Source organism: Pleuronectes platessa, chromosome 4 (genome assembly GCF_947347685.1).
Source record: "Pleuronectes platessa chromosome 4, fPlePla1.1, whole genome shotgun sequence".
Lineage (NCBI taxonomy): Eukaryota > Metazoa > Chordata > Actinopteri > Pleuronectiformes > Pleuronectidae > Pleuronectes > Pleuronectes platessa.
The window spans coordinates 3,605,279-3,677,367 of record NC_070629.1 but is presented as its reverse complement, the minus strand read 5'-3'; the positions used below and the strand labels follow the sequence as shown (position 1 = coordinate 3,677,367).

The 72,089-nt window shown below is 40.0% G+C and overlaps 3 protein-coding genes across 4 annotated transcripts in view; 2 read left to right on the top strand and 1 right to left on the bottom strand.

Annotated features, from left to right (window-relative positions):
- Nucleotides 1–3,717, bottom strand: part of LOC128438992 (ectonucleoside triphosphate diphosphohydrolase 2) — a 7,945-nt gene extending 4,228 nt beyond the window's left edge. Inside the window, exons 1-4 of the mRNA XM_053421790.1 lie at nt 3,369–3,717; nt 2,097–2,214; nt 780–930; nt 497–656 (exon numbers count right to left, since the gene is read on the bottom strand). Coding sequence (XP_053277765.1) covers nt 497–656; nt 780–930; nt 2,097–2,214; nt 3,369–3,485 — 546 coding nt within the window. The 5' untranslated portion in view covers nt 3,486–3,717. The remainder of the gene's footprint in view (nt 1–496; nt 657–779; nt 931–2,096; nt 2,215–3,368) is intronic.
- Nucleotides 3,718–33,822: 30,105 nt separating this feature from the next.
- fgf17 (fibroblast growth factor 17) lies at nt 33,823–38,220 on the top strand. The gene is made up of 5 exons (XM_053421230.1): nt 33,823–33,854; nt 33,949–33,985; nt 34,238–34,415; nt 36,154–36,260; nt 37,778–38,220. The coding sequence occupies exons 1-5, from the start codon at nt 33,823–33,825 to the stop codon at nt 38,066–38,068; spliced, it is 645 nt and encodes a 214-aa protein (XP_053277205.1). The 3' UTR covers nt 38,069–38,220.
- Nucleotides 38,221–40,282: 2,062 nt separating this feature from the next.
- On the top strand, nt 40,283–59,954 carry fkbp15b (FKBP prolyl isomerase family member 15b). Of its 2 annotated transcripts, XM_053420492.1 has the most exons (29): nt 40,283–40,452; nt 43,389–43,492; nt 43,577–43,655; nt 43,864–43,933; nt 44,024–44,098; nt 44,832–44,930; nt 45,118–45,267; nt 45,379–45,447; nt 45,731–45,874; nt 46,026–46,168; nt 46,264–46,312; nt 46,421–46,537; nt 47,845–47,926; nt 48,052–48,143; nt 48,242–48,326; nt 48,659–48,768; nt 48,860–48,958; nt 49,107–49,201; nt 49,898–50,000; nt 52,160–52,331; nt 53,089–53,225; nt 54,395–54,550; nt 55,131–55,283; nt 55,599–55,691; nt 55,863–55,976; nt 56,995–57,102; nt 57,380–58,032; nt 59,166–59,274; nt 59,481–59,954. In XM_053420492.1, the coding sequence occupies exons 1-29, from the start codon at nt 40,403–40,405 to the stop codon at nt 59,559–59,561; spliced, it is 3,591 nt and encodes a 1,196-aa protein (XP_053276467.1). In that variant the 5' UTR covers nt 40,283–40,402; the 3' UTR covers nt 59,562–59,954. The 2 variants fall into 2 exon arrangements, with proteins under 2 accessions (XP_053276467.1, XP_053276468.1); XM_053420493.1 differs by lacking the exon at nt 59,166–59,274.
- Nucleotides 59,955–72,089: the final 12,135 nt, after the last annotated feature.

The window sequence follows — 72,089 nt, the reverse complement described above, 5'->3', positions numbered from 1 at the left end:
ACAATAATTAGTACTTTTTACTACTAGGCTTGTGTGGTGAAAAACTCTTATTAAAGCCTTTTCACTGTATCCAGGTGGCCCCTCAGCGTTACTGCATCCAGGCACATTACACATCACCAGTCAACAAGAGAATCTGCTCATCTGCTCTTTTCTAATCACCCACACGTTGAACACCCTGGCTATTGTATCTTTAACTTTTCTTTTTACGTGACTAAAGCATCTTTCTGTTTTGATACTTCTGTACCACTGAGTGTAATAGAGTACTATGAGCACTACCACAGAATGTTTATTATAGACTTTATCTATCTATTTATATATATTTCTTATACTCTTTTATACATATATAAAAGGTTTTGTTTGAAAACCACCTTTAAGTGGGTTAATGCATTTTCAAACGAAAAACATAGTAATGAGGTTATAGTCTAAACTTCAAGTTGCCATTTCTGTGACTTCCTGCGTTGAACAGGGGAGATGGTGAAATGTCAGAAAAGCTCACCTTTGCAAAGTTTTCTTGTAAGTAATTGACTGTGACCCAGCCATATGCCCCCTCGTGCTGTCCGCTCAGGATGGTTGCCTCTATGAAGTTGAAGGGGTAAGAACGCAGCTTGTTTTCCACTTCCTTCAGAATCCGCTCTGTCTCTGTGGTATTGTCTATTCTGTTCAAGATCGTGTGAGTAAATGGGGTAATGAAACAATATTGGGTAAATTTCAATGAATTAATGCATAATTACTGAGGTGTGTGATTGTAATATCCTGTGTTAATGGGCAAGTGTACTGACTTCAAGAGCCTCATGCCTGCAGTAGCTCCCAGATACAGTGGCGTTTGGTTGTGTCTGGATTTGGGGATATCCTTCACAGCTTTATCCAGGCAAGACTTCAAACTTTTTGCTGCACCACCAAGGACACCTGCATAGCTGGATATCCCTCCCCCTTGACAGACAGATAAAGTAGTTCTGCTTACAAAGAACTCAAACTAGAATTCCTTTTCCTAAATGATGAAGAACTCAAAGGGCATGGATGATGTTTCAAAGGACATTTTTTAAATAAACTGAAGCCATAAGCAGAACTGACACTAAGATACCAAAAAAGGGTCTGGTGAGGAAGTGGACCATTTAGGAACCAGGCTTTTGCACAAGACATGGCACGGAACATTCTGATAAAGTTACTGGATACAATTTTACAGGAAAACATCATGGAAGTGAAAGAAAGAGTGCCCTTTTCACCCTGCCAGTCTGTAGTTAGAGGGTTTAGTTCAGGCGAAAACAAGCTCAAGTGGTTCTCAAACACAGATGCAATAAAAGGAAGTGATACCTTTCGGAAAGACCTGCACTTATCATTAAATTTGCCATAAAATGTGGTCAGATCTTCATCCAACCAGCTCAACCCATCAGAGAAGCTGTGGAATGACCTGTTCACAACAGAGATGTCTGACCTGAAGCAGCTCTGGAGGAACAGAGGTGCAGTTTTCCTCCGAATTGTTTGAGGATGTTGCTGCTTAGGAAGGTTTTTTAGATAATTCACCTTTTCCACAATTTGGTTTATTCAATAATGATGTTGTGTATGTCTGTATTTGTGCCTTAGGCTAAATCCATATTACTGAATTTGTATGTGAAAACACATTAACTCTGCTAATGATATGTCTGGCTTACACACTACTCTGGAGTTTTGAAATGCTGCTGGCCCTGCAACCAAACGTTGCTAATCCTGTTGTCTCTGCTAACAGCTGTTGTGCAATTAAATTCTTAATTTTATAATGATACAACATGATTACATTAGTAGGAAACCAGCTATTATTCGGGCAACCTGTCACAATTCCTGGGTCCAGCAGGATGCATATGTCTTCCTGTTTTCACATTGACATGCGCATGCCCAGTGTACGTGAGTGGTCATGTGATATGTAGACAGAGATCGGTTTAGTTTAAAAAACGCCATTTACAAATGAAAATGTAGCTGTGTGGATATGCAGATTTAGATAAACCATGTCATGGCAAAAAGGTCAAACACTTTTTTTGACACTGTCCATCAGCTGACTAACATTTGATAAACATATGTCTGAAACTTGTAATAAGGTTTACCGCTCACAGTGAGGTGCTCACCTTCTGCATGACACTGGCTGTGCTCGGTTACAATTCCGGTGTCATTTTCCTTGCCAGCTGGCCATTTGTAGATGAACATGGAGGTGTGGGATGAGCCTGCATCCAGAACGATTCCGTACTAAAAAACACAGCATCACACGTTACAAACAGAACACGAGACATGCCTCTAGAAACTCATTGTAGCTATTAATAATGCTGATCAGAACACCACCTTTATAATACCCCAGTGCACTGTTTAACTGATGTATCATTCAGACAGATAATAAAATGAAATAAATGTATTGGCTGCTTTCTGAAAACACAGTTTACCTCCTTATCTAAGTGTTATTTTCAGTGAAGTGTTTCTCCTCTACATTCAGGCTGTTTAATTTGCTCTTCACCTGCATTAACAGGATGTAGCTGCAGCATGCTTTAGATGGTAGCCCCAGGCATTCGTCATGACCTAGCACAGTTTCTGCGGTGTATGCACATTAGCAGTTTCCTTTGAGGGTTTAACGGTTTTCTTTTATAGCAAACAAATTTTCCATCATGAGACTCTCTGATGTTACAAGATTGGTAATGTCTTTTGTTCGTGCAATGTCAATTCAATTTCCCTTTGTGTTGTTTTGCATCCACAACTTTAAAGTTGTTCTGTTCAGGACCCATTCAAGCATATTCTGTATGTAAAGGGCAAAGACAGTATGCTGAAGAATAAGATGTACTTGTGTGCCTCTTTAGAAAGTGTGTGTGAGTTGAAGAACAAAAGATGAACAAAACACACAAACCCAGTCAGAGCAGTGTGTTTCATGTGGAGCACCTAACTGACACTCAGCCCAGGCGTATGACTGAGCTACTCAAGCATACTGAATCCATTTAAAGTACAGAGCTTATGCTGCTCTCTCATCAAAGTGAGACTGTCCTTCAGCAGAATGTGCAACAGCATCTTAATTGTTTTGGCCCCTGGCCACCAACCTACTGTATAATAGTATTAAATACAGTAGGACTAACTCAAAGGCAAATCAGCTAAGAAACCATGAAGGGTTGTTTAATAACAATAGTTACAAATAATAACAATAATTTAAATAATAATTGAATTATTATATTTTAAATGAACGATTTTGTTTACGAGAAAAGAGATGTAAATATGCTTATCGTAGAACCACAATTATACTAATAATAACAATACTTATACTACCACTACTACTACTACTACTACTAATAATAATAATAATAATAATAATAATAAAATACTTTTTATATGCGTCGACTCTTAGATATTTTTTTCTTAATTACCATGTGTTCAGGAGGCACCTCCACCTCTTTGGCCGGGAGCTCCAGCAGCAGGATCCCGACCACAGCCAGTATGAGCAGCACAGCCGCAGGGATGACTCGGGAGTACCGCAGGGTCATGCTGGATTCTTGAGTTCTTTGCGCTCGGATAGTCTCTGGAAGCTCTGGGTAAATCAATGCGAGGTGCACATCCACAGAAATAAAGGGTGCGCGTTAAATAGCAGACGGCTGTGGTTTTGGTCTCAGCTTTCGACGTATCTTCATGGTAGGTTTACACTTCCTTTCCCCTCATGCACCCACGCACGCTACGACAAGTAGAGTCATACAACGAAGTTTCGTCGGAAACAGGAAGAATCAGGAGGTTGACAGCGCATCATTATGAGACTGATATCTGACATTTATAAAGGTATTCAGACCCTTGTCGCGTCACTTCAGCTGCATTGTTTCTGCTTTCATTATGTTTGAAGCTAATCCATACACAAACATGCACGCACGCACGCACGCACACACACACATACCGAGCTGGTTGTTACAAATGAAAATAGACAGTATTACTCAGCATTAACACATCTTCAGCTTTTATTTTTTATAATTATGAACAGCCTTTAAACAGAATTTTGGGAGTTTGGCCTATATAATTGAATGAAACACTGCATATATTACCTAAACTATTGTTTTGTTGAGATGGAGCATTCGTCTTTTAGAGAAGGTGAAATCATTTCTGTTAATTCTATGTCTTGACACTTTACGCACAGTGTGTTGGAGAGGATAGAAAAGCACAGTGCCAGCCCATGTTGGCCTTTATTTATACTAATGGAAACATTAGAACGAACAAATACATATCAGAAACTATACAGTATAGCCTAGATTAGTATTAAGTTTTTCATCGAAGCACGTGTACAGGCCAATAAACAAACTAGGGATCGGTGGTCCCATTTCACGACTCATATCTGAAATGGACAGTGTGCTGGCATTGATGGCACTTGGTTAACTGGGCATTATAACCATTTACAATGCGGCCAAACCATCTTGGGAACTCTTTGAAATGTAGGTTATACTAAAGATGCATTCACACTGACATTCTCTGAGGGGAGCGTATGTAAAATGTCCAAGTTAGAGCTGCCGACTGCAGATTTTAATTAAAAAATATCTGGAGAATGTCTGAATGAGCTTATAGAGCAGGAGATCCTGGTGTCACACTCAATCACAGAGTGGGCCAAAATAAAAAACTGGGACTAGGTCGAAGGCCAAACAGGGTCGACGTTTATATTTGCATTATTTTCTGTACCAGAGCCAGATGTTTTGCATCTTTTCTTGGCTGCCAGTTCATTAATGTTTGGGGTAAGGTGATGTGCTGTGGAAACCGTCAAGATGGAGTTAAGGCGTGCATCAGTGAGACGTCTCCTGTGTGTGTTTTTGTTTATCTTCATCTTCATCACAGAGAAAAGCTGCTCACACAGGTATGCAGTGTTGTGCCAGTTCACACCTAAAATAGAGTAGTTCATAGTTCATTAAAACATTTTTTTAACCAAGTTCCAGGTTCCCAAAAGCCCCTGAGCCTGTGTGTGTGTTTGTGGCCTGTCGAAGGGCCTTCAGGACCTGATGACCTGACTAGTTCAAGCCACAGACTCTCTGTGAAGTTTTCCCAGTGACCCAACAGGTATCGGTGGCTTTTCGAATCCCTGAAGAATATTGTCTTTGTTAATGCAGACTTGAACCTGACCACATGATCCTTGTCCATCACAGAAAGGATCAATTCAAAAGTAAGCTGTTATATCTTGGTGTGGTCTTCCAGTGAGCCACATGGAAGTTGGAATGATGATGCAGACACGTTTATACAGGGCTCCAGAGGTAATGTTAGGTCTCCCCTTGTCAGAAGTTGCTGACATATGGGAAGTAAGCTGTGTCGTGGCATTTATGTACTTTGGCTTGAGCCTTTTCCCTGGCAACTGCTCATATCCTTGGATTAAAACTCAGGTGCACTTGCGAGGCCAGCCAAATTATGACAAGATAACTGCTGGAAAAGGCAGCTGAGTGTATTTTATCTTGGATCTGGATGTGGAGTGGAGAATAAGCACACCAGATGAGTAGAGTTAACTGGTGTCTGCCCAATAGATTCCAGTAGTGTTCTTTTTTCACCTGGCCAGGAATTTGGAGGATACAGCGAGGAGATGTCCAGCACGATGTTGAAATATATGCATCTGGCTGCTGATCAAGAAAATCGGTTTGAGCCCTAAAACACAGCTTTATATCAAAACCTCACCTAGTGTATGGATTAGAAACAAATTCCTGTGTAGAGTAGTTCATGAATGTTGCTCCCATGTTTTATCCAAACAATTCCCACACTGACACTGTGATTATTCAAACAGTACTCTCACAGCTAATTTGTACAAAACCCCATCCAACGTCAAAACGGCTTTCATTGGTATAGATATAGATCCATGCTTATGGTGGAGACCTAAATTACCGCTCTGCTGAAGATGTAAAAAGTTATACATTAAGACTCTAAAAAAGTTCCAAGCCAAGGGAGCTGTGTTAAATTTCTGATGAAGATTCAGTTCCGGCTGGCCTAGTGAGGCCAGTAGGCTGAATATCCGGGAGGCCTGCCCCATGAGCAGGTCAACATTCATCAGGGAAGGAAATTGATTAAATTCTATCTCTGGACAAGATAGGACAACCCCTATCTGGTTAGTTTTTCTCATGACTCCATATCCTAGCGGAAAGCCCAGTCTCAGTCTCAACAGCTCAATGCTCTGATACAGTTTTACTTTATTCATCATTTAGTTTTCTATGGACATAGAAAACACCTGGTGTTGTTTTTGGGGTGGAGTGTAACATCTTTATTAAGCCTTGTTGTCATACCTTCCTATTCCTATTTTCCTATGGACTAGCTCCTGCTGCAAATAATTATGATGATAACAGAATAAAGTGAAATAAGAGGGATTCATGTCACTAGTTTATTCTATGTATTAATATCTATAGATACAGAGATATCTATATCCATTACTTGACAAATATTCAGTAATTCTCCTATTTGGCCCAAACACTGTTGAAGTTGATTAACGTTGGTAAAGTGTCTATGGTTCAAGCCCGTTCAAACTGGATACAGTTTTTCTAAAATATGAAATGATCACAACACAGCACAAATCACACAGCTACATGAATATTACCTTATAATAACTTATTGGTACCCAATTTTGTATTAATAATTAGAGGATCCAATGCTCTTATTACTCCCCAAATGTCAAGATTATTGCTTAGTCACTTAAATACCCAATAATAATATTATAGGTACATGTAGATAATTCAATTCATCTCAATTTTATTTGTATTGTATCAAATCAAAACTTACATTATAGTAACAAATTCACATGTACTCCGTTAAGTGAATATTGAAGATTGTGGACAGTTAGAATTTCTGAGGACTGAGTTATTACTATTTCACGGTGCATATGCTTATATTCAAGTATGTGGAAAAACTGAAAATTGTCATTTGAAAGACATTTAAAAGATTTGTATATAATATGTTATATTGCCTTTTCCAAATAAAAATGTAATTTAATTGCCCCAAAAAAGGACAGAGGATCTCGCACCATGTTAAGCCCTATGAGACAAATTGTGATTTGTTGATGATATGAAAAATTCTAACTTGAGTGATTAATTCATACCAACAATGTGCGTGTGTGGGATTGGCTCCATCTCCCCCTGTGACCCTGAACTCTGATTTCCAAGACTATATGGCCTTAACTCTTTTTATCCACTAGAGGGTAGTATACTCTAAATTCTGAATGGCACTTTTCCATAGGACACATAATTGACTGTGTCTAGGTCACTTGACAGATTTAAGGATGATTTCAGAGGGTTCAGAGGTCGGTACACTGATCTGGGCTTGAAGCCGTTCCCGATGCACTTTGACGAGAAGTCCATGTTTGCCGGACACAAAATTGAAGCAAAGACACTGAAGGAAGAATTCCGCCTCCTTATTAAAAACATCTCCAGGATCATGGACTGTGTCGGCTGCAGCAAATGTTGTGTGGGGGAAACTTCAGACTGAGGGTCTGAGCACAGTCCTGAAGATCCTCTTCTCAGAGCAAGAGATCCAGAAGCTTCCTGAATCTCTTCTCAGAGCAAGAGATCCAGAAGCTTCCTGAACACAGTCCGTCTAAAGGCTTACAGCTGACTCGCCAGGAGATCGTGGCTTTGATCAACGGCTTCTGCAGAATGTCCACCATTATACAACAGCTCCGCAGCTTCCGCCTGCTGACGGAGAACAGGTAAAAGAAGGTCCACTGTGACAGTAGTTGGCGCCAACCCCCAGAGAACTGCAACATTCTAACCTTCCGATTTTTATACGGACATCAGGATCAAATCTCAGTTTCCCTCGGAAACCTCCTCCTCCTCAGACATGTATTTTTGACACTAGGTGTCCCTGCTCTTTCCCCCCTGAGCTGTGGGTGGAGGTGACGTCAGCGTTCATCAGTGCAGACCTCAGCCAGGTGTGCTCTGCCTTTTAAAAGGCCTCGCCACATTCATGTCTCTCTTGCTGGTTCTCTGTGGGACGAGGTTGGCTCTCCTGACTCCTGACTGCAGCATTCTTTCCATTTTTGTTCATGGACACAGGTTGTGTTGTTGATTATAATTTATTTTTCAATAAAAATCCTTAAGAGCAACAGTCCACTTGTGTCATCTTTCTCCTTGTCACATTCTTTGAGCCGGGTTGTTACAATTTCTGTCAATGAATCCCATTCAACTAAATTGACAAACTGGACCTTTACAGCCTCAGAGAGTAGCTACCTCTGAACTCCTCTCTTGTGCAAAACTAGACTAAAACATACTATTGTTAAAAATAAGAAGGTCTTCAATTTGTTTTTAAAAACGATGGTTTCTGACTGACTATCCATAAACTTGTATTTAATTTCTTTTAATGATTTGTAATTATAGAATATGTTTGAATATTTATATTATTGTTGATATTGTCTAACTGTGATAGCATCTGTATTGTTTGGCAAAAGATTTCTTATTTTTTAATAACTTCTGCAATCAAATTCTAATTCGCCAACAGCTGAAGTGAGGCTGAATCACCCAATGTGATTCTTTACAGTTGATGACTGTGATAATGCTTCCTTTGCTTAAGGATGAGTATGTCCCCATTTAATCATCTCTGTCAGGATAACAATGGAATTCATGTCCCTTTTAATTAAGTTGTTACATTTTGTATTCCATCACTTAACATCCATTTGTAAACCAGACCTTCATCATAGCACCCATCAGGTAGATCAAACACTTGACTTCATGGATGTTAATTTTTGTATATCCAAATGTGAATTAGACTGTCTCTGTCTTCTTTGTCTCAGCTGGGCGGACACATCCTCTCTGCATCATTTACTGTGTTGTCAGAGGTAGTATATTCAGACTGAAAGGACCAGTTAACATCTCGTCAGAATCAATGTTTTTGCAGTGTACCACAGGCCCTGAGAACTTCCACAGACTGCTCCAGCATACTGGAGAGCCAGGGCACACAGAGGGCATTCACACCTTGTTAAGTTTTACAACTTGTGCATTTGTCGGTCCCAGACTTCTATTGCCCATGTGACTCAGTCCCTGCTTTGAAGTGACCATCTCCGTTGACTGAGGTGATAGAGAAATTTAGGGTTTTCTCTGATGAATGTGAATGCAGCACATACTGGGATGCATATGGCCTGAGTGTTAACCTGAGGTTATTTTAAGAGACTAAGAGAGATATAGAGAAACAATTTTTTGGAAATTTAAACAATTATTTATTACAGTAATAATGTGTTACTCACCCCAGTAATTCCCAATATGGAATATGGTGACAACTTACAACAGTGATGACTGTACCTACACCAGTGGATCCAGCACACAAATTCTTCTATTTGGCCCAAACAGTATTGAAGTTGAATAACGTTGGTAAAGTGTCTATGGTTCAAGCTCATTAAATCTGGATACAGTTTTTCTAAAATATGAAATGATCACAACACAGCACAACATCACACAGATACATGAACATTACCCTATAATAACTTATTGATACCCAATTTTGTATTAATGATTAGAGGATCCAATGCTCTTAGTTCTCCCCAAATGTCCAGATTATTGCTCAGTCACTTACATACCCAGTTTAGGTTTAAGGACAGAGGAGGTCGAGATTTGAATCCTGGATAGGAAAGGGGCTAACAACCTATATCTCATTTACACACAAGGGGGCGCTAAAAAGCTTTCAATCACTATGAGATGAACATGGCCTATAGCAGAGTGATTTTTATAGATACCGCCAAGTACGACATTTTTCAATCAGAAGTGAGTACCTACAGACTTATCAATGGCAGAATCTGAGTGTTATAAAATCCTAAAATCAGTCTTTAGTTCAATACCGAATAAATTCTGATTGTACAATGCTTTCCTTAATGCTAAAAGTGAAAACACCCTGTACGTCAAATAAAAGTGGGGAAAAGAAGCTGGAAGGAGCCTTTCTGAAGAGGCTTGGGGGGAAATATGCAGTTTTCAGTGGTCCTCCAGTAATTCCATTGGTGGGAGAGAACACTGCTAGAAAAATATGATATGGTATTTTAAGACCCCCTCCCAGGAAAAATACAAAAATATGAATTTGGCATGTCGGAGAAAATGTGGCTAATTGAAGGCCAATCATCTCCATATAATCTGGGACTGTCCCAAATTTAAGTCATACTAGTTCGGCATTCACAAAACATTAAGCAGGTTATTCAAGACTCAAATAACCCTGAACTTTGAGACTCTTTACTTGGGACACATTTTGGTTTTGAAACAGAGGAGGGACATAAAGCTGCTGCAGGCCGTTTAGCTGCAATTTGAAAATCAATCACAAGAAGCCGACTTGGCAGAAAGGTACAGCATAATCTTTGAGATATATCAAATGGAAAAACAAATCTGCTCTTTCAGGGTCCAAAAAACACACATTTTACAAAATTTGGGATAAATGGATTGAATTTATAACCCCAATGTGAGCAGACTTTGTATGAGTCCTCTGTTTTCTCATCAATACATGTTTCTGACTTGACCCCTTTCCCAGAGTCCATTTGCCTTATCGCCCGCAGATCCAGGGCCGCAGCTGTGGCCATATCCTGAATTACTATCTGTGGATCGCGTATCAGAGATCGTAATGGTGGATCCAGTTTGGCGGATTCTGTATCCTCCTGGCTGATCATAACAATAATTGCGGATCCTTTATCGTTGGCATCTGATAATGGTGGGGGACCACGACCGAGCTGGCAGCTGATGATGGATCCTAATTGGCAGCAGTGGACAATGACTGTGGACCATGGTGGCATCCGATCTTGATGGTGGATCATGATCTTGCTGGCTGCTGACCATAGACTATGATTTCAGCAGGACTGCTTGATATATAGTACACTTGACATGTATTGCACTTGTGTCCGTCCTGGGAGAGGGATCCCTCACATGTGTCTCTCCCTGAGGTTTCTACATTCTTTTTACCTTGTTGAAAGGGTTTTACTCTTGTTGAGGTTTAAGGACAGAGGATGTCTCACCATGTTAAAGCCCTATGAGACAAATTGTAATTTGTGAATATGGGCTATACAAATCCAATTTGATTGATTGATTGATTTTCATTTTTCTTTGCCGTTCCTGAAGCGAATAGTAGAAATGTAAGCTCCCTTGGCTCACTTGCTTATAATTGAGTTTTGAACAATGGGTCTGACGGGCATAAGTAATGAAGTGAAATGTAAAAGCTGTATACTGATTGAAGTAGCGATATATACAAGTAATTAATATGATACATACGTTTCTATGGGGTATCATATAGATTGGTGAAAATATCAAACCTATAAGTAACAAATTAACATGTACTCCGTTAAGTGAAGATTGAAGATTGTGGACTGAAAGAATTTCTGAGAACTGAGTTATAACTACTTCACGGTGCATATGCTTATATACATGTATGTGGAAAAACAGAACTTTTGAATTTGAAAGACATTGAAAAGATTTGTATATAATATGTTATATTGCCTTTTTCATAAATTTTTTTTATTAAATTCCCCCAAAAAAGGACAGACGATCTCCCACCTTGTTAAGCCCTATGAGACAAATTGTGATTCGTGGATATGGGCAATAAAAAAAATCTAATTTGAGTGATTGTTTTATTACCAAGAATGTGCGTATGTGGGATTGGCTCCATCTACCCCTGTGACCCTGAACAAAATGATCCAATTTCCAAGAATATGTGGCCTTAACTCTGTTTATCCACTAGAGTGTAGCATACTCTAAATTCTGAATGTTACTTTTCTATAGGACACAGAATTGACTGTTTCTAGGTCACTCGACTGATTTAAGAATGATTTCAATGACAAGCATATTATTTTATACGCTTTTTTTAGCATCACTCACTTGATAAATGTGTAGATGAATAATATTAATATTACTATAAATCCTGACCTCCATTCAGTTTTAATACATAATATGACACTCAAGGATACAATAAAAATGTTTGCCTGGTTGAGCCTTCCTCAGCAGGCTCTGATCTAAATAGAGCTCATCAAAGCTTGACTGTCTGTGTGAGCTCTACTTATTTTTTTAACCAAATGTGTATGTGTATGTACTGAACTGCAGATGACACTGCAGCTTTAAGTGGGGGGTATTCTCTGCAGTTGGTAGGGATTGGGGGGGGGGGGGGGGGGGGGGGGGGGTTGAGGTGATTGCCTGAACAGAACCTTGGGGGTGACACAAATGGTCGTGGGGTGAAGAGGTCGGCAACATAATTCTGAAATGCACAGATAAATCAGAAGTGTCCATGCCCACTGGTCCAACCAGCCACCTGATGTTTCCTCTCTAAACACTCCCTCCTACCCCCAAGAGCTGCTACACTGTAAAATAAAAAGTCCACCTCAACATGTTCACGTTGAGCTTATTTGTTAAAGTCAGACTACTGCATGCAAAATTTGTAATTGAAAATAACACATTCCTTCTTTTACAAATCTTGAAATCATAAACAATAAAACAATCGTTGCTGTGAGTCTTTGGTTTTACTGCCACATCCTTAGTTGTCCAGGAATGACCAATAGTAATTTTAGCAAACCTTTGATTATTGTCTCTCTACTACTGAAAATGAGTTAATTGTCTTATCAGACAACTTACATTATGCTTTATCATTTAATATAAATCTGTTTTGTCTGTTTTTATTTAAAGCATCAGAGAGAAGCTACCTCCAAACTCATCTCTTGTGTAAACTAAACTGAAACATACTATTGTTAAAAATAAGAAGGTCTTCAATTTGTTTTTTTAAACTATGGTTTCTGACTGATTATCCATAAACTTGTATTTCATTTCTTTTATTGATTTGTAATTGTAGAATATGTTTTAATATTTATATTATTGTTGAAAATATCTAACTGTGATAGCATCTGTATTGTTTGGCAAAATATAACTTCAGCAATCAAATCCTCATTCACCGACAACTTAAGTGAGGCTGAATCACAGGGAAATGTGATTCTTTACAGTTGATGACTGTGATAATGCTTCCTTTGCTTAAGGATGAGTATGTCCCCATTTAATCATCTCTGTCAGGATAACAATGGAATTCATGTCCCTTTTAATTAAGTTGTTACATTTTGTATTCCATCACTTAACATCCATTTGTAAACCAGACCTTCATCATAGCACCCATCAGGTAGATCAAACACTTGGCTTCATGGATGTTAATTTTTGTATATCCAAATGTGAATTAGACTGTCTCTCTCTTCTTTGTCTCAGCTGGGTGGACACATCCTCTCTGCATCATTTACTGTGTTGTCAGAGGTAGTATATTCAGACTGAAAGGACCAGTTAACATCTCGTCAGAATCAATGTTTTTTGCAGTGTACCACAGGCCCTGAGAACTTCCACAGACTGCTCCAGCATACTGGAGAGCCAGGGCACACAGAGGGCATTCACACCTTGTTAAGTTTTACAACTTGTGCATTTGTCGGTCCCAGACTTCTATTGCCCCTGTGACTCAGTCCCTGCTTTGAAGTGACCATCTCCGTTGACTGAGGTGATAGAGAAATTTAGGGTTTTCTCTGATGAATGTGAATGCAGCACATACTGGGATGCATATGGCCTGAGTGTAAATGTGAGATTATTTTAAGAGACAGTTAAGGGTCAAGGTGATAGTAATGTAATTATAGGCAACTAACAGGGCCAGTAATTAATAAGGAGTTTGTCTGGGGGCTGCAAATTAAAGGGCTCTATTTTATTACAACCTGGGTAAAATAGCCTAAATTTGGGAATTTAGGCCATTATTTATTCCAGTAATAATAATGTTTTACTCATCAGAGTTATTCTCAATGTCTGGGAATATGGTGACAACTGACAACAGTGATTACTTTACCTACATCAGTGGATCCACAACACAAATTCACAGGGACCAAAGGATATTTTTTCATGGCAGGATTTTTTGTTTTTGATTCACCTTTTCATGCCACACATATATGCAGTTCAATATTAATATATATACATATATATATATATATATATATATATATATATATACTCTTAAATTTAAAATATATTAAACTTAACATTCAATGAGGGAATATTAGAAAGTATAATTTAATTAATTTATCTAATTTTCTCAAAAAAATAAAATCAACTTAGTTTTTACGGGTAAAGAAAGTTGACTGTCTGACGCATGAGATCAAGAGAGTATATTCTAGGGATTTGACCTTATTATCTGATTACTGATCTCTTTTTTCACGTGTTTCAAAGCTCGGACAATGATGGATTGATTTTCTCTTCCCTGTTTTTGAACCGACAACCTAACAGAGGTGGAATCAACCCCTCCACCCTCATGACGTGTAGGTCCGTGTCCCTGAGAACTTGGAGGTGTGTACGTCTGCCCCTTTGCGACCCTCGGTGCTCAGTACCTTACTCTCTGTCAGCTTGCTACCTAGTTACCCTGGATGTAAAGATATACATTTTTAAATGAAATAAAATAAAACTGAATAAACAACACAGAGACTCCATCACACCATGAGAGTGAAAACGGTCGTCACAGTGTACACATTTTTTGGGTTGTCCTGCATCTCTTTGTAGCCATTTTTTAGTTTGTCACTGAGCTCTATGACTTTCAAGCAGACAACATTAGCACTCACTTCGAACCGAGGGTCTTGCTCACTCTCCTGGTCTCTTGGGCCTGTGCAACTGCACCAGGTACACACATTCAGCAATCAAACCATCGTTTATCACTGCTTTATGTGCTGGTAGAACTGATCACTTTTAGCCTTTGTGTAATTTAGAGATTAGTTAAGAGTCTGCCCGAGTCATGTTTCTTTTTACAGCTGACCAAAGCTGCGGCTTGCCCAGATCTTGGTGAACAACTGGATGTATGAAAAATGCTTTAAAAATGGTGGGTGCTTGAATTAAAGGTGATTTAGGTCAAACCTGCAGATCAGTGAGTCTGTTGGGTTTCCATGGTTTATGACTTGAGTCTCCAAATACAATGTCATGCATGTTTTCAATGTGAACAGATCTATACTTGTGTTCCTAGGACACAGGTACAGTTGGTGCTAATATAGATGGCTTCACCCTTCTTTGAAAAGTTTTTTTGCACCACATAGCACTGTAAACTGTACTAAGGCATGAGGCAATTCAAGGAGCAAAAAGCGGGTGACCTTTAAAAGCAGGGGGTGGGGGGCAATGTTTGTGAGAATGGACTTCTTGCTTCTTGAAGCAGAAGGGGGTGGGGGTTAGGGGGTTAGGGGGTGGGGGGTTGAAAATCCCATTTGTTTTAGGAGGTGAAGGTATGAGGCTCAGGCCGCTGCAGATGAGGCTCCTGTAATCCTGTACCACTGTGCCACCCTTTTACATGCATGGCCTACTGTTATTTGTGTCAGCCACTCATCACTCACACAGTGAGGAATGGTATCCTGGTCGATTAGGCCCCTGTGAAAAAGCAAGCCCATTTAGAGGAGCGCCAGTGAAGGATTCAGAGGCGCTCCTGATAAGGATCAGGTTCCCTCTCTTCCTTGTTCAACTTTAGAAGAAAAAACTATAATAGATTTTTTCTTTCTTATTTAGGAGTTAGACAGGAGGCACCTGAAACAGTGTTATACCCACCTTTTCAATATGAATGACTTTTCTTGTAAGGTCTGAATGTGGGATTAAATCTTTTGAGCACACCCACTTTGTAGAAGCTGAATGTGAAATAAAGGCTGCTATTGTGTGACAGCGGCTTTCCCTGAGGGCCCTCACAGCTCCCCGGCCCTCACAGCCACCTCACGCACTCTCTCAATCCTGAACCAGCAATTAGATGGTCAAATCAAAACCCTGGCACTCAGGACGAATTGTTTATCACAGGTCTTTGTAAAGGGCCATGTTGTTCCCCATTCAAGGCAGCTTCCCTGCCTCCTTGTGTGTCGGATAGGGGAGGGCATCATTCCAGCCGGGAGATAAGCCACAGGCTTTTTTTTAATGCCCCAAAGTAGACTTAATTTTCACCTTCCTTTCACGGTTCAGGTGCACTGTATTGAGGCAGTCAGAATTTGCACTGTGTGGGTTGGCCTGACGGGTAGTACCTCACAGGATGTCATTCATCGGCGGCTTCTGGAATGTGCAACAAATGGTGTGTCCGCAGGAGTGGGGATTTCTGTGCTGTCCACTGCATTCTTTTTGCTCTTTTTTGGTTATCAAATGTTATATGGAGATTCCTCCTTATTATAAATAATCGTTTTAATATTAATTGTATAGCAACAAATCACAACCAACAATAGTGGAGAGAGAAAAAAAATCCCTTTCATCTGAAAGAAACCACCAACAAAACCAGTTTTTCGAAAGGTAGGTAGTGTGGTGGTGGTGTGTGTGTGTGTGTGTGTGTGTGTGTTTGTGGGGGGGGGGGGGGGGGGGTCTAACTCAACTGGTTTGTTTTAACTGAGGGACATGTGGCAGAGAGGACAGGGAGAAAAAATGACCAGTTGTATAACTGTTGTATTCAAGCACTGTTAGACTGCCTTAGAGGAACTATTTGTAACTGTTGCTATTGCTACCAAAGGCTATGGTTGGAGACTCTGCATCCAGAAAATGAAGCCAATTCTGAAGTGCCTTAAACCTGTATTCTCTTCAATTACCAGCAGAGGGCGACTCCAGAGGTTGCAAAAATAAGTTAATTATCTTCTATCACATTAGAACCACACACATTTTCTTGAATCACACATTACACTTGATCACCAATCAAAGTACTTCCCTGTACAGTGTGGTCATTAATCCACACATTCAAACAGTGCATCTATGTGCAGCACTTTCTCTATCACACATCACTCACACATTGCTGGCACAGCTGTTAGGGGCAATTTTCAGTATCTTGCTCAAGGACATTTTGACTCGTGTAATGCGGGAGACTGGGAATGAAACGCCAACCCTACTCACCAACCAGTGAATGACCTCCTCTACCTAAAAGGCCACAGCCAGCCAAAGGAGTTAATATTTTTCAGTATATCTGTGATGAATCCTTCGTCACAGTATTCATTGGGCATGGATACTGTGTGATTAACAGCTACAATTCAATTGGTGCAGGTCATATGTGTCGGTGGGTGTGCAGTGTCATCAGGCTCCAGTCAGGCTTGCTCGTCGCTCCACCAAGAAGGAGCCATGGCTAAAATGTCAAACTGGAGGCTTCAAATGGCAATTCACAAACAATATTCCTCACTCACCAAGATCTGTCTCCAGCACTGCAAAGCAACACCAATGTTAACTGTTGTTTAGTTTCAAAATCTATCATTTGTTTAGTTCTAATGCACTCTGTGGCTGAGAAAACTTACATAAAACCTTTATGATGAGAGACTGACACCAAATGTAAAACAGTGTGTTCTAAAAAAAAGAAAGAATTGTTGATAATTCACTGTGGGTTCATCAATACAAGTGACTGCTTTAGACATAATCATTTGATCAGTTGTTTATAAGAAAAGAGTAACTTACACAACTAGTTTGCAACTTTATATTAGTCTGGGATTAGTTTACTTTAAAATACATTTCTTCCTAACTCCACATATGTTTTGCATAAGAACAGTGATACAAGTGAAATCTCAAGAGGTGATGATCTGGTACAATTGCTACAAGGTTCAAAGCTTCACAATGCTTCATCCTGTTTTGTACAATACCTGATATTAAGTGTTATACTTGAAATGTGATTATTTCATTGGCTGGTGCAGCATTAGCAGTGATGTACTTTGTTTTTCTTGCTCATCCACTCTGCAATAACAATGTTTCTCTATCCATGATCTATCAATTATATTACAGTTATAACAGATATTGCATGACCACACTTGGCCAATGATTTTTCAACATAAATTGGTGCCTGCAGCATTTCCAAAGTCTCTGTTTTATGGATCGGAAAAAATCTTGATGGGTGGAGGTCAAAGGTAAACGTAGCACAAGTGTTGTAGTGTCACTTGTTGAGGAGTACCGAGGTAACACACTTCTTCAGTGTAGTGAGAGGAATGATTGTTGTGGTACAACCACATTACACTGTGTGTGTCCATGTATTGCTCATGATGTGGTTTCTTCTTCTTCTTCTTCTTCTTCTTCTTCTTCTTCTTCTTCTTCTTCTTCTTCTTCTTCTTCTTCTTATTCTTCTTCTTCTTCTTCTTCTTCTCTGGTGGTAGAGACACTGTCAGGAGTGGTTGTCTGAGTCTTTCTATCTGTGACTGACCTGCTGTCTGCACCCAGCCAGCCCAGAGAGCACTGAGCTGCTTCTGTTTTAATTGGAGTGTGACTGGAACTATACTGGGAGCTATGGGGAGCAGGGTAATGCTTGTCTATCACTGCCCACTGTGCACACACACACACACACACACACACACACACACACACACACACACACCCTGCTGTGGACCTCTGTCTGCTGCTTAGCCTGTCAAACAGAGAGGGAAGGAGGGAGAGGGGGCTGGAGTGCTGAAGTGAGGTATAGGCAGACATTTTCTCAGGAATGCTGGGAGCTATCAGAAGTGACATGTAACCGTATCCGCTGTCAGATCTCACGCTTTATCTCTGCTCTGCTGTTGACTGTTCCTTCAGTTTGCTGATGCCTCCTGTCTGAACCTGAGAGGCTTGCTGGGAGCTGATCCTCCTGCAGGAACATTTATATCAGGGCATTTGGGTGAATAAACATTTGTGAGAACCCCTGTGGTTTTGTTGTAATTCTCCTGCACCAGCAGTGAAGTTTCTGGTTATGTTCAGGGGTAAACAGGACCACTCACCTACTACAGAGGCATTTGTTTTTTATGTTGCAAAAAGAGCTAGGCTACAAAAATATAATGATATTAGGTTGTATCCTACAAGTATGCATTATTGTTAAATGCAGAATTTAACTGCAAAACATCTGTTAGCAAAGACAACAGGGTCAGCAAAGCCTGTAATTGATTATCCATGTTGCGCTCTACTCTGGTAACCGAGGCTAATGGCAGTTGTTTTCTTCCAAAAGCGGGTTATGTGATAGGAGCCTGACAAATCAGCGAAGGTTACGTTGTGACTGAAAAGACCCAATCAGCCAGTGGTTGTGCATTGTTTCCAAACACCTCAGTTTGAGCCTGTCGAGACTAAAAAACAGTGCTAGTTTTCAAATTATAACAAGGCCAGTAGCGTTTCCCAACTCTTAGCTGCTCTAAAACTTTACAGTAGTGTGGACGCCAGGCCTATCTGTAGCAGAGTTATAGTCTCAGACTGAGAATGCTGAACGTCCAAAAGATGAATTCATTCACACATTGTGTTCTTTTCTTTTTCTGCGTCCACCCATCATTATTGTAACGACCAAAACAGACACGCCGACCTTCACACCCAAGAGCTTAGGACTGAACCTCTTCATTCATTCCACAACTATTTTGACAGAGTGCATCTTCCTGGACAGTCTGAATTCTATGTAGTTATACCTGTATTTAAATAATCACCTTTCTCCCTCCTCTCTCAGATTAATTACTTATCGATCTGCGAGTGCAACTGTTTGGTCAGGTTGTACAGCTTGTTTTACAGCTAAGTTAGTTCTGACAGACCATTAAGCAGCATTTAAACTACCCCATTTCCATTTACCGATATATGGTCCTTGATATAACCCCCCTCCTCCGACCCCCTTACGATTGACATGTTTACCATGAAAAACAGCTTCACTCAATTAATTAAAAAGCAATTATGGGCTGCATAATAGTGTGCTAACGCCTTTTGAAGCTCCATTTCCATCACCCCATTAGTTCATGCACTTGTGACCTAAATGAGTGGGCTAATGGCATTACTGTAAATGTCTTTGACCCCCCACCAGTGTTTGCTTTCCACTCAAACAAACAAGATCAAACACTGTTATCAGAGCCCCCTCAGATAGAGGCCACTTGACCACTGGCTACTCAAGAAGTGAGAGGCAGCCCTCTGACAGCACTGCTGCCTGTTAGGGGCTGAAACCATCAGTGCCTACAGTGCAGGTTTTAATTAGTGGTAAAGGGTTGCATTTCACCTCCATGATGATAAATACACATGTTATCTGACCATTGGATACTTTATTTCCTCGCAGTCACTGTGTTTAGATTCTATTTGTGAGTGTTACACCCATGTAAAGTACGGGACTTGTATCCACGTAACGCAAAATGTGACACCACTCAACAAGCAGGAGGTCGTCAGTGTGCTTGCCGTGTTGGTAAGGCCTTTTTTAGACATGAACTCAGGAGAATGTCCGCTCAATGGGGTCCAGACTTTCTCCAGAGTTTTCCTGTCTCACATGAACAATGCAGCTGGCGATTCTCCACTCAGATTTTTCTGGAACAACACAGAAATCTCTGGAGCGTTCAGGTGAGGGGTGGTGCAACAGGCAGAGGCAGGAAGCTAGCTAGTACAAAATTCGCCCACTCACTCACAGTGAATCCTGCGTAGGATTTCCATGACGTTATGTCACATCATCTCATTTGGACGTTATCCAAATCTCTAACTAGGGGGCAAGCAGGAGAATCTCTGGAGAAATTCAGGAGCCTCTCACTGGGACATGGGTGTCAGGAGATTATCCGGAGTTCAGTGCGTGTCTGAAAGCAGCTTTACTGAGGACTACTGTCTTTCTTCATGTTGTATTCCCGCTAAACAAACTCCACCACCATCAGAAATAGATGGAGGGGAACACACAAGCTGCAATCCCTAGAGAGTACCTCCATTGCCAATGTAGCCTTTGAGTTTGCACATGTAGACTTTGATGCAGCCCTTAACAAATCCAACCTAATGGAGCCACTTCTTCTGTCGCTGCCACGGTAGTGGGACTTGTAGAGACTTGCTCGGGGCTTGATGCTGGGGCTTCACAGGTGAGCAGAAACGAGAGACGCACTTGTGGGTTTCTTAAGTGTTTAAGTGCTGTCTTTGAAAGTGTCCTGTTACACTGCTCCTTCCATAGCCACCTGACTCCTCCTGCACAGGAGGACAAGACATTAATTTCCTTTAGTCTGGTCAGAACTGTCTGGTTGGCTTTGCAGCCTTTTGACAACACAATCTAATACATAAGTTTTTTTGCTGGTTTTACTTCATAAAATAGATTTTAATCTAAGTTTTCTACTCATTTGTTACCCTGAATTCTGGTTTTATGCTGAACAGGTACAGACAGAGAGCAGAATAATAACAGACAGATAGCCTGTCTTGATCCCCACATCTTCACCACCAACAACAACGAGTGATGGCAGTTTTCCCTCCTCTTCGTTGAAGTAACACCAGGCATTGTTTGTTTATGTCATTATGTCTGTGGAACATGTGACTGATGGCTTTCTGAGTGGCTCTGAACACAGCGCTGCCCTCTTACCTGCCTGTGACCTCCACAAGGGCTACCATTGACCCCTGTTAATTGTCAATCTCTACTCTCATCTCGCCTCCACCGGCCCATTGTTTCTCTCAGGCTCATTCACAGCCAGTGAAGGCCCAGGTTCAGCAGCTCAGCTAACTCTGCTGCTGGGGACAAAGGCACGTCCACAACACTTGACCTAATGGCTGAGAAATAACTGTATATCCTTATAAGATGTTGTAAACAATGTATTTTATTACATGTTCTTTTCGCTTTTTAGTAAAAGTCACAAAGTGATTATTATAATTAAGTAAAAACCTATTTTTTGACATATTGTCAGTTAGTTGGGGTCAGAGTCATTTGCACTGCGTTCACACAGCTAAAGCTGACCTCTTATGATTGGATCACTAAGGATAGATGTAGGTACCCAGTCTGAACTAGGTCTGAATGGTCATGTGACTTTTCAGGTGTGTAAGCAGGGACAGAGATTACTATTGATACTGAGCTCAAATGTTTTAATAAAAAATACCTAAATTAATGATGCCAAAATTCTAATCATAGTCCCTTTAATGGTATTCTTCAGCTCCCCGTCTCCTGACTCTGATGTGGTTGCTGGAATTTCCACTGGCTCTCACCAGATGTAACATGGGTGGCTTTGTTAACAATGGAGAACCAGTATGTCTCCATTCTCTCCACAGCTTGAGTCATGGGAGCAGGCCTGACATACCAGGCATGCTGCAGTTGTAGGGCACCACTTGTCTTGCCATCGGTCTGGGGCCCATTGGGTGGTGGGGCTGGGCTGTGGGGGGTGACAGAAAATAGAAAATGGAAAATTCCTGTGTGAAGTGCAGTCGTTGTTGATCAGGTGTGAACTGTGGAGCAGAGATCACAGCAGTAAGGGGAGGAGGGAGCAGACAGCTGCTGCAGCTCCACTAACAGCAAGCTCACTGCGACTGGGGCCCAGCGCTCACTACCAAGGACTCTTTGGTGGACAGACGGATGTTTACGGGAACTATAGCTCTATTTGTACATATATATTTCATAAATTTTGCATGTACGGTGATCCAGATCGTTTTAAGTACAATATATATACCTTTCTTTACATTGTAAATGTGTATGCACATAGGTGTTATATGCTGTTAAATCACGAATCTTCAAAATTCCTAAATACTAATATTTGATTACTCCCATATTACTGCCAGTTCAACCCACAAATCTCTGCATGCAGTATATCACTCTGCTTTAAGATACATCACTTGAGATCATTATGGGACACACCATTGCTACTGCTCTATCAGTGAGTGCCCTGCAACATTCTTGCTTATTTATAAAGCCCCTGCTTTCCAAAACCTTATTGAAATCACTGAAATGATTCCATAGTTTCATGTTGACTTAACTGATTGTACTAGTCTGAGCTTTGCTGTTGGAAACCTTCCTCTGAGATTGTGCTCCAGGTTGACATGACTGCATCACATCATTTGTCAGTTGCACATCAATTCTTCTCGGTTCTCTCCCATCATCACTGAACTGCTACTCACTAAATGTTTTTCATTTGTATTTCTAGTCTGACTGAACACTCAATCGTGTCATTGTCAAAGTCATCTGAGTGAATATTCTTGTAGATGGTGCCGCCTTTTAATTTTCCTATACCTTAGAATTGTAATGATTAAAAAATTCAACCTAGAATGAAGTTGATAAACAGTTCAATAAAATCTGTAACATCTCTACTCAAGTGCTGGAAACGCTGATATTAATTAATCCCTCAGTTCACATTGTAAAGGAGACATCCTAACATACAAATTATATTAACAAGTGAGATGTTTGAACAGAGGAGAAATGTCCAGAGCTTGGCTGTCCCTAATGTGAAAAGATATGGCTCTATGGCATAAGTAATAAACAATCTAGTTTATGGCTTGTAAATGACAGTGCATAGTGCCAACTGGTGCTCTTATAAATTGAGCTCCAGGTTGCATGCCACTTACCACCTTTTCATAATCCTGTGGTAAGGACTGAGAACCTCCATGCTCACTGCAATACGTCCCTGTACCAATCAACCAAAAATTCATCTTTAAATATGTGAAAATTACAAGTGTAACCAGAAACACATAGCCCTGGTTTATAATGAACAGTTATGGGCAGATACTGTGTCTTTGCCCATTGCACATAAAACAAAGTAAACCATGAGGAAAATAATTTATTTTTACGTTCAGACCATTTGACCATTAATCGTTGGGTTCATGTTGTTGCCTCTTTATATTGAAATGGACTTATTATTATTATTATTATTATTGGATTTATAAATTGTTTCACCAATTTGATCAGCCACTCAAAGCTCTTTACACTACAAGTCACACCCGCATTCATACAGTGTTTCTATATACACACCAATATCACACACAAGACGACAAGGACACTTTGGCATGCAGATTGGTGGAGCCAACATGTTCGAAATCAGATATAGGGTCGGATAATGCTGCATTTTCTTAGTTCGTTTTGTTAGTTGCACAGTGGTAGTCTTTCATAGATTATAAAGTTAACATTTGGTTACCTGTTGTCTCTCATTCATACACTTTATTTATGCTGTTGCCTACTTCTATGCAGTAAAGAAAACTTTCCGCCTGGCTGTAGCTGGAAATATACATTTTTTTCTTATTTTCAAAGGAATCCTCTGAGGAATTCCTTGGGGGTTTTGACCCACAGCCAAGTGACATCGGTGATATATGTCTATAGTCCTGCTGTCAACTAATGACAGAATAAATCTTGAAAATGGCTATCAATGAGTCCTTGAAATCCCAAACCAGTCAAATATAATGGCCTGATGTGTCCTCTGGGAGCAGGAGGTCACATGTTTTTCCATCCATAACTAATTTCTAATAAATGGCCAGTTTCCCAATGCAAGTTTTTCAGAGGTCAAATTGTTTGCATGCTTTTTTCTCTGGCCACAGATTCTCAAAAGTAAGTTTTGGCTTTTGTGAGGATGGTGTAGGCTGCAGCTAGAAATTTAGAGTCAACTAAATGCTAAACTTAAAAATAAATAAAGATATCCAGTAATCATTGTTATAATTAAATTTGTATTCATCAAACTAATGACACTGGAAGGTCAAAGGTGACTGAGTCTTTAAAAACCTGGATTTTCATTGAAGGGAAAACTGTTTCACCAAAATGAATGACTTGTCAGGAGAATATGTTGCAGCTGCCAAGTTTCAGGTTTTTAAAATTAACACAGATCCAGAGCTGTGAGTCATGTGCAGCTGTACATCAAGCAAACAAATTGTCAATTGACCTGAAAGACCTGAAATCGTAATTAATAGAATCAGGTCTGAGGTCAAATACTAAACCGAAATATATATGATTGTTTCATCTCCCTGACAGACTCTTATATTCGTCTTTGAGTCATTGGCAGCTGTAATACTTTTTTTTTTTTTTAAATGCATTGACAGCAGCAGGACTTGGAACCCTCCACGGTGAAGTTCATCTTTACTCTTTGGTGAATAATTTTGTGAATGAGACACAGGCAACCTGATATGACAATTTTATTAAGGGTTTTGATAGGGCCTATGATCAAAAGTCACATATGTCTCATAAAGATGTGACCCTTTGAAATCTCTGAATGGCAGGTAATGTGAGCCGTTTTCAGACATGAACTCAAGAGGAAGAACGGAGAGTTGGGTCCAGACTCTCTGCAGAGGTTGACTATCATACATGCACAATGCAATGGCAGATTTTCCACTTAGACACATTCACAACAAATCAAATCTCTGTAGCGTTCAGGTGACGGGTGGTGAAGCATGCAGACGCAGGAGGTAACGTATAAATGCTGCTGGGCATCTCTCGTGTTGTGGTTTACAGCACATTTGCAAAGGTGTCGGCTCTTATCAAAGTTTGTGTATTCTACGTGTGTATCCAGAGAAATATTATTATTATCATTTTTTTTTTTTTTTCATTGTTGCATCTGTTACGCGTTAGAAATCCTTGTGAATCCTGATGTGGTCTCACAAATCGGCTCCTCAAGACTTTTTGCGGACTTCATACTAGGGAATCTGATATAGAGAAAATCCTCAGAAGGTTCAGCGGCTCTCACTCGGTCATTTGCGTTCACACATGCAGCCCCTGTGGAAAAAAAGGCTGGAGGATCTGCAGAGTTCAGTACATGTCTTAAAGCAGCTGTAGTAAACTGCTTTGCACAATCACTTCTTTCAACCTATCTGCCTTATTCATGATCACACACAGGTTTGTTATCTCTGCCAAGCAGGTAATGTTCCTCCCTTGTTTGTTTTCTTTGTAGGTTTGTTTGCAAGCAAGCTTATACAAAAACAACACAGATTTCCACAAAACTCTGTGGGTGGATGCTGTGTGGGTCCGGAAAGAACTGATAATTCTGAGGTCTTGACATGCAGAAAAAGACACTTTGGAAAACAATAATACAGACACTGATATTCCCCTTCTGATTGGATGATGTACTTAAAACACAATGTCATTTTTTAGTTCAAATATGGCTTTATAATCATTTTGATGATAAACAAACTTGAAATTTGGAGAATTTCATTGCCACAGCACTCCCGGAATAGCTGGTATTGCACTGTGTAACTCTGGTGTACTGCAGAAACAACTGTGACATACTTTTGGCATTCGTCACATTCCAAAAACCAGAGCCGAAGACGGCAGCTAGCTATAAGAAAAGTAAGCTTGATATCCTCATTCTGGCAGAGCCAGCAAAGAAACTGAAATGTATAGTGTACAACATGTGCCTATATCATTACGCCTACAACATTTAATATCATTATACAAATTCAGACACTCAGACACAGCTAAATGAATGTCATTTTTAATCTCCAATGTCACAACAATTTAACTATTCAGTTATGTTTGTGTAAATTCCTGTAACATTGCTCTACCTTGTCAGTTGATGTGGTTCTTTGGCTTCCGAGTTTAACTGTTCGTTTTATGTCAGCTTGGCAACAAAAGCATGTGTGTATGTCTGTCCATGGGGAGACTGAAACTAAGCGTTGTTTAAAAGACAGTTCTGAAAACGTTAATTACACATCCTACCTAGTATAGGGAGACCCCGAGTTTACCCGAGAGCAATGTGTTGTGGAAATAGTGCTTGAGTCACTACAAGTGAATGTTTTACTGCCTTATTTGATAAATTGGAAAACAAATGGGTTGAATTTTATCGATATGTTGAATGACATGCGGTTGACTTTTCAAACCGCACAATAGGGAAGGTGAGTAGCATCAACAGCAGTAAAACAAACAAATACCTGAAATCCTCTTTAATTCATGACTCTAAAAGCGTACAGACAGAGAAAAAGTAAAGGCCTTTAAATGTCTGTTGACTATCCAGAAATCAGAGATAGAAACCTTTTGGGTTTTCTGCAAACAGCTGAGAGAATGCACATGAGCACATTGCAGTAAGATCAGTCAAGAGCTAACAATGTCTTTCTTCTCAGGAGCTTCATTTACCACTTCAAAGTGCAAGCATTTGTGTCACTACCATTTACAACAGTGTCTGTCCTCAGGCATGACCTTGCATCTAACCCTGTTAGATATGCGCCTTGAGCATGTTCATTGCTCAGTGACATTTTGCTCCTTAAAAATAACACAGATGCTGGGCCCTGTCTGACAGACCCACTATAGCTGGACAGCGTCCGGCTATTTTCATTACTACCATCTCTTGTAACCCCCCCCCCCCCCCCCCCCCCCACACACACACACACACACTCGAACCTCCCTCTCTCTTGGCGTCTGTGGTTCAGAGAAGGGCAGTTGAGTGAGTCACTTTATAAGTTTTGAAGTCTGACATGTTCCCAGCTTCTTGGCATGTGGATGAAGCAGTCAGAGCCTGTCTGCAACTGGCAAGTGTTAATCATGGATCAGCAACTTGGGTTTCCCCTGTTGGACATCCCAGCGCTCAGGGACTCATGGGGATTTGCATAGTCTGGTCACCCTGACAATGTTGTCTGTCACTTATTACCTCTTACATCACATGCTATAAGCTCTTAATGTCATTAGTTATTCACACACATCAGGCTGACCTATCTATGTTACATTTTAACTCATCACTGGACATTTTCACACTGTAGGGTCACAATTTTGCAGGGTGCTTATGCCTTCCATCACTTAAACAACTTTATCCAATGTGATCCCATACTGCTTGAATTTCTAGTGTGTGTGCATGATTGTGTTTGTGTTCAAAGGCTTTGTGGGGCAGCACTCATTATGGATAAAGGGGGTGGGGAGACTAGTTCAAATTTATTGCCTGCGTCAGCTGTGTCAAATTTGGCAGGCTCAAATGGCCAGCATGCAAATGGCAGGGCAATACCTTAGGATTGTTGATCCTTTGTAATAAGTTGTACATATTCACCTCTTTGTGTTTAACTTCAAAAGTTCCCGAAGAACATTAACAGGTTACTTTTACATTAGCAGGCTGCCGAATCAGTCAAGTGAGGGCAGACGTGATTGAGGATGTGAGAGACAATCAGAGCCCCGCTGCTACTGCTGCAGATTTTGATGAGGAGCGGCCTGCTCGTCCAAATCAATCCTACAGAATTTTTTTCATTCTTTTTTGCATTTCTCCCCTTTTGATCGTTCATAAAAGGGACCACCCACTTTCTGAACCCTTGCCTCTATTTTTGCAGGGTCAGAAAGAGTGGCCAGTTGCTCTTTATGGCGGAGATTTTTACGATGTGGTCAGAGCTGTTTGGAGACCACCAGTTCTCCTTTCACTTGTCACTGGAGCTACAGTAGCCCCAAGGAAGGCTGTGCATGAGTTTCACTGCTCTGAAGACTTGGACATTTTGGCAACTGCTCAAAAGTCTGTAAAGCAGTTTATCCTCCCAGTATTAAGACGATTACATGATTAACCTGTTTGTCATATTTATCAGGGTCATTACTTAAAGATTATTTGGAACTATTGCTCACACAGTGTTTAACTTGTTACCATCATAACTTGAAATAGTAAAAAACATATACCAGTATATAGAACAGTGATTTTCTCATCTTTACATAAGATGTCTACTTAGAATTAATTTCAACTCTGAAGAAATGACCTATGCCAGTGATGTGTGCCACTTAGAGGGGCAGTTGAAGCAATGTTAGACATGGTAAATAATTATTCACAAAAATCTACGTTTTAAAAGTGATGATTTAAAAAACGGAGGGAGTGGATTTTCAAAACTTGTGAATTTAATGTTGTCTTAGATATATGTGGATGTGGATTAACCTACAACTAGGACAATAATGAGCCTGGTAAACCAGCATTCCAGCAAGCCCTTTTTCTAAATATTATGAATAGTCAAAAATAAATAATAATAATAATAAATACTAAAATAAACTACTTGTTTAGAACACGTTTCCCTTTTGTCATCCAAAATTGATACACAGCCTTGTAAGGCTGCTCTTAATTACAATAATTGTAAAATCAACATGCTGACATGCTCACAATGAAAATGCTATCATGCTAACGTTTGCAGGTTGAATGCTCACCATGCTTACTGTCATATCCTTTGTGTTACAGCATGATAGCGTGCTAGAATTTCTCATCAGCACTAAAGACAGAGTGTAGCTGAGGAAAATTGTTATGGTATTTGTATCTTTTATGTATTTAACCAATAACTAATGTATTGGCCATATTAACAGTGAAAAGTCAGAGAATCCCCAAAGGTTTAAAGATTCAGCCTTAGGAAAACACAAACGTCTTAACCAAATTTAATGGCAATCCATATAATAATTGTCTAGACATTTAAAACCCACAAATGTAGTGGTGACAGTAGATGTAATGTCAGTTAATAAAATTCTTCATGGATATAGTCACCAAATCTAAAAAAAATCTCTCCTGGATATTTTAGTCCAGATCAAAGTGGTGGACCCACAGAGAGACCGACTCAAGCCATGTTGCTAACATGGATAAAATCTTCACCTGTTTTGCCTGCATTTCTGTCCTCATCTAGGTCTTCTCATTTCAGCCTGTCTGAGTGCCTGCCCAGACTGCCACAGAGACACGTATAAATAAGATCAGGTTACGTGTCCTCAGATCTCTGCGTCACTTTTCAAATTGAAGAGTGTTAGACTGAGTCTCTGTTGTGCTTTGGTGTTAACTACATCTATCATCTCTTTTACATTCTGAAATATTTGTATTCCTTTTTCCTTTTTTTTTTGCATCCATTGCGTGTTTGAAATCAACACACCCATCACTCAAGCGAATCCACAGGATAATCTTCTGCTGTATTCTCACAAAGGCTCATTTGGAGATTTCCAGAATTTTTACCAAGGGGCTTGCAGGAAAGATGTGGCAACTGACATTTGTGTTCGCATAATTTCAGACGATACTGAAACTATCCTGAAACCAAATCACTGCACCTTAGCACTGCACGTGCCCATGACTTATTGTTCTTACTGTATATATTGAGGTTATATGTCCGATTGTTGTTTTATGTCCCATGCCCCAACCACACCAAGTCAATTTCCTGTATGTGTAAATATACTTGGCCTTAAAAATAATTCTGATTCTGATTCTGATATATCCGGAGTTCAGTGCATATCTGAAAGCTGCTTCAGATGTATCTTCTTTTATTTTGGTTCTTTAATGTAATTCAGTCTGAACTGTCATGTGGTTGTCTGACAGTCACCAAAGGGTTATAGTAAAATATTCACACGCAAAAGAATAATAGATGATTGTGTCTTCCTCTTCTACTCCTACTTTTTAACATATCATAGGTTCAGACGGTGTGTTTATGTGCTTTTAAGTTGGCAGTAGGAAAGTTTGACGAGTGGCATTTCGTGAGGCCCTATCTCCCTTTTTTCCTCCTTCTACATCCCATTGCCTAAACATCTTGCTGACAACAGAGCGTAGCCAGAGATCAGTGAACTCCGCAGTGATGACAGCAGCTACTGCAAAAGTATTCTGCAACCCTACTGTCAAATAAAATGGTATCCTTGTTAGCGGCCGTCACCACATGCTGAAGAGGTAACCCTGCACAGCCAGCTTTTGACATTTACAAGAATTTGACCTCTTACCATTGAGTCACAGCTTATCACTATATAAACTATATGAGGATCAGTTAGCTGTATGTGGATTAGGTAGGAGGGAGAAGACCAATCAGCTAATGTAAGAAGATAAAGGTAACAATGTTGTCACCATGCTATCAAGACATCAAGTCTACAGTATCTATTAGATGTCAGAATTTAACAAGACTTTATACCATATATCAACTTTATACCAGAATAAATTTGAAAAACATTGTGTCCAGGAGGAGAGTAGACATCTTTATAGCTTTTCAACATGTATTGGCTGTAGCACAATGTGGGAATGAAACTCACAACAAAGCAACAGTGAATGCAGGTCTCACGTGAGGAACCTTCATGCTATCAGGTTCCATTTCACCTTTTATCACAGCCTTTGAAGGGACTTACTAAATTATTGAGCACATATATAGCACTAGCCTCTCTTATGCAATTGCTGGAACTGCGTCTCTTTGATGAGGCAGCGGAAGTCAGATGGTAGTGCTGATGATGATGCAACTCACAATTGGTTTTAGCCAAAACAAAATCCTCACCTTTGTTTATTTTTTTTACCATAGAGAGAGCAAGTTGCCGCAAACTAGAAACATTGATTTATTCAATTTTTTCTTTAAAAGAGCAACACTCCAAATTTACTTTTCTTTTAATGACAATTATCTTGATGTGATCAGCTGTCATCAGTGATGACATGTAACAGCTAGATAGATAGATAGATAGCAAGTTGCCGCAAACTAGAAACATTGATTTATTCAATTTTTTCTTTAAAAGAGCAACACTCCAAATTTACTTTTCTTTTAATGACAATTATCTTGATGTGATCAGCTGTCATCAGTGATGACATGTAACAGCTAGATAGATAGATAGATGGATAGATAGATTACTTTATTCATCCCCGAAGGGAAATTAAGTCGTCATAGCAGCCGGTACATTTGAATACAATAAAATACAATACAATAGAATAAAATAAAAAATATTGAGGTAGAAAGAATAAAATACAGAAACACATGATAAATAGGTAGATAAGGTGCAGTGGCAGATTATGGTAATAGTACTGATGATATGATGGTAATGTTATTGTTGGACAGTATATAAAAAATAGTACAGTATATATAGTATATAATATAACATAATATATATTTATATATGATGTAATTATACCAATATAATAGCAGTATATAGTAATAATGGCAGCAACAGTATATATAATAATAATAGTAAATATAATAATAATACTACTAATAATAACATGTACACATGTATAAATATGTGTATATAGACTTATATATACAAAGAATATACAAAGAGTATGATATAATATATGATATATAGTACGGGTATAAATATAAGTATTTGACGATACAATAGATAATATAATATACTATGAGTGTAAGAATATGTAGACAGAGTGTGCAAAAGACAGTATTATTGTATAAAATGATATATAGTATCAATATGGTTTATATTAACGCATATCACATATGATGTGGAGTAAGTGTTCTTCCTTCACCCTGACTGTGACCTAACCTGATCCAGTCCAAAGGGATTGCTATTTTTGTTAATGCACAAAAAAATAACCAAAGTCATGATTATACTTATTTCTAAGTTGCTGTCTTGTCCTTATACATTGGCTTGTGGGCCTGAGGGTCACCATCCACTGACCTATACTATTTGACTTACATTTCTGTTCTCTGATTTAACGATTCATTTCTGATGATTTTTGATTGCATGTTTTCCAGATGACAGCGAATATGACATCATAAGGCTGATGATTTTTTCGATTCAGCTGCCACACACTTACTGGACCATGGATCACACCACTGCATCATTAAGAGCTTCTCTCAGCACACATTACTCAAATGTCTGTTTAGGTTCCTGGCAATAATAATATTGAACATTGTATTACCAGAGGAGACGAGCTGATGTTAACTGTGTCTTATACAGTAAGAAGTGAGATCACCAAGAGAAACCAGTCATTGCTGTTAGATTAAGACTGAAAAATCGGTGTGTCCGAGATGACTGCTGCATTTTATCACTTTAGTGCCCCAGACTGGGGTGATGAGGGGTCAAGAGAACGTGAGAAGGGTAACAAGTGAAGGCACTTGAAGCTTCATGTTACACTGTTGTCCATGGACACAAGGAATGTTTCATCTGGACTCAGATAGTTATAAATTATATTAAATTCGTAATTTTAACATACATTATCTCAAGCCACTTTACATCGAAGGCCGAGACCTTACAATTTTAGAGAAACCTAACAGTTCCCACAATGAACCTGCACTTTAGCGACTGTGGAGAGAATTTACTCCCTAATTAGCAAGAAGAAACCTCCAGCAGAACCAGACTCGTCGGCAGTGTGGGCGGCCATCTGCCTCGACCGATTGGGGTGAGCAGAGAAAAATTGGGAAGAGAGGAGAAGGTGGGTGGAAAAGAGGGGAGAGAAGAGAGAGACCAGGAATAGTTGTGTAACCATCATATTTAAGATCTGTCAGACTGGTTGTTATAGTAACAATAATGATTAGAGTGATATTTATAGATATAATTATGTTATCAATCAATCAAATTTGATTTGTATAGCCCATATTCATGTTATCAATGATAGCAGCACCAGTTCATAATAATAATAATAATAATAATAATAATAATAATAATAATAATAATAATAATAATAATAATAATAATGATAATAATAATAATAGAGTGTTCGATCTGAATCCTGCAGCTCTGGAGTCAGAGCAGGTATCGTCTTCTCTTCTCTTATTGTTAACGTCATTGCTTTCAGGGGAAGAGGAATAGACAGAATCCTTCAGTATCTCGAGATGTGGATTGCTTATTATCTAGACATGAAACTTTTTGTCTAAATGGTTTGTTTTGGCTCATTAACATGAGCTTGAAGTGTGACCAGTCAACACAGAGATAAAAGGGATTTTGTGGTGGGAGTTGGGGGCTGTGCCCTCTTTAACACCTAATTGCCACACCCATAAGGTGCGATTAGGCATCTCACTTTTAAATACAATGCTACAGTAATGATCAAGGCTACCTTAAAAGCAGACAGAATGAAATATTGAACCAAAACTTCCACAACCGTTTAGTTTTCTTTTGCAGTTGAGCTGAAGAATATGTGAGTGGAGATAAGTCTCTTTGTAGCAAAACATCAATGTGAATAATTTCTCTTGTACCGCACATCTGCGTTTCCCTGGGCTATTAAATCATCGTTAGGGGTCTTGGTGCTGTGCCCACCCACAGAAGGGAGATTTCAGGGAGGGACTTTGCCTCTCAACATTTAACCAGTGAGCAGCCTGATCCCGGAGAGGCAGAGGGCTTTTCAAAACCTGGAATTAACCGGAGCAGAGCTGCACAGAGCCGGGAAGCGCTCACGTTTGAACCCCCAGTGATGCGCAGGCTTTCTGTTTCTAATGGATGTACCTGGGTGTGATGCACAGCGCGGATCTGTAGAGGAGCTCTTCACCACTCAGTCAGCTGGACCAGGGGGTTTGGTGGCCTGCATGTGAAGGGACATAACTCCGCGGTGGTTCAACCAGAGACTCTGTTGGTGTGGATGGACAGGTCACAAGTGCATACGCAACTGTGTGGCAGCACCGCTGGATTTACGCACCGCATCCAACTTGGACTATCTGCCTCTTGTCGGGTGAAATAAGAAGGAGGATGTATGGAATAAACCAGCGCTGTATTTACATGTAAGTCGTCGGATAAAGCTGTAGAATGAAATAGTCTGATTTTCTAATTTACTCAAATATAATAACATCTCTCCATGTTTTCTTGCCCCTGCAGATCATTTCACTTTTTCGTGCTGTGGTGCCATGCTCAGGTAAGAACTAAATTCTGAATGACACTATTAAAAGTAATCTGCTAAAGTACGATTTAAAAAACTATTGGAATTGAAAAGAAAGTTGGTTTTAAGTTGTGATATCTCATTGTGTAGTAGATATTGTTAACTTTATTTGTCTGATGGGGAGATTCCTCTTCGTACACCCTGTCTTGTAAAATTGGCTATATACTAATTTATCTCAGATTAGACAGAAAAAGAATTATGTATTTTATTTTTCCCTGTACATGAAAGGGGGAGAATCACCCGTCTCCTAATTTTAAGCAGTATGTGAGGACGCAGGGCGCAGTGACGGACCAGCTGAGCCGCAGACAGATCAGGGTGTACCAGCTCTACAGCCGCACCAGCGGGAAACACGTCCAGATTCAGGGCAAACGGGTCACCGCTACCGCTGAGGATGGAAACATGTACGGTAAGAGCTGACCCGAGGCCCGCTGCTGGCCCTGCAACACATGTGGCTGTGGTTGTAGCTTTTGCCACGGAGCTGTACTTATTAACAGAGATGATCCTTCAGCAATATTTTCATTAGAGGCATTCACCACTGGAGGTCTGCACGGCAGAGAACACAATTAGTTTTTTAATGGTAGCTAAAGCAGTCCCATGCAATTCCCATCCTCCACCATGGCATTGAGCTAAGCATCCAATTTTCTGAATAATAAGAAAATGTATCACTGATCTCTGAAAAACACAGAAGACGTTTAAAGGCAATTAATCTGTGAAAATGTCCACAAATCCCCAAGAATTTCTGCATGGATAATTAGGAGATAGCCAAAATATATATTTTTCTTGTTGAAATCAGATGGGAATTAATCATTCTTTGTACTTAATTTTTAGGGAAATTCTATCGGTAGGTAACATCAATATATATTTATAGTAACAGTTTACACTTTGATTCATGTTGTACCAACATATGCTTTGTCATTGCGGCCACCATCTTTGTCTTGGGTTGGAAATGTGGTCACACCATTCAAACCTTTTTTTATCATGCAACAAACTGAATATTTTTTTCATCATGATAGTTAGATGAGTCCGCTTGGGATTTGTGTTCGTCATGTGTGGGACTTCAGAGAGTTTAAAAGCGTGGTAATTATTTTTCAGAGAGTCAGATGCTTAGGTCTGACTGAGAGGCACAACTGAGGCTAGTCTGGACTGGTATTTATCTTTTATAAACTGTGCATATTGGCAACTTCAAATCTGCAGGGAAACCTGTTGCATGTTGAGAGTCTAGGCTTTACAAAGATTGTGATTTTTGAAAGACATTTGTCACATGAAAATGGGTCATGCAGTAAAAGACAAACATAGAAATGTTTAAAGTTTCTTTAGAGAAGGGATCAAATGTCATGTTTCGGTCCCTGACACTGGGCACAAAGCCTCTGCTGGGGACTGATGTCCTCAGGCACAACCAGCAGTTTCACCTCCTACCTGCGTGTCCCTCTGTGAGGTGTTTTCAGGCCTATATGTTAATTCAGCCTCCCTGCTGTAACCATGAATCCATCGTCTGGCGAGTTAGCGGCTGATTAGGGCAAGTCCTTTGTCTCCATAGCCCCAATACACAAGGCTGTTGTAATGCCCAATGACTGTAATTAACTGCAGGACAGAATCAGTTGAGAATGTATATTCTGCTGCCAATACAACTCTTTAATGTTCAGTCATCCGCTCACTGATGATTTGTTTAGTCTTTCAGCATGGAGTTAAATTGAGGAGGGTTACCTGCATTCCCAAAGCAGGTCGATACTGTTGGTTTCAGCCCAGCAGAGCTATTGTCTAATGATAACAATTTAATATACAAGGGATAACAAGCATAACAAGTAAATTTGATCTACTAACAGGTAACACAACAAGTAACAGCTTTACAGAATCTCAAATGCTCAAATAAGCTTAAATGAACAAACAACAGACCAGAAACAAGGTTTATGTCTGACACGTTGCACTAAAGTATAAAATTGTGGATCTTCACTTTGGAGCCTTAGTGTCCATAAAAACAGATTGCAGCCTACAGTCAGAATTCTGTTTATTCATCAGTGGAACTACATGTTTCAATGTGTAGTTTTGGCTTTACATACATGCATGGAACTCTTAAAATGACAAACTGATCATTAAAATAAAATGATTTCATGGATTCTGGTGTAACTTGACCTTCTTTTCTGCAGCTCGCCTGTTTGTTGAGACGGACACGTTTGGCAGTCGCGTGAGGATAAGAGGAGCAGAAAGTGGGCGCTACCTCTGCATGAACCGGAAGGGTAAACTTGTTGGAAAGGTACAATATATATTCCTTTATCTTTTTTAATTGACAAACAGAGTTAACTTTGATGTTAGTTAGCATGGATCAGTTTGGAATCATTGCTGTGGTAAAATAAAGTTAAAATAAGTAAAAGTAATTACAATGTTATAGTAAGATAATATTAAAAAGCCAAATTCTATTGTTGCAAGCTAGAATTGTGTCAAATAATCTGAACCACCTTTGAAAACACCTTCAAACTTCACACTGCCAGGCAGATAAAATGTAGACAGAGGATGTAAACACAGTATGATCAGTGTTTCTTACAGTTCCAGCCAAAGAACACAGACATGACTCACTTGTCTTAATCCATTCAAGAGCTAGTTCCTCTTTAGAAGACATATAATCTGTGCTCGGCGTCAGTTTATCAGATCTCACATCCACTAAAATACACACTGCAGCTCCGATATGAAAGCCTCAGTCCATTGTCATTGTAGTGTCCTAACATGTCAGTCACCCCAGGACATGATGTGATGGGAAAAAAGGAATCCTCTGAGAAGTGAGGGATTGTCGCTCCGCCTTAGAGCCACAGCTGACAGCATTGAGGGGAAAGTACAAACCCCTCATGCTGTGTATTTGGTCATGAGTCAACTCTCCATTTCCTTCATGGAAATGGAAAAGATGGGTCCACATATCTGGCTGACACGAAAACGTACAAATCTATGTCTCCTCTTGGTTAAGAGGTGTTGAAGGCGCGGCTGCTCGAATGTCTGTTAGAAAGACTAAACACGACACAGAACACAAGTCAAGAGGAAATTACTTTTTCATTGGATCTGCTTAAATGATAACAAACCACTGACATGTGGCTGTCACAATTTTTCTGCAACCATACCTTTTACAGAGGTTGCCTGTTATCGACATTTCATAAAACAACTTTAGCACATAAAGTTAGTTATCATTGGATTCATATTTTATTACTTAACAGGAGTTAACTGAAATTACAAGTTAAATGAGGAGATCGATACCACTCTCAGGTCTGAATATAAGTTATGAGGTACAGCAGCCTCTTAGCTTAGCTTAGCATAAAGATTAGGAAAACACTAGACTGACACACCGACCTTGTTGTTCAATATGTAAAAGCAGCTAAGGTTGTGGTTGTGCAGCAGAATTATGAACCAAGTTGTTGAAAGAAGTGATATATTTAATCTTTTAATTTGTGAGCCTTGTACCTTTGCTCTGAGCCAGTGTACTACACAAACTTACTGCTTGTTATAGGTTCATATTTATTGATAGATATTAGTCAAAAAAGGAAGAAGAAAGAATATGATATCTACCCTCTCAAACATTGCACAGATTGTACACACAGCTTTAACATGAAGGAAAAAATCTGAATTGACCATTGGCTTATTATAGATCATATGACTTTGGTAATATAGTTATTTATAGTAAGTGATCCTTTTGTTTGATGTGTATATGAACAAACAAAACATATATGTTTCATGCTTTGCAAGGCTGTCCATGTTTAACATAAGGAACCATTCTCTCTCCTCATGCAGCCCAATGGTCGGAGCAGGGATTGTATCTTCACAGAGATAGTGCTGGAGAACAATTACACGGCGTTCCAGAATGCCAAGTATGAGGGCTGGTATGTGGCCTTCACCAGGAAAGGGAGGCCCATCAAAGCCTCCAGGACGAGGCAGAACCAGAGAGAGGTCCATTTCATCAAGAGGCTACACACGGGCCCCCCTCCCTTCCCCAACACGAACCAAAGCAAACACTTTGAGTTCATCCGATTTCCGTCCACACGTCGAGCGAAGCGGAACAGGAAATCACATACCTCTTCTTAACACGCAGCAAAAGACATGGACTGATACCAGCTGTGAAATAGGAAGAAACAGATGCAATTTTATTTTTGTATATTTTTGATAGGTAAGCAATGGTGAAAATGCCATAAATGTAGAGTAATATTGCTGTAAAATGGTCACGTGTAAATACTGAAAGAGAGTAAAGCAGATGGATTATATTTAATTGTTCCTTGTGTAAGTGTTGTCTGGGGGGGGGGGGGGGGGGGGGGGACTGTTCAGGACGAAGGGGGGTTTAATAACAAAGTGGAGCATGACAGAGACATTATTTTCACCTAATGCATTAAGGGGTAAATATATTGTTCAGATGAAAAGAATGACCTAAGGATTTAACATTCTGCATGATCAGTGAACTACATTACAATGGAAATGTATCTTTGTCTGATGCTTTACAAGACAGTCCACATTGTTCAATGCAGGGGGAAAACAAAATGAAATTAAAATCTCATCTGACATGAAATGATGAAAAAAGGACATGAAATATGTAAAATCTTCCAAGCTGATACTGCAGGTGCATCAGAGAAAGAAAGCTACACAGTCACATGGAGTGATTATAATAATCAACGTTAGAAATAGCAGCTTCAAATTATCATCTATGTGCAAGGGCTAGGGGGAACCCCATGGTGGTGCTAGAGACTATGAGGATTTATACTCCGTGCATCCAATATAGCTCATGGAAAGTTAATACTTGATGAGATATTTCAGTCTGGAGCAAAGTGGTGGACTAAAATTAATGAGTGGTACATATAAACTATAAGTCATTCAGAAAAGAATGAGCTCACAATGAAATTACAACACATTACAGTGAGGGCAGCGGTGATGGCACAGTTGGCCTGGACCAACAGCGGCAATGATGCTGGATCTGCTGCACGCCAACGCAAGAATCGGGGAGGAGAAAACACTGGAATGAGATGTTGTTTTGCTCAGGACCATCTTGGTGGGTGGGTGGGCATTGGAATGGTTGATGGAAAAAAGACAAGGGCAGGGTGGGATGAGTCCGGGTCACACATCAACAACCCATGCAACAGTTGTGGAGCTCATTCAAACGACGATGCGTGTGTCACATGTCAGATTAGACTGTATTAGATATATGTGTTGTCAGGACCGACACTATGTTATGACCTATCAAAATGTTATTTGGAGTTCAGCCAACTAATATTAATCTTTAAATAAACTTGGCAAAGACAGAGGACATGAGCCTCAGACTGACTTACCACTGACTGCAGGAAACATGGCTGTGAATGTAATGAGATCTATTTTTACCACAATGACAGGAAAATATTTGATAGCAGGTTGGTGGGAGCACATCACCTGATACTGTTTCTAATCGCACACGAAGTATAAATATCTTTACCTCTTATCTAATTTATCTTTGATTATTCGATTTAATGGGTCCTAATATTAAGTTTTGGAAAATGACGTGACCCTAGGCAATTTCATCAGACTGGAACTCAAATTGAGAAGAATCTGACTCATCGTCCCACTGAGGAACTATCTTTAATTAGCTATTGTGTATCCAGGGAACCTCTGTTGTTATTATCATTCCCTCTATTCGCTCCTATTATTTCTGTGTGAGTTGCTGTGTGTGAGTATACACACCACCAATGGATAAAATCTGAAATAGTGGTCAAAACAAATCAACAAGGGTGCCTGTGACATGTCCGGCATTATAAGACAGACATAGAAGAGTAAAATAACAAATCAAAAAGTAGACATGGAAAATTTGCACTGACAAAATAGCCTTAACAAAGAGATGTTTAGTCTGGTCATGTTGAATCATTTACAGCCACATAAAGGCTGTGTCCAAAATCTCTGATGGTCTTCTACATAGATGTCCCAAAACAGTGAGGTAGTGAATGAGTGGAATGAAGTAACCAAACTTACTTCATTCCATTATCTTCTTCTGATTTCTACCCCTGAGTTTGATTTCCTTTAGAATTTACTTCAGATATTAGTCATAGTAGATTTGCTTATGACACTCACTCTTCATCCCACACAAATACATTCCCTCCTCCTCTAAGCTCATGTGTGAGGTCAGAGGTCAGGGTTGACAGAAGGAGAGTCACTTGATGACTGCAACACTTTTGATGACCTGTGCTTCCTCAGGATAAAACTCTCCCCTGTGTGGTTCATGTCCTGTAATAGTCGTTGGCGCCCCCCAGCGGCAGTCATCGGTGATTACACCCGGATCAGGTGGAATGTCAGCTGATCCCACCACAAACAGGAAGTGACAGTTCAACAGTCTGCTCATAGGAAAACAGCTAATTCACTTGTGCTATTGTTTTATTGAAGAAGAGAAGGCGCTGGACTCGAGAGAGGATGTTCGTCGGAGACGATGAAGAAGGAGACTTTTTGTCTCCGTCAGGAGGGTGCGTTTGTTTATGTGTATTTACCCACCATGCTCATTATCTTAGCCTATGGGCTAACTAGCTTGCCTCATTTAGCTAGGGTTAGCTTTGCTAGTTGATGAGCCACATTTCACTTTAAATTGAAATGTAAAGATGATTTCGACTCCCTCGGTAAGTAGTACTGTTTCAGAGGACTAAAGCCGAGGCCAGTCAATTCAGCTTACACTGTTGGCATGAATTGATTCACTAGATGTTTTTGACGTGCCTTTGTTATGTCTGTAATTCTGTTGAATCACTTCAGACAGATAACGCAGTATAAAGACAAAGTCTGTGTGTAATTAGACTCCTGACATTCATTCTGCTTGGTGAGAAGCCCCCCCCCCCCCACTAACCTGCAGGAGATATGAATATAGTTGAAAGCTAATTTCTAGTTCCAGGACTGATGACATGTCCAAGTCAGTGTTTTTAACAGCAGCCAACTTGACAGAAACAGTATTGAACACATGTGTTTTTAATCTCATTCATTCAGCCTCTGCACCTGAACAGAACCTTCATTTATATCATTAGTAACAACTGTGTTTACTGTGTCATGTCAAAATGGCTGCGGGGAAAAAAACGTGTATTAAGAGGATTAGGTCTGTGAAAAACCAAACAGTGGCTTATTATATCAGATATATTTAAACACTGATCTCATATCCACCACATCTCTGGTCCCCTGATCACAGGCTTCCCCTCACCCTGTAGTGTGCGCAGTAGTTTGTATGAATGAGGCTTCTTAGACTGTCATGTTCACGTTTGATTTCCCACAGTGCTGACTTGAATGTGTCGGGGTTATTCTCCACCTTGGGCTAATTAAACTAGCCTGACTTCTATTGCAGCTGTGATCACTTGATGGGACCTAGAGACATGACAATACAATAGGTGTACTGTGTCATTCCACATCTTGCCCTAGCTTTAAATAGAGTAATACTATTGTTATTAATTGTGCATTCACTTGCTCCTCAGAAAGCCCTATTTCCCTGTGATGTGAAGTCATTATTCCAACTTTGGTGCGTTCATGTGCTTTGAAATCAGAATGTGGAAAAGAACCCAGATGCTGTAAACAAAATGTGTTTATTTATTTTTACAAAACTCAAATCTCTTACAACATGCATAATCAGGAAGAGCAATGAAAAAGTCAGGCGTACAGATGATTTATAATGTCTGCACATTTCGTATTGATGGTGCTAGATGCTTGTGAGAGATGGATGTTAAAAAAATACATTAAAAGATATTATTTAGAGCTGATTGTAAAATTAGATTATAAGTGAAGATGTCAGCAGCTCTTGAACTCGTGCACCAACATTTTTCATCTATCTGAGTTGATATTCTGACTTCAAATGGCGTTCAAATAGATTTGCCCAGTCTGAAACTGAGTGATTTTTCTTACACACATGAATGCACATTTAAAGTGTAAAATGAGTTTTGTTATATTAATGTGAGCTGAACAGGCTGCAGCAGGTTTGCAGTTGTGTGATCATGAGTCTGTCGTCCTCTATCGTGATTGTGGACGTTTGTATCAGAGTTTCCATCTCAGTTACACCTCTTTTCAAACTGTGATCTATTTGTCACAATACAGACTCTCATACTTATTATAAACCTCAACTCACTGTTATCTGCCATTCAGTTCGAGCTATTCATTGCAGCTTTGCCCCATTCTCAGGCTGACCAATGAGTTGTACTCTTTGCCACTGTGTGTGTGAGCTGGGGGACTAAACAACCAGTGTAGGGCCTGGCCAAGAGGGAGGAGTGGTCTGGCGGCTAATTCCTCTCACATGCTGCTTGTTAGACGAGGAAGGAGAAAGCCTCGACCACAGCCCATCTCTGCTCAGCGGAGACCCAACACTAAGTCGGAGGTCCCCACTTTCTTCTGCTATGCTGTTGAATCTACCATGTTGGTGTGACTGAACTGAGAGATCAGGGGGGGCTCAGGTCAGAAGCGTGGAATGATTATCAGAAGGATTTTGACTAGCACATGCCAATAGCTCCACCTCATCCCAGCTCCTTGCCGTTGGAGATGAGGGCCTCAAGGCTTTCAACATGTCATTCCTAGGAGATGCCAGTGATTACAAGTGGAAGGAGTTCCAGGGGTCAGTACGAGGCAGCTGGGCAGTTTTGGAAACCAGGAAAACTCTGAACTATTGGTCTCATCTTGAATGTTGCGACAATGTTACAGCATGCTATGGTCTTGTTGGAGCTCAACATGTAGATATTTATTTGATTCGCTGTTGATATATTTTTCAAGCAAAAACATTTTTCCTCAAGTGTACAAATTTTCTCCTTTTAGTTTTGGAATCAGTGTAAGACATAAATCCTAAGTATGCAAGCTCACTTTTGTCTTTGAAAACTGTAGTTTGACAAAAAAAATATCTTATTGCATGGTCTATTAACCAGTTTATCGGAGCATCTCACACTAATTGTTTTCTGTATATGGAGTTATCTTAGTTGTGACGGAGCATGTCACGTAGCTGCATCGTGCTGGACAGGCTCCACAATTTGAACACATCTTCTTTGTCTCTGGAAAATTGCAATGGCCATTTTTCAAGAATGACATTTCGACATCTCTATAGACTTAATGATTCATCATTTATCAAAATAAAAAAAGAACTGACCAGTTAATGAAAAACAATAACATTGCTAGATTGAAGTTCTGCTGTTTTTGTGGCAGGCAGATACGATAACTTCTGAAATCCCCCAAAAGTGGATGAATGGTCAGTATTAGCAGCTTTTACCTTGTGTTAGGGAACAAGCCTGACTCAAGAGTCAGTGCTGTTTAAAAAGTCACGAATTATACCTCAGGGCATTTTTACTCTGCATGTAATCATTCAGTTCAACATACGTAAGCAGATCATACCAGATCATACGTCTAATTGCAGGTAGACATAGATGATCTTTACTGTCGCTTCTTCTCTTTGCAGGGCTAAGTTGGCCTCCCTGTTTGGTCTAGATCAGGAGTCCAGTCAGGGGAACGAGTCATTTCAATATACAGCTCCCAAACAGCCCAGGAAGAGCTCCACTCCAGGTAGGATCATCACAAATAGACAAAAGTGAATAATTTTTTTTACAAGGATGAGGATTTAAAGTGAATATTTCTGTCTGTTCATAGTGCCAGCCTCCCAGAAACAAGCTTCACCATCTGGAGCCCCAGCTGTGTTATTTGCCACAGCCGTCCAAGCCTTCAGATAGTGAGCACCCTGTTTTTTTATTGAACGTCATTTCTGATATTGTTCGAATTTGTTTTAAATGTAAAAAGTCAATGGGCTGCAAATATTCACTCCACATAAAGAAACGTTTTTTACAAAGCTGAAGATTTGATGGTAATTTCCAGAAATCAATCTGCCGAATCATCTTATGTCAAGTCAAAAGCTTTTCCACCATTTTTGTCTTGCACAGTATTAACGGACAGTATGTGAAGCAGGGCAAGCTGGGAGCAGCCGCACTGGGCAACCATACAACAAAAGAGGTTGGAGATTTGCTAACTGGTCACTTGTTTGAGATTACTGGATGGCTTTGGAGTTTTGTGAATAATACTCCTCATCTTTCATTTCTACAGTACAAACTGCTTCTGTACTTGAGCCAACAGAAACAAGTGACTACTGCCAAGATTCACATGGGCTTTGTTTTCACGGTGAGTGAACACACAGACTTAAGTACATACGGACAAACAGATAATGGGATGCATCAAAGTAATATCATGCTTTGCCGATTAGTCTTTCATAAAGTTGGGAAGGTTACAAAGTATCGAAGTACATTTGAATAATTTGTAGGTGTGAAAATGCATCAACACTGAGCAAAGACCTAAGTTTGTGTACATGTTTTTAGATAGGTATAAATCACCTTTGTAATGTTGCACTGACAGATTGTTTTATTGTAGTACTCTGTGCCGTATTCAGCACTTTAGTGTAAAAACTGTATATTTGACAGATAAAGGAAATGAGACCTTCATCCTAGACAAATTCATCATAAACATTATGAGCTTTTAATTCTGTCTCTCAATATTATATCAGTTCCTGCTCTGCAGGATTATTATCTGAATAGGAAATAAAATTCTTTAAATGTGAGGATTTTTTTGGTCAAACTTATAAACTTGTCAAAATAATTACAATTAAGCATGAACAAAGTCTATGTCACACTGTAGCTTGAATATTAGGTTGTCCTTGTGTTCCTGTGTTTATTTGCTGGTAAACACAGCAACAGAAACCAAAAATGAAAGGGCATGAGGCAATAGATTTCTCCTCCATAGAAAGCAAGTTGCTTTGTAAATTAGCTGATCATTTTGGAAAACTGATACACTGTGAACTAAAGTTTCCGTCGTCATGTCTGTTCTATGTTCATGACCACACGTTCTTTTGCTCCTGCAGGTACAACCTAACCATTATTGCACTTTTTATGATGACCAGAGGCAGAACTGGTCCCTGATGTTTGAATCAGAGAAAGCTTCATCAGACTTCTGCAAGGAGGTGAGTGACACAGGAGCAGAGCTACAGCTGTTAGTCAAATACAGATTTTATTTGATTAACAGAGCGAGGATGTGTTGATGGAACAAGGTCCACAAGTTTCAGGATTGATCCTTAAAGGCCCTTTATCAGTCCAACATATTCAGGATTCAAGGTCTCACCAGAACTTACTTTCTTTTTTGTTCACTAGGTATGCTTAGCAAAAGTGAACAGTGCAGCCTCTTTAGATGCTGTGGTGGTTCAGGATCTGAGTCTTGGGGAGGGCCAGGGGGTGGAGAATGGAGACTCCCTGGAGGTGGTGTACACAGGCTGGCTCCTGCAGAACCATACCATCGGACAGGTCACACAGCTCCACCGTTGTAGATTAATTTGCCATTATTTTGTCTCCAGTTCTTGTGAATTTTCTGGACATGTGAAGCTCAACTTACACCTTTTTCAAATATAATTTTAGATGTTTGACTCCAACCAGAACAAAGACAAGCTGCTCCGACTGAAAATTGGAGCTGGAAAAGTGATTAAAGTGAGTCAGAATATTATAACTGAATAAGAAAAGCAGCTTCAGTCCCTTCCTCACGACAAACCATTAAAAAAATATAATTCCTGAAAATATTCCTAATGATTTATTTTACTTCTTGTGCATATTTATACATTTAATTTCAATCTATTATGTTTATTTATTAACCTTTTTAATTAATAATTTTTCAACACAGGGTTTTTAAATAAACTTTCCTAGCCTCAAATGATATTATATTATCACGTTCTTTCCTCCTTATCGCTCTGCCTCTCCTTCTCTGTGTGAACAGGGCTGGGAGGAAGGGATGCTGGGGATGAAGAAGGCAGGCCACCGCCTGATTGTCATCCCACCGAACCTTGCTTACGGATCCAAAGGAGTCCCGAACTGCGTCCCGGCTAACAGCACTCTTATTTTTGAAGCAGAACTTCGGCGGGTAACATCCACTGAGCAGTCTTTGTATTTGATTGCCTCGTCTACTCTAGTAGTTAACCTTCTCCAACGTCACAGATGACTCTGATGTCACATTAATCATGTCTACTTTACATCGATAAAGTGAAAAATATTCCTCTTGATATGTGCTTTAGGTGAAGTTTGCCAAGGACAGTGGCTCTGATCGGGCCAGTGCCAGCTCCAGAGACTCTGCTGCTCCTTCCCCAGCTCCCAGTGTGGAGAATCTGACCGCAGAGTCTGCAGTACAGATGACTGTCTCAGGCCCAGGCAGACCAGGGTGAGTTAGGCAATAGCTAACAGCATTTTCCTTAACTTTTAACATGTAGCCTGGTTTGTCTCTGACCTTTCGTCTTTTATATTGTTTTTTTCCAGGGAGCCCCAACTTCGTGCAAAGTCAAACTCTCTCAGTGAACAGCTGGCAGTAAGCACCATCACTGCTTTTCTTTCCCTCTCAATGATGCATTTAAAACAAATAATTTGATGCAGTTATTTCACAGCTGAGTTGTGTAATTTTCTTTTTAAACTTCAGAATCCAGATGCTTCTAAAGCCAAGCTGATTTCTCGCATGGCAAAGATGGGTCAGCCCATGTTGCCCTTTCTGACAGGAGTGGCCAGCCAGCCTGAATCCAGTGACTCTGAGCTTGAGGTGGGAATGTATATAATGTGTTTTTTATCTGAAGATCTTAAAAGGGAAAAAAGGTGATACTATGTGTTTTTTCTTATTGATAAAAAAAACATGAGAAATCTGTTTGTATTTAAAGCCTGATACAGTATATCTTACTCATCTTAGCCATAGAACACAATTGTTTTTCAAAAACTGTTAAAAACTCATCAGTGAGCCACAGTGCTGTAAATGTCAAAATAGTTGTTGAGCTTTATGGAATTATCTAGCCTTTAAAAACAAACCACTCATTTGTGAGCCACATGATCTATTTCTCCATTAGTAACCAATAGCTTCTGGGCTGATGCCACAGAAAGTGTTGAGATTACTGCTGGTTTGGGTCTTTTTATCGGCCATATTAATTGCTGACACAAAGAAAAATATAGCTGGAAGCCTTGGAATCATCATAGAAAATACCAGCTCCCATATACAGAAAAGCTCAAGGTGTAAAAGGAATAATCCTTCATCATAGCAAAAGTCAGCTGAGCCCATCAGCTGCATCAGGTGAAGTTTTGCTCAGAAAATAAAAAGAATCGTAACAGTTTTCAGTTTTGGCCTTCAACAAAATAAACATCAAACACACCAAACATAAAAGGGTAGCTTTCAAATTTTAATTAGTTTAAATTTTGAATGTGCTGAAATGAAAAGCTACAAAAAGGATTGTGGTACAAAGGTATTTACTTTACTCCCTTTACAAAGAAACTGTTGAATGGTTGATGGATCGCTTAGTTTTTTTTTCAGTTCAATTATATATTAAACATAAAAAATATGATAAAATATTAAATTCTTCAAGTATACTTAAAGCGTAAAGGTATTCAAATTTAAATTATATAATGGAAATATGCATAACTTCACATGTTGCTGAATGGTCGACTTCAGATTATATGATATTTTATTTGGTTATTATCAATAGATTATCATAGTTGTTATTGATATTTGTGGTAATCTATGAGTGGACAAACGGTTTCAGTACAACCAGCAATAATCTTTTCCCAGCAGATATTTTGACTTGGAAAAACATATGCTATCTATCCAAGCATTAGTAAGCTTCAACAATGAGCCAGCAAGTAGAATACAATGGCTCTTAGAGCTTTTCTCAGCGACATCAGAAAAAAATTAACTATTTATTTGAAAGTATGAAGATGTTTCCCCTGATTTAAAAAAAGTTTTCCAGATAAAAAAACACAGTTCACACATTTTGTTATTTATCAGAGAGGAAAGCCAAAAAATGACAAAAAATCTCTAACATCTGGTATGTTAGTAAGTTTCTCCCACTCTGCGTTGATCTCCAGGACACCAGTGGCAGCAGAGTGAAGGATCGGCCTTTAGCTTCATCTCCAGTGCAGATCTCCACTGCTCCAGATTCAGCACATGGTTAGCTTCTTCTTATTCCTCATATATGCATTCATCCTGGATTTCAAAGGAAAGAATTTCTTATGTTGGTATACAGCATGTTGCTTGGTACTTGACCTAAATTCTCTCTCTCTCCCCCCCCCCAGTACATCCTCATCCTCACACTGCTCCAGCTTCTACCTTACTTCCTGTTATGACCACTGTTGCCCCGCACCCTGGCAGCAACCATGCCTTTCAGGTGAGTTTTCATCACATTTCTTACCAACATTTCAACAGTATGGAAATGACACAATGAAATCAAACCTGGTAATATCAGTGCACCATGTTGTTTCGTAGCCCTACTACAATCAGACCTCTATGGCTCCGTCTCAGCTGCAGCCTTTTGGTCAGGTTTACCCTGCACAGAGTGTCCCATATACAGGTAAGAGCATTCATTTCAATCACAAGGAAGCCATTATGATCAAACCAAGACTGTTGGGTCTGTTACACAAATATTTGTTTAGAGCAAATAAAACCTTTAATTAATAAAGATTAATAATCATCTGCACTTCCCCCCGTAGCATAAAAATAAAGCAAACATATCGCAGATATACATGGAAGAGGAAAGCTTTATGATCTATACTGCAGGCAGCCACCAGAGGGCGATCAAGATGATTTGACTTCACCTTTGGGGAGCTTTAATATCGTTCATTGTCATAGACAGAGTCCAATGTTTCAGCCACATTACACTCAGGATTTTGTTGTCTACTCCAGGCTCCAGTGATGTGACTTCCTTCTTGATGACTGAAGCACGCCAGCACAACACAGAAATCCGGTTATCTGTTGGAAGAGTGGCAGATAAAGTAGATCAACTGGCCTCAAAGGTAACAAAAGTACATGTGCAAGAATAAGTTGAAGATGTACTTTTAACAGAAAGCACATACACATGGTTCTTGTCTCATTTAACTTCAACAGATAGATGACCTTCAAAGACAGGGAAGTGTTCCAATGGGTGTTTCTAGTATGTCGATGGAAACCTCCATGATCGTGCACAACATCCAAAGAATTGTGCAGGTACACACCTGAAAATACTGCATCACAAGACTTTGCTCCTTGCATTTTTTCATCAGCTCTTTTTTAACACTAACATTGATTGTCTCATCTTTCAGTGTGCTGGGACGCTTTATTCAAATCAATCTGAAAACTCTTATTTTGTCTCTAGGAAAATGAATGTTTAAAAAAGGAAGTCTTTGACAAAAGCTCTCGCATTGAAGAGCAAAATCGAAAGATTGGGGAGCTCATTAACCAGAACCAGAGGTGAGTCAGAAAAGACAAATGGTCACATTTATTGTTGACCAGAACATCATTGTTTCACATCATCATGAACAGAAATATAAATTATCTTTCTTTCATGTTTGGATAAAATAATGATCAAATTCCAAAATGAATTTAATCTTTTAAACACACATTAATATCTCATACAATTTCCAATGAAAATATTGCTGGATAGTGTACTTAAAATCTGTGGATTAAAACCCCTAACTGATATAACTAGAAGGGCACTCAACAGACCCATTATGAAGCCACATTTAAACTCACTAATACCATTTATTTGGATCTGCACCAAATTGAGCACTGCACTCATAAATATATAAAAATATATATAAATATCAGTCCCCTAAACATACTGGATATTTTTTCATCTAGATCTTTGTGTTGAAGAACGCCCTATCTCTCAACAATGTGAATACAAATCCTGGATCCACCCCCTGATCTAGAGCCACACCAAAATGAGAAGTTACATGCTACCACTTCCAGGAGTTTTTGCGTAATCCTTCCAACTGACAAAACAATTTTACTTAGCTCAAAACATAGCTTGCTTGGTGGAGGTAACGATTATGATTTTATCTTTGTGTACTTAATGTACTTACTGAGTTTTCTGCTGGCCAGTATCTGATCTTGTATTAAAATAGTGTGAGGTCAATGAAATATGGAATTGCTGTGCTTGTTCAGGTACATGGAGCAGAGTAACCTGCTGCAGGAACAGAGAAACGACTCCCTTAAGTCGTCCAGTGAACACAACCAGGCCAGAATTCTACAGGCTGAGCAAGACAAGGTGAGCGTCTGGCTCTAGTGCTGAACAGGGGAATTACTAATCCTTCAGATGGATAATACTCTCTTTCACTGCATTGTTTTTCAGAGGATAATTGTGTGTGATGCACACACATCATCACATACTTTATATAGTGTTGTGCTTGTGCCTTCAGACTGTAAACATTTTCCACATATCACGGAGGAAGATTCATCCTGTCACTGAGTTTCAAATGCTGTATGTTTGAGGTAGATTAGAAACAGTCCCATGGAACATTGTCCTGTTGGAAGTAGCCATAAAATGATGGGACACTGTGTCCATGAAGGGATGAACAAGGTCACTAACAAGCCATGTTTGATTGGTAAGGGATTAAGACCTAAAAATGTGTCAAGAACATCATCATACCACCAGCAGTAGTCTGGACTGTTGACACATCCAGATTGTGACTCTGCCATCGGCTACCTAAGCAGAAATTTAGATTCATCAGTCTTCAACTGTCCAGTGTTGCTGAGTCTGTGTCACTGCAGCCTCACATTTCTATTCTTGGCTGACAGAAGAGGGACCTGACATGGTCTCTGCTGTACATCATCCACCCCGAGGTTCGACACATTCATTCCTAGAGGTTTATCTGCTCACCACAGTTGTACAGAGGGATTGCCTCTGTTACTGTAGCCTTTCTGTTAACTGCAACCAGTCTGACCATTCTCCTCTGACTCGCTCATCAACACTGAACTGCTGCTCTCTTGATGGCTTTGTTATTGGTTCCATTCTGAGTGAAAAACACAACAGTCTCTCACAAAACTCAAACCAACAATCATGTCACATCTAGTCACTGAGTTCACAGGTTGTCATCATTCTGATGTTTGATGTGAACATGAACTGGAGCTCCAGACCTGTATCTGCAGAATGTTTAACACTAAGCAGGTAGGTATTCCTAATGAAGTTCTGAGCTGAAAGCAAAGAAACAGATGTAAAGTGGGTGCAGGGGCTATAAATTGTAGTTTGGTGGGAGGGGTATATAATAAGTAAAATGTATAATCCTGGCCTGTGGTGGAGGCTGCACTAAGACCTCCTTTAAATATCCCCCGACCCTCAGTGTATGGCCTTATGATTGCCTGTGTGCGTGTATGGGATGTAGTTTAGCACCCACCCTGCCTGGGGTCTTAAAAGGTTGACGAGGGCAATACAGGCTACTAGTCTATATACACTGGGCGTGATGGGTAGTGGTTAGAGATGAGGGGACGAGAACAACCGAAACAAATCCAAACTATGCTTTATTTCCCTCATGTGTCAATAACAGGTTTTAACCTCTTTTATTCATATTTTGAGACGGGCACGAATTATCATATTTGGGGATTATCATAAAGAGATAAGGTTTGGTATTTTCTCAAGTATATGATGTCTGTTTCCAATAACAATCTGATACTAATACTAAGGACTCTAATCTTTGCCAATTGCTCTCTTCCTGGTATTTTGTACTGCTGAGGAAAATCTAGCATTTACTACTCTCTCTTCTCAGCCTGCACTGCCTCAGGACCTGGGCTCTGGCCAGGTGAGCCTGTTTTCCTCTGTGTACTGCTACCAGACCAGGGTCAAACAGTATTTGCAAAGTAAGAAACACATTTGAATGGCGTAACTTCTCCAAAGGTTTACTCAGGAAGAAAAACATGCTCTTTGTGACCAATATAGTTGAAATGATTTATTTACATGGAGCAAAAACACACAAGTCCTTGAGTAATGGTCAGTCCACAAGTCACAAGTCACCTCCCCTCGCTGCCAGAAAGTTTATATTCTTTGCAATCATTTCAAATTCACTTTGCCATTCTGGGACCAAACCACTGATCTGATAATCTTGTCTGCCCCGATTACCGCCCAGATCAAAACATGCTGCTCAAAATACTTAGTATTATGTGCAACTACTTTTTGACCCAGGTCTAACTGCTTTCACTGGAATAATGAGTTCACCATTCATTTGCATTTTAACAAAATTTCCTATTTTCTTATTCTGGTCCATGTCCTTTCCCATTAGTCATTACTCTGTTTTTCTTCCACAGGTTCATGCTGATCACACCACTCACCAGTAGCCACTCATCCAGGCACTCAATGTTTAGCTACACTGTCTGTTTGTGCTCTGTGATTTACTATAGCTTCTCACTGCCGCTGTCCTCCTGTGTCCCCATCAGGTTCGTCTGACGGAGGATCTAGCTTCATCCACAGCCCGGCTGTCAGAGCTGCAGCTGGAAGCTTCTTCCCACCAGCAGAAGGCTGTTGAGCTGCAGAGTAAACTGACCTCAGTGCTGCTGGACACTGAGAGCCAGGGCAAGCGCATCACTGCCCTGGAAACACAACTGGAAGGTTTGTCTATTATTATTATTATTATTATTATGATAAAAAATTATGATTAAATTGAAAGTTTCAAACAATATTTTGCCGCAGCTCCACTTTTTTCAGTCTCTGCACCAATTTCCCAGGTTAAAAGTTACATTTAACTTAAACTAATGCAACAGTCTTTTTCTGAAGAGTTTAGTATATGAATGGTTTTTTCGAGAGGAATTCAACACCAAAAACGACTTCATCAAACTTACATACTACAGTGGCAACAGGACTGTATGTGGTTACACTTATTAATAGTTTACCATTTGCCCAGTTCTCCATATGTGTTTAAAAAATCCTGATATATAATCTCTTAGCAAACCAAAGCAACCCAGTTAATGATTTTAAAAGCTCAGTAGTTTCCTAAAGCTGCTTTTCACTTTAGTTTTTGGCTTTTTACTGGTTTACTCACACATGAGGAGGAGGTGTGGAACAATTTGTTGAGACTATTTTTAGCAGCAGATTAATCCACATTTTGTGCTTTATTTGTGGCAAGATAGTTTTTGCGGGGTTTGATCATATCAGCATTTTTCTGTTGATGCCTTGAAGGAAAATTAGTTGAGGTATGTGGCTTTGTGAGATTTCTTGGTCATGATCTAAGTAACAGATTATAATTGATACCCGTTTTAACAAGCATAAGAACACTTTGCTTTAATAGCACAAAGTATCCTGGAACATAAAAGGCTAAGGACTTTGTGAAAAAATAATGATGCAACAAAGCTATGTTTATGTGGTTCAGAGCTGAGTGAGACAGCAGAGAGGACACAGGCCCAATACCGCTCAGAGAGGCAAAAACGCAAAGAGACAGAGCTGAGGGTCAACAACACGGAGGAGGAGCTGCAGGACCTAAGGAGTGATAAAGAAGGTCTAGAACGAGTAAGTTTACTTCTTGTTCATGTTCCTCTTCCTCTTACTGTGGTCGGGGTTTAAGAGGAATTTGCACCTTTTTAAGTCCTATGAGGCAAATTGTGATTTGTGAATATCGGCTATATAGATAAAATTGGATTGATTGTTTAATAAAAAGTAATCACATGCCGACCTGAATAGAATGTTATCACTTAAACTCATAATGTGGCTCAGTAGTGTATGGTCTCCACGTACCTGTATGCACTCCCAACAACGTGTGGGCATGCTCCTGATGAGTCTGCAGATGGTGTCCTGGGGGAACTCCTCCCACACCTGGATCAGGGCATCATGTCTGACAATTGCTCTAAGGATTACATCCCGGTACCTAACAAAAATGTTTGGCCATGACATGGAGGTCTGTGCAATATGCCTTCCCAGACCATCACTGACCCACCGCCAAATCGGTCATGCTGTATGATGTTATAGGAAGCATGACGTTCACCACAGGGTCTCCAGACTCTTTAATGCCTGTCACATGTGCTCATTGTGAACTGGCTCTCATCTTTGAAGAGAAAGGGGCGGACCTGGTGTCCATTTCTGTCACTTTGGTCAGAAACATGCTCACCAGTAGCCTGCTGATGGTCATTTTGTGGGGCTCTGGCAGCGCTCCTCCTGTTTCTCCTCGCACGAAGGAGCAGATACTGGTCCTGCTGCTGGGTTGATGCCCTTCTACGCCTCTGTCCAGCTCTCCTTGTGTAAATGCCAGTCTCCTGGTGTCTCCGCCATGCTCTTGAGATTGTGCTGGGAGAGAAAGCAAACCTTCTTTTGACCTTATGGATGTGCCATCCTGGAGGAGCTGGACTACCTGTGAAACCTGATCAGGCTGCAGGTACTGCCTCATGCTACCAGTAGTGACAAGGACACTAGCAGAAAACAAAACTAAAGAAGAATCATTCAGGAGGGATAAGGAGAGAGCAGCTTTCTGTGGCCACCACATGCAAAACCATTCCCTTTTGGGGGTTGTCTTGCTTTTGCCTCTCCATTGCACCTGTTGTCATTTTAATTTGCACCAAAGCTGGGGAAATTGATTCACATCATTCAGATTAATATCCCTGAAGTTGATCTGACTTGGTTTTATACGGTGATGATTAAGTGTTCCCTTTTTTTGTCATGTATAATCTATTTCTGCCCTTTTTAAGACACTTTTGGAAAGGAAGAAGAAGTGGCAGGCCGAGCGTCAACGTCGGGACGAGGAGGTGGAGGAGCTCCGCAAGAGCAGCCAGCAGGAGCTGGACAACCTCCGAGCTCAACTTCGCAAGGCCAGGACCAGCACTGACAATGCTGCATCTGAGCAGGTAACATTCAATGATAGGATACTGTAGGAGCATGAATGATGATGATATGGTTGAATAACCTGCACTTTGTCTTCTTGCTGAAATCCCTATCTTTAATCTTCTGAATTCAAAGACAAGGGTCCACATTGTTAACATTGCATTACAAATATCTATTTGGCAATATATCTTCGTCCTAATTAATTAGATATGATTATCCATATGCTGGCATCATATATAGATATTTAGTTATTTAGTTTAGCTTGGACTTTTGCCACTTTCTGTCTGTTTTACATTGCAATTTTGTCATATGGGCCAAATGATAAGTTACAGTGTGATTACTACTAAGATTTGATGTTCTTTTTACATGTTTCATCTCAGTTTGTGTCTGTAAAACTGGCACCAAATCACAATGAATGAATACACAAAGCCTGCTCTTTATCCTCTTTTGGGCATTATCTATTTTTTTCAATTATCACAGAATAGCTAGACCGTGATATTATCGTTATCGTTGGCTGTGTGTCGCGTATCGTATCCTGAGATACCCTTGGATTCCCACCCCTACATCAGACCACTGATGGAACACTTCCTGTATGTTTTGCAGTTGTCTCAGCTGCAGGCTGAGCTTGAGGAGGACTGGAAGGGGAAGTATGAACACATGTTGGCGTCTGTTAAAGAGCAGCACAGGAGAGATCTGGCTGAACTTACAGAGCAGAGAGGTGCTCTGCAGGACAAGTTAACCCAGCTACAGGAAAAGGTACGCAAGCCTGTCTTGATGCAACTTGTTCGGTCATAACCATTGTAAACATTTACAATATGAAACCATTACTTGCAATGTTCAGTTCTACCTCGCTTCTTGCCCAATGACAGCTGGGATGGGTTCCAGGGTTTTACTAAATTGTCCTGTAATTGAGATTTTTGATGAGAGGTTTTCACTCAAAAATATTCAGGTTTTTGCAGCTTATAGTGTCTTTTTAAAATTCAGTAGAGTTGAAGTTGAGTTATATAGTGTGATCAATGTGAATACATGATGTTTTATTACCTTGCTTTTGGACCTTTTTGCTCTCAATAGTTTACTCATCTGAAGCAGTCAAGGGATTCGGAAAAGCAAATTTTGCTCCAGCACAACGGGCAGACTGAGGAGCTGCAGGCCCTTCAGGAAAAAGTAAGAATGAATGACTCGTCAGCTGATCCCTCTTAATACGTTAAATGATCGCCATTGCCAGGGAATGATGTCAGGGATGTCACTGGACTTTTGCAAAACATCCCTATTAGCCTCTCTAGAGACACACATTCACACACACAAAAGCAATCACTGTATGTTATTGTCTTTAAGTACACAGCCTTGGAGCAGCAAGCAGGAGCTGTAAGGGAGAAGCTTGAAAATAAAATGGCTGAATTGGAGAAGAAACTGGCAGAGCAGGAGAGTTCGGGAGACACTGCAACAGAGGTGAGGAGTCCTAGGTGGCAAAGATCACCGTTGATGTGTTGGTCACTGATATTTTTGTGGTCATTCTTACCAAGGCTACCTACAGCACACTTGGAAATATAATATCCGTTATAGGCAGCTATGGTAGAGTTGGTGAGAAAAATGGCCAATCACATTCTCGTCTCTCAACCCCTTTAACATGTGTACACCATATTAACATTACTGATTATAAGGTTATGGCTATAATTTAAATTCATGTTTGAATTCTCTTGGACATGTTGATGATTTTACAATCAACATGTTTTTCAAATGCAATAGTACAGATGGTAGGGATGATACATTGATCCCTTAATATAGAGACATAACTACTCTTCAGTTTTTTATGTTTGATTATCTTTAGTTCTGATGTCGTTTTAGTCTAGATTTGTATATTTGAATAATACCTGACAATCCAGAGTGATCCACAAATACATTATTTTTTAAGATAACAGTCTTTTATTATTGTGTTCTCAGTACAGACATCTGTTAATCTTTATTCTGTTTGTCTCGCTTTAACGCCATGATCACAACACAACCTCTTTCTAAACATGATCACATGTCATGCAGCATGTTTGAAATTGTGTTTGAAAAATGTTTAAAACTGAAGATATGAAGAAAACATGAAGGGGGATATGTGATATAACAGAGGTTTCACCAAATAAAGTGACTAGAATGTTATGGAACAAAGCGTTGCCCAAAAGACAAATTAATGGTACACAGACTGCAAAGTGCCCTTCTTATGAACACAGTGCAAGGTTGAGTCACCAAGATACCAAACCAGCACAGTAGAGGAAATATCCACAGTGCATTGCAGGAGCTTTTCAGTTTACCTCAGTGTGCCAGTGTTTTGCACAACCAGTTCTGCCTACTGCAGCTCAGAGCTGTGGCGCAACTGTACTGAAGGTTGATAATTGATTTCTATAGAATTTCACTGCTGTTAATGTGCCTTGACTTATCATTTCTGAGCAATAAAAGTAAGGCCATCTGTGTGTATCTGCAGGTGAAGCGTGTGATGAACGGAGTGTTTCATTCTCTGCGAGCGGAATTTGACCTCAGTGAATCTTACTCAGGCCAGGCTGTGCTGGGGGTGATTGTCAGCACCATCAAGGTAGGTTAAACAATTAAAATACCCAAGCAGTCTTTATGTGGCAGTCAGGAAGGTTGACTAAGTACATTTACTAAATGGACAATGTAAGGATGGAAATTAGTGTCTCTTTCCAATTCAATGTGTCCTAGCTACTTCCAGCTTCCTAAACCAAGTGAAACTTGATGGTATTGGCTGTGATGGAGTTGGTTGACACTCACTGTTTGACTTTGTACAACAGAATATGTGCTAAGCATCTTTTGATTCAATCTTCAATCGTGTGGACTTGTCTTCTCCTTAGAATGTAACTCTACAGCTGCTCAGTGGCACACAAGGATCTTCTTACCTTCCTAAGAAGGAAGAGGATGCTGAGGAACAGGAGGAAGAAGCAAGTGACGATGTGAAACAAAGAGAGGAGAAACCTCGTCGGAATGTGAATGGAGAGAGACATGTCAAAGAGGAAGAAAAGGAAGAAGAACATGAGGCTGAGTTGAATTCTCACCATGTCAGTGAGACTCAAATGAATCAGGACATTGGGCATGAGGAGACAGAGACATCAACTGAATCAAAGACACAAAGCCAAACTGAGACATTACAGGCCACTGATCTCCATCCAGTTTCATTCAGTGAAGGGTCACTTCAGGAGCCAGCGGAAGAAGCAGCAGCAGCAGCAGCAGCGGAGAGTGAAGGACAGCAGGAGCAGGGAGAACCCCCTGTTCCTGAAAGTCCAACAGAGTCCAGAGACTCCAACAAATCTGCACAACCAGATGATGGATCTGATCAGAGTTCAGCTCCTGACGATGGACAGGAAAGTGCTGCAGAGAGCATTTGGGTGGACAAGGAGAACGTGGACAATAGAGAGCATGTAGAAGAAAAGAATGCTGCTCCTGAGGAATCTTTTGGACCCCCAGTGAAACCACCTCCACCACCAGACACAATTCAGAAGAGCTCACGGTGAGTTGGAACATGAACGCTTACTAATACTGCACATTGATCTTAGATGTCACTAAAATTAGATGAATATTCACTCAGACCAAAGTCTGGTTTCCAGTGGTTCCAGGAGAATAACTGATGGGAAGGAGGCGATGCAGCATCCTATATAATACATGAATATATATACTTTATGATAACACAACAATAGCGACACTAGCACACAAACAATTCCAGGAGGACATTGATGTGGCCCAGGAGTCCACCAAGCCATAATTTCCAAATTCTTCTGATTGATCGTTTCAGTCCTGTATCTGTCATTATCATTAACATAAAACACCAAGGAGTAAGGTCCATTAGCTTTTTTTAAGTTTCCGACTGAACTTTTTGAACAAAACAGGAACATTTTCTCCTGTTCCAGTTTCATGTTATATCAATATGAGTCTCCAGATTATTATTGTCCTGATTAGTCCGATTTTAAATAAGCTGAATCTTCTGTTCAGGGGTGAGAAGGACTAGAGTTGGAATACTCATCATATACAGATGAGAGGCTCTTGTGTCCCAACCTGTTTATATGCGCAGTGGAGTAAGAAACATTTTAATTATTAATAATTACAAAGTTGTGTTACTGTGCAGCACTTTCAAGCTGAGAACACTTAGCAATCTTAGTTGATACACCTCACAACACTGCATTAGATTTATTTTTTATCACAGCATTATTGAAAGCACCACGAAGTTTGGAACTGGTTTTCTTCCCACTGCAGAACCAAACAGCTGCTGCCAGATCTAAAAGTTTACAAATCTCCAAGCTGAGCTGAGAAGAGCTGATCAGAAACCAGCAGCAGCAGCCAATGAATCTGAAAAAAAACGTTGACTGTGATTAGGAAGCCATTAAATAACATGTTTGCTATTTGCCCACTGTCAGATTTCATCTTGAGGGCCATAACTTTACTTTTAGTATCTAGATTACAATTGTAACATATATGCCCCCCACCCTCCACCCCAACATCTGTTCTCATGTACATGTGTATTCCTTCAAACTAACGGTCTGTCTCTCAACTCCGGTTTCTTTCTTCATCCCCATGTTCCTCTTCTCATTCTGCTTCACCGTGTATTTGTACCCCTCGTCCTCGGCTCTTTCTCTACTAATCTCTCAGCCTGACTGAGGGAATTAGTGAGAAAAATGGAACGGAGCCATTTTTCCAGATCACGGCTCCTGCCAAACCCCCCGCAGCAGCCAGCGAGGAGGAAGAGGAGGATGAGATGGTAAGGGAGGATCTGTAGAGTTCGATCAAAGCTCTCAGATTTGATTCTGCAACTGCCTCACCCCCCTACTCCCCAGCTCTCCCCTTGTCTTTTGTCTCCATGTGAACTCAGTCAGGGAATTTTTTTATCGCCTCAAAAAAACGTAAACATCTATCAACAACATTTTGGACGGCATTCAATTTTTTATTTATCTCGCTTGTGTCCAGAGCTTGAAGGGCCGTCCACCACCCGCCCCTCTGTTTGGTGAAGAGGAGGATGACGACGATGATCTGGACTGGCTGAACTGAGATGGAACCAGAATAATTAAATTTTGCGTCTTAATTTCTGACTCTACAAAAATCAGACGCAGGTTTTTGACCTGCTGTTTGTGCCTGGTGGAGCAGTCAAGATGAACGTCTGCACGTCTGAGTCATGTCGAACCACGATCTGATGCTGCAGTTATGGTTGGAATATGAAGTCTGAAAAACATGATTAATAATGCCACATATGTTATTGATGCAATTTAATACCAATCCTTTACATGGCACTGTAGCAAATGAGTTTGTTGAATCAGCAGTAATCCTCATCATCATACTGTACCATGTTTTTTAATAATTAGCTTGCTGCTTTAAGAGTAGAACTTTTACACGGTTTTGCTGACCTGAAATTGATTCAAGGAAATAAATAGCATTTATCTTTTCTTCTTCTGTTTTGTTGTGCGTGTTCTATCAGTTCTCTCTCTGATAATTAATCATTTGTGTTAAGTGATCAGCCTTAAATACTGAACATGGACTACGTTGTCAGGGAAACAAAGTGCCATTCATTGGTCAACTAATTCAACAGTTTATAAAATATGGTGTACTTTTTTGTGTTGGGATTTCTGCCAAAGACCAGCAGGGGGTGCTCGAGACCCTAGCAAAAGTTACTCTGTTGCTGAGCAACAGTAGCACCAACCACGAACAGTACCACACTGCTTAGAGTTGAGAGCCTGAAAGAAAATGTTTGATCCAGTCAAGACAAAGGTGAGCTCCAAGTATTAGAACACTGACACTTACACAGAGCAAAGTATGTTTCTGTTCTGGTTTAGATCCACAGGTTTTCACCTTATCCAGCATGGAAATTCCATTCACTCATTAATTTAATGGACTGAAGCTTCAGCCCAGAGCGGGAAGTAAGAACTAAGTGCTAAATCTGTTCAACACGACAAAGTGTAGAGATCAGGTAAAGAAGTGATTTAACCATCAGTTAATCAAGAAGTCCCAACAAGTAGACAGTGTTGAAAATACGAACCAAACATACAGGATTGTAACCTTGACATGTAATACAAATAATTTAGATGTAGCCTTTAAATTAATAATTAAATGTAAATATTAAACTAAGAGCTAGAATATGTTCAATCATATGTATATAGTGTTTCCGGTTTGTGGTTTTTAACTTTTTGATACATTTGATCAGTCGAGTAAATTTAGTGACATGTCTAATCCAGTACGATGTTAAGATGATATTTAAAACTGGACATTCAATATGCCTGTTGTTCGACTTAACTTCTGACAAGGTGGAAAAGAAGATGTGACATGGTCTGTGTTTATGGATTTGCAGCCAACCATGTGAGGATAAGTATGTCACAAGAATAAAACAGGTGCTCTGTTGTTTCTTTGTTAACTCTGTGCGAGTGTGTTAAATGTTGCTGCCATGAGTCTGGGACAGGATCATCTCTTTCCAGTAACAGATCCTGACGCTCTCTAGCTTCTGGTTTGCTTCAACTCACTCTGGCCGTTGTGTTCTTTTTAGTGGATTGCATCACAAATTATTTTATTGAAAACGTATAAAAAAAAAAGACAAAATAATTTTTTATCTACTGCCTCAAGCTCAGCATTAAAACCAAATACCCAGAAAGAAAGAAATTTAAGAAAATTAATAATCTCAAATAATTTACTTATATATATTTAGCAATGCTTTCTAGTCAAGTTAGAGTGATTTATTGCAGAATTTTATCTCATTCCTCTGGTAGATCAAATTGGGTTTTGTCTATGCATTTATAATAAAACTTCCCTGATACCAAAGGTATTTACAATCAACTCTTAATTTCTGTTTACGACTGAAGCACCAAATGAGTGTGACAACTCAATCTCCTGTTCTGCATATCACTGCAGAAAGACGGATTCACAGCGGATAAATAAATGTTTCAAACTTTCAAACCCTCTTCTACAAAACATTCAAATCAACTTTAAATCTCAATCTCAAGATCCTTAGAAACCGTCATGAAAGACACTTTTCAGTGTTAGAAATAAAGCTATCATCTGCAAAATTACTTTTCAGGTTTAACCCCTTAAGATGGTTGTTTTTATTTCAATAAACAGTATCTGTCTGTCACCAATATGAACAATAATTGCCGCTATGTGTTCCCCTCTTAATCTCCTTCTTAAAGTGCCATTCGTTACAGCTATAACTCTTGATTCAATTACAAACCATTAATCACATTTAGAAAAACCCTATAAATCCAAAGCAATGCAGGGTTCCCACTTGGTTCAAATCTTGTTTACAAATAAAGTAACTGCATGCTTTTATCTTATAATCAAGTGAAAATGTTTTGTTGTTGTGAATTGGCCTTCCTTCCAATTATCTTGCTTGAGTCTCATTACAGTTTTTCACAATTGTTAACACACGTTTTTCAAAACAATAACGGCTTTCTCAAAACTGCACACAGACAACTGAAAACCTCACACACAAAATGCTAAACCTGACACTCCCTTTGCAAGATGACTCTTTGCCATCAAATCTCTTACCTGTTCACAAAATGGAACTTGTGTTTTCATTCGGTACACACAGGCATATTTTCAAATGACACACACATACCATTCATTGGGAACACACAACTAAGCATTTGCTTGCACACTATCAAGCATTTACAGCACACTGAAGTGCAAAACTGAAAACACAATCATCAAAATGGAACACACCATATGAATGAATGAGCCATTTCTCCTTTTGTAAAATGTCTCAGTTTAGGCCTACTTTTTTTTTATAGTCAAACATAAAACAGCACACAAATATGCAGCATAAAAAGGTTTATTTCGGTACACAGGGAGAACAGTACAGAACTGTAAACCGGCCTACTCAACCCCCCCCCCCCCCCCCCCCTTCACAAAAATTACAGTTTTTCACAATCGTTAACACACGTTTTTCAAAACAATAACGGCTTTCTCAAAACTGCACACAGAAAACTAAAAACCTCACACACACAATGCTGACAGGCCTCGACACTCACGTCGCCACAGGCCTCCTCCATGGCCTGGAGCAGTGGGACCCGGTCCTGTGGGTTCCGTTCATATACCTTCCACCTCCAAGCTGAAAATAATTCCTCAATGGGATTCAGGAAAGGAGAATAAAGTTGAAGGTATAGAATGGAAAAATGTGGGTGGTCCTGGAACCACTCCCACACTTGAAAGCTCACATTGTCCCGGATGACAACGTGAGTGATCCACTGTGGGTCATCTACCTGGTCAGGTGGTACCAGCAGTTCATGCAGGCCATCCAGGAAGACGAGGAGACGGGCAGCGTTATAGGCCCCTAGGTGGGCATGACGGTGCAAGATCCCATGGTGATTCATTGCAGCACACATTGTGATGTTCCCACCACGCTGGCCGGGGACCTCAACAATGGCCTGCTGGCCAATGACGTTTCTGCCCCGTCACCTCCTCTTCACCAGGTTGAATCCCACCTCATCAATAAAGATGTACTGGTACAACACATGAGCTGTGTCATGCTCCTGGATCAGCATGAGAATGCAAGTTACAGTATGGACCCAGAGAGGTCAACACAGTGGGCTACAGTGAGACACTGTAGAAAAGGAACAATATTGGATTACAGGCAGGGGCGCCGAAAAGGGGGGGTAAAGGAGACGGATTCTAGGGGCCCATGATGGAGGGGGGCCCAGAGAGGCCCCTAATGATGATGAAATTATAATACAGAAAAAATAATGACACTAAGTTATTAACTAACATATAATCACACATGTTTTATTTTCCATGTCCTGGTAACAATTCCTTTATTTGTTTTGGAAGCATCAACCCCTGCAGGGCCCCCCCTTCCCCCCCTTCCCCCCCTCTATTTACGTAAAATGGTTCAGTCCTACTGGATCAGCTGCAGCCGGTAGCACCTGCGATTTGTCACAGACAGCGCGCCACAGCGGGCAAAGCGGAGGAGACAGCAGTATGCCTCAAAAATCAGGCAGCCAAAAAAGAAAGGAAAATAAATTAAGAGAGGAGAAGGAGTTGAAGGGTCGACAATATGTCACCCAGTATTTCCAAAAAAAAAGGTGGGTTTGTTGTGGTGGAAAGTTATGGATATTAACTTTGTCCCTGTCTGTGGTCTATAAGCTAGCTCACTTTTCTCACCATGTTAGCTCAAGAAAACTCTGGATTTTTACATTTTACTGCTATATTAGTTAAATAATCAATCCAGTCAAACATTTATCAAGCTGTTCTTATTCAATAATAGTTGATCTCCCCTCTGTCAAAATGATGCCTCATTCTGAACAGAGTCAAGTGCACCAGAAGCTGCAGCAGCTGTCTGTCAGCCCCCAACTCCCCCTGCCCCTGAATCAGCCCCAGTGCCCCCACATGAGGAAGGAGGTGAGCAGCTGTGTGTGTTGAAATAATAATAATAATAATAATAATAATAATAATAATACATAATATAATACAAAATATAATACATTTTACTACAGTCTCAAAACAATACAAAGATGAAGGTAATTCATTAATTAAAATTAATTAAATAAAAGGCATTTTGAACAATTTTAATGGTTTAAAAAGCATAAACCCTTTTAAAAAATGAAATAGAAGACGTGCAGTAAGAACAGAGGAGAACATCTGTGGTGTGTGCAGCAGACTGGGGTGACTGCTCTCAGTCCAATCAAAGAAGTTTACATGTTGGTGACTATGCTATTACAAATAGTTATATTATAGGAAATCATATATAATTAATGTATGCCATGTACACTCTACAGAGCCAGGTCCAGGACCCTCTTCTGGTTTGTCAGGGAGGGATGTGGAGGAAGTGGAGGAAGAGATGGAAGAGGGTACAGATGACAGTGAGAGTGCAGAAACACAGGCGACAGAGAGTGAGGGCGAAGAAGTTGAAAGGAATTCAGAGGAGGATGGACTGAATACAGAAAGAGCCAGAAAGACAACAGAGAGGCAGGAAGAACAACAAGCTGATGTTCAGGTCTTTGAAAGGGAAGAAGATAATTTGACTGATGACCCTGGTTTCTGGCCAGCAGCTTTAACTGATCAGGATAGGGAGAAGATAGTAAGGAAATTGGCCATGAGAGAGAAAGAAGTAGAAATGCCATGTGATTCAAAGGGGAAGCCATTCCCTGACTACCTGAATTATACAAAGGCAGCAAATAAAAGAGAAAAGGTAAACAGAGACTGGCTGACTTTTAGTCAAAGTAATAATTCACTTTATTGCATACCATGTGTGCTTTTCTCCCATGTACAGAAAAAGCCTTCCACTAGTGCACTGACCAGTCAAAATGGGTATAAAATGTGTGATGTGAAGTGGCGTCGAATGTACAATACATTGGAGAAGTGTGCATCGCCTTGCGCATATTTTGCACCCTGCCAGTTACTGTTGCTGGTGGTGAGAGAGCGTTCAGTAAACTAAAAATGATAAAAAACTATTTGAGGTCCACAATGTCTCAGGAAAGACTTTGCAGTCTTGCCATGCTGTCAATTGAGAGTCAGTTGGCTAGAAAGCTGGACTTCAAAGACCTGATAAGTGATTTTGCACATGAGAAGGCTCGGCGTTGGGCTTTTGGTGAGAAGAGTTGAGCAAGGACCAGTGATTGAAAGGTTGCAAAAGGAAGCTTGACTCAGTCGGCAACGTTATATTATATATATATTTGCCATTCTTTCATATATTAAGTTCTACTTAAATGATGAGAAATCATATATGGCCATTTTGTATTCTGATGGCGTTTTTGTTTTTGCTGAGATTTTTTTCTCTCCACTGATTATAATTGCTATTTTTTCATGGAAGAGTTTATTTCCAATTTAAGAATCAGTGGTGCAGCAAATAAATGACTCAAAATGAATTCCATTGTATTCAGAGTGCTCAGTTCTTCCCCTACTGTACATGTCAACTGTCATGCTGTTCTTCTTTCACAAATATGGTAATGATAGTCAAAAATACCATTAAAATGCATAATTGTATGTAAAATAGCATCAAAAATTTTGCCGCTGTGTTGGGGGCCCTGTAAAGATTCTTTTCATGGGGCCCAAAATCCCTAGCGGCGCCCCTGATTACAGGTACAATACATGCATGTGTCAGTGCTGAATGTTGGTACTTACAAGCACAAACTCTCACCATAACTCCTTGATGGCTGTGTTCCATTCGAATGGGACCCTGAACACTTGTTTCATCAGCATGGCATTCCTATGAAGAATACAGTCCAATGACGGTCTGGACGTTTCTAAATGTAGCATGGTCAGCCAGGATCCTAGTTTTTATTTGTCTGAGTGTGATAGAGTTGTTCTCACGAACCATATCTACAATTTCAGTCTCCTGTTTGGCTGTGTAAATGCTGTGAAATTGCTCAACAGACCTGAATTTTTAGAGATTTGAGTATTTGTGTGTTGTAGGTTGATGCTTTGAGATTTTACTTGAGAAGTGTGTGCAACAACTGAACATTGTGTGTAGTGTTTTGACAACAAGGTGATGTGTAACTGACATCAGAGTGTAAACAAGGAAAGTCAGAGTCTAATGCAGATAAGGGAGTGTGAAGTAGTGCCAAATTGGGTCGAGCGATTGGTACATGAAGTGAAGGTTGTGCAAATTGTGCCGAACTTTCGCTTTTTGTGTGTTAACAACTGAGAAAAACTGTAATAAAGGTTCAAATACATTTCTTCATCCTCATCACTGAGAGTACATTATAACCAGTTAAGCTATGTGAATTTTCTCAAATGTCTTATCTTTATCAGATGTAGCCATCAGGGTGATAAAACCTTGTTTCATGCTTCACACCAGCTCTTCCTTAAGCTTTGAAGTCAAAGCATTCAGACTAAACAATTTATTTTTAATTTATAGAGATTAGTTTGAAGTCATCTTTAGGAAAACTGATTTCTGTACCTTCATTTTAGAAACCCACCATTTTTCTAAGAATGTTAACACTCACCAACAAATGGTCAATTTTATCTATATCCAAGGACACGTTTGGGAGTGTGTGAGTGGTGTCTGGTGAACAAGCGTCTGGTTCCTGGTTGGTTTTTGTTGTATTGTTTACAGTAGGTGTCACTATTGAGTCACTGAGGCTCATGTGAACATTGTTGACAGAAGGTCACAAGAGAGAAAACAACCCCCAAAAAACAGATCAAATATATGGAGAAAATATTCAATTTGAGAACATCCCTAAATACATGTATAGACTCAACTCATTGCTTTGGTTCTTTTAATGTAGCTTTATTCATTTCATTCCTAAAGTTTTGTCATTTACTTGAAATATAATCTTATCTTGAAATATAATCTTATACAACAGAACATTCATAATGCAAAATTATCTTAATGGATACAAAAATACAATAAATAAATTCTGTCAATGAGATACAATAACATTCAGACACACTGAGCTGATATTCAAACTCTTTTAATAGGTGGGAAAATATCAAATGGACAACATCTTTAGAAATAAATCAGTGAGGAGCACATGCTAGAGTTTGGACTGATAAGGATGAATAGTGAAGTAGTCCCTCTGTATTAATCAGCATGCTCATTATTACAGAGGTTTTTTCAAGATTAAAAGAACCCTTCAGTAGAAAAGTATAGAGACTGAAGAAGTGATGACATTATTCCCTATGTTGAGTTGTGAAGCTCAGGTCAGGTTCACGCTGCTCTCATGTGCTGACTGGAATCAAAAGGTTTTCATGTGCACGTTGGCTGCCTGGTGGCATAATGAAGAGGTGTGTGTTGTTGTTGATGTGTCTGTTGCTGGGATCGACAGTATGATGTCACAGTCGGGTCACAGTCCTCCCTGGTTGCCTCAGCTTTGCTTGGCTCTCCAGACCTTTGCAAGATGATGATGTCATTACCAGGTTTAACTGGTCTTTTACTTATTTGACTGGCATTCCATAATAATGTCGTCCAGTCATTTATACCAAATAATGATGAATGATTTGTTGATCTATGGAAGCCTTAGATCATATCTCTGTTTGCAAAAGTAATGCAGTACTACACCATATGATTTATGACTTCACAGTGATGTCACGATAACATCATTTCTACAATATGATAATAAATAATTTCTGATCTATACAACCATGCATGAACTCTTCATTTTCTGCCTCCATTCTGACTTCTTTGTGACTTCTTTATGACATCATACGATGTCATATGATGTGGTGTAACTTCCTGAGCAATATACACTTAAGATTATGTGCAGAGATGTGTTTTTTCATTGACCATTTTTTAACTTTTTGCTTCTCTTGATCTTTGACTTATCAGCTCTGAAAGTAAATCATCTGCAGATACACTCCCAAGTGACATTCCCATCATATTTGGTGAACATCCATTGTTTATTCATAAATCTTCAATGACTCATGTGTGAAGATGTAGAGGTTTTGGGACTTTGCATTACTCTGAAGAAGTGATGACGCTTGGTGAATCCTTGAAGACAAAAGCAGAAACTTCAATTACCATTGCGACCCGTAGACCCCAATTCCACCTCTGACACATTGTATAGATAATAACAGGTGATCCTCAAGTGTTCAAAAGCAGTTAGTTCTCAATATACAAGTCAGTGCCAGGTCCTGGGTCAAGGACAGCAATGCCCCGGACAAATCCCTTCCTGCAAAGGAAGTCTTGCTAGCCTACCTTCTGCCAGGCAGCTCGAGTTAACAGCCAGAATGTACACACCCCAAACCTTGAAGAGGTTTCAAAGAGCCCTTTGAATAAATGACCTCAATATCAGCACAAACACTGCTGCCTAATTTTAGATGCCAATAACACTGAATGTTTGTCATCGGGTATTGGTGCATGCTGCTCGCTGCTGAGCAAACCAATGATCTCCCTCGTTTGCCGAAGGAGACGGCGTACAAAGGAAAAAGGTTGAGTGTTGCCAGGCCTGTTCTTTACAGATACAATACCTTCTGTGCTGTCATTTCTTGATCAAAAGTGACTTAATTTCCATTTACTGTATATTGGTTTTCCAGTCAGACACAGTGAGCTTTATGTGCTTGTGTCCCAGTTCTCGCAGGGGAGCCCTGGAACGTTTTCTGTTTACGGCTTTACTGTGATAACATTTTCCCCTCTGAATCACAGGCAGCTCTGTGTAGTGGTGCCACCTTCCCCTGCCCACTAACAGGACACACTCTGTCAGCTGGCTACACCGCCAGCTCCCACACTAAAGGCCCTTTGAAATACCAGTTTGCTTATTCTAGTGTATGAAATGTGCTGTGTGCAGTTTAAGACACGTCAGATTCACCAGAGGGAGAAGCAGCATCTGTGTTGATGCCTCTGGCCTCTGTCACTCGCAGCTGAATCCTGCTCATTGTACTCAATTTAATGTAAATAAAATTGATAGTACAGTATCTCCTGACTCTCTGCTCTACTATCTCTGCTCGTTTGTTGTTTGAGATGTTGCTGACCTCCCACCTTTTTATTCACAAAATACATTTCCATTTCATATTATTCCCATTCTGCCCTGCTGTCAGAGTCCAAGGGATCAACTTTCCACTTGTGGTCTACATCTATATACACAATACAGACACGAAACACTGATATTTACTGTGCAAATGGGTGACATTAATCACTGTGCAAATGTTATGACTGTGAATATCTGTTTCTTTCCACAATTGAAACATTTGTTTGACATAGCTACAGACAAGCTGGTATAGGCTGTTAAAGAACCAGATGTTTTTTATGCCCCTAGCTGTTGTTAGCTTCACTCTATAACTACAACATTCTGCCTGTAAACCTCTGTATCTCAAGATCGCAGTGTGGGGGTGGGGGTGGGGTGGCATCCAGCTGTTGGACAGAGGTGTGCAGGTGGCTCAGGAGAGCAGAGCCAGGTGAATTTACCAGGAATCTTATCACTCTTCTTAACTGTAGTAGTGGGCTGGGCCTCAGGACACCTGCCACTGATGTGGACGGATGCCACGCAGAACGATTTATTAAGGAGGCACCACAGAAATTTAGCTGAGCATAGGGACACTTTGTGTTTTCATTCATTTTGAGATTGACCCACTAATTCCATAAACGTCTCCCTGTTTGTCAGTGTGAACCAAAATCCAAGTCTTGTCCTCACTCTCCTTCTGGCTTTGCCACTACAGCTCTAGCAGCTGCCGTCTAGCTCTGTGTCTTTGACAACATTTTGAAAATTAAAATTTCTAGAGACTCTTCTGCCCCCAAAAAACTAAAATAATAAGCATAAAGACACTAGTAAGCTGAATTCAGAAATACAGAGTCACTGAAAATGATTGGTTGTTATTATTAGAGACAACCTTTGCATCATAAGGTCAATTTGTATTGTACAAAATATTACCCTTTGCTTCTATAATGTAGCTTAAAATAAAGGCAAATTTAATTACCTAAAAAGTGCTTAATTGAAATGACCAGCTCAGCAGACGAGAGGCTTTTCAGTCAGAGCCACCGCAGTAAAAGTTATGAGTTAAATCCACTTGTTACCTCACCCTCCCTCTGTCGGTCAACACCTGCTGCACACCTGCTCATGCCAGACACACAATGGCCAGGTTATGGGCAGCATTAGTAGCACTGTGGCCAGTTATTGCGGCTCTAGGCTCCCTGCTGTCATCACTCCTATTAGATGCTGTGGAGGAATGTGCAGGCCACAGCTTCCCTCTGTCCTAAGCAGCTGCCAGCTCAAGACATGACTCCCTTTTTATATGCACACACCTGCAGCCACCATATGCAGGGTGAGCCCACATTTTCATTCATGTGAATACTGAGAGCATCCACACTTTAGTTAGTAGTAGTCAATTTAGTCAAGATCTTTATCAGTGCGAATGCTGCATGACAGCAGAGCATTTTGACGAGAAACCTACACTAGTCCCATGAGCCCCTAACAGCAGGCCAACACTTAAAGACTACTCACACAAGAAAACGTTGAATATCTACAGTACCGATTTGTACCACTGACACCTGAGGATGGCATTTCTGTGTTATGTAATTATAAAGATATTTAAAGAAAACATTTTTATGGAAATACAGGGGAATAAGTATACAGTACTGGAGGGCCCTCCCATATTGCAGCTCTACTAGGTCAGTCATCTCTTTGCCAAAAATGGAATTTGTGATGTCACATCCATGTATTTCAAGCGTGTTTTTAAACATGTTAAAATATTTGTCTTATATATAAATACTTTAAACATTGACACACTTCTCCATTGTTTTAAAAACAGTTTCTTCTAATCAATGTTGTAAATACTGTAATTTTCTTGATGGGTTCAGTTACTCGTGACATCTATTGCACTTCTGTCTGTCCTGGGAGAGGGATCCCTCACATGTGTATCTCTCTGAGGTTTCTACATACTTTACCCTGTTAAAAGGTTTCTCTTGTGTTTTTCCTTACTCTTGTTGAGGGTTAAGGGCAGACGATGTCACACCTTGTTAAAGCCCTATGAGACAAGATGTGATTTGTGAATATGGGCTATACAAACACCCTCAATCCCCTCAATACCATGTACAGTTGCAATCAGAAATATTCAACCCCCCAAAGATTTTAAGGATTTATCAATTCAAGTTGACAGAATCTTGCTTTTTGAGCAAGAATCTTGCTCTTTGAGCCTTTTTGCTCAAAGAGCAAAAAGGCTCTTTGAGCAAAAAGGATCTTGCAGATTCTGCAGGATCTTGCAGAATCAAGGAACATCAAAAGTCGACTAGAATATGCCAGGAGGAATTTGGATAAGACTACTGAGTTTTGGGTGACAGTTCTATGGACTGATGAAACCAAACTGGAACTGTTTGGATGTATGGACCAGCGGTATGTCTGGCGTGTGAAAGGCCAGGCTTAGGACCAGAAGAATACCATCCCCACAGTCCAGCATGGAGGTTGGTCAAAGATGATGTTGGGCTGCTTTTCTGCGGCAGGAACTAGCAATCTTTATTGTGTACATGGCATCCTGTATTCACAGAAATACCAGGCCATTTTAAAGAGAAATGTGATGCCTTCTGTTGACAAATTAAACCTTGGTGATCATTGGACTTTCCAGCAAGACAATGATCCAAAGCAAAACCTCCAAGTCCACCAAAGCTTGGTTGAGAAAAAGATCCTGGAACGTCCTGGAGTGGCATTCAGAGTCACCAGATTCAAATTTGATTATAAATCTTTGGTGGGATTTAAAGAAGGCAGTTGCAGCATGGAAGCCATCAAACATCACTGATCTAGAGGCTTTTGCACTTGAAAAATGGGCAAAGATTCCAATCGAGAGGTGTAAGAAGCTTGTCCGCACTTACCGAAAACATTTTTTAGAAGTTATAAAAGCTAGAGGATGCGCCACAAAGTACTGAAGCTGGGGGGTTGAATAATACTGCACAAGCACATATGTTGAAAGAGTTAAATTTTTCATTTGAACTTCCAAGTTAAGTCAACTTCTGTTGTCAAAATAACTAAAATACATATCAATAAATATCCTTTGTTGTTTGATGAGGTTTTTTTGTCATTTATTGTCATTATCTGTCATCCACATCACTATAATGTCTATTGAGGTGAGGGGGTTGAATATTTCTGATTGCAACTGTATTACTCATGTGAGATTGATGTTGCACTGACAGTTGAAAACAGCAAATTTTATTTTTTAAATGCAATGTTAAACTCACAA

Excerpts from the sequence above, each read along its gene's own strand:
- fkbp15b (XM_053420492.1), top strand. The coding sequence starts at position 40,403 with ATGTTCGTCGGAGACGATGAAGAAGGAGACTTTTTGTCTCCGTCAGGA. Across the intron at positions 43,934-44,023 it reads GCAACCATACAACAAAAGAG|TACAAACTGCTTCTGTACTT; the intron begins GTTGGAGATTTG and ends TCATTTCTACAG. Across the intron at positions 49,202-49,897 it reads CTCATTAACCAGAACCAGAG|GTACATGGAGCAGAGTAACC; the intron begins GTGAGTCAGAAA and ends GTGCTTGTTCAG.
- fgf17 (XM_053421230.1), top strand. The coding sequence starts at position 33,823 with ATGTATGGAATAAACCAGCGCTGTATTTACAT. Across the intron at positions 34,416-36,153 it reads TGAGGATGGAAACATGTACG|CTCGCCTGTTTGTTGAGACG; the intron begins GTAAGAGCTGAC and ends TCTTTTCTGCAG. Across the intron at positions 36,261-37,777 it reads AGGGTAAACTTGTTGGAAAG|CCCAATGGTCGGAGCAGGGA; the intron begins GTACAATATATA and ends CTCCTCATGCAG.